Source organism: Rhinolophus sinicus, chromosome 3 (assembly GCF_057876585.1).
Source record: "Rhinolophus sinicus isolate RSI-liver-muscle chromosome 3, RSI-T2T, whole genome shotgun sequence".
In the NCBI taxonomy this organism is placed as follows: Eukaryota; Metazoa; Chordata; class Mammalia; order Chiroptera; family Rhinolophidae; genus Rhinolophus; species Rhinolophus sinicus.
In genome coordinates, this window is record NC_142503.1 from 147,267,696 (window position 1) to 147,339,784 (window position 72,089).

General features: G+C 41.2%; 1 long non-coding RNA gene across 1 annotated transcript; it reads right to left on the reverse strand.

Annotated features, from left to right (window-relative positions):
* Positions 1 to 40,912: 40,912 nt before the first annotated feature.
* On the reverse strand, positions 40,913 to 50,551 carry LOC148758670 (uncharacterized). The gene is made up of 3 exons (XR_016020860.1): positions 49,824 to 50,551; positions 45,675 to 45,707; positions 40,913 to 41,064 (listed from the first exon to the last, which is right to left on the reverse strand). It is a non-coding gene; the product is annotated as an uncharacterized LOC148758670 (long non-coding RNA).
* Positions 50,552 to 72,089: the final 21,538 nt, after the last annotated feature.

A 72,089-nucleotide genomic window follows, 5' to 3' on the forward strand; every position in this document is an offset into this window, starting at 1 on the left:
CTGGCAGTGATCTTGTTGTGATTTAACATAAGGGTGGCACATCAGCAATCCTGAAGGAATGTTATGGGTTATGGCAGAACAGGTTTCCAGAAGGTTCGAGAATAACATTTGCTCATTTGGTCTTGTCCCAGAATGCTCAACTCATATCCTACAGGGGCCAGTCAGTAATGAACTGGACAGAATGTGGTGGCGGCTGCAGAGAACAGGACAGCACTTCCCTCCTACTGGAGGCAGCTCCTTTCGGATGAAGCCACTTTTTGCCATGTGGAAATGCAAGTCCAATGTTGCCTGATATTCCTGTTTTTACAAGGCCAGCTAGAAACACTGACTTTCATGGGAAATGTCCCATTTAAAAAAACACTGGGCTGGCCACACCCAGCCCTTCATCCAGGGCTGGGACCAGGGTGAAAAGAATGAGGCATTCATCTCAGTTGCAAAATTTAAAGGAGTGTGCCCAAAATTAAAAAATAACCCAGATAAATAATATCTTAACACAGTATTTTAAAATCGAAATTAAAGCAAAAAATTCATGATGAAGAAACTATCAAAATCTTAAATTAGGACACAGTCAGTATTACTGACTTTTCCTTTGCCTCGGGCAACACTAATTTCAGCCTCCAGTTTGCAGCCTCTGTCTGGACTCTAACATGTCACTATCACCCTAGTGATAGGCCAACGGCCAGCTTTGAATTGGACTGATTCACAGAATAACCGAAATAGTGCCCAAAATAAATTTGTTGTGTAAATTATCAATTAGTGTTAAGGATATACTCATCTCTCTCTTTATGCAACAAAATTTCACTAATATCAACTGAGGAAGAATTAATGGAAAAATCAGAATTAGTCTATTTGTAAATTAAAATGTGTTGCTTTCTAATAGAGTTATCTAAAAAATATATACTGCTAACACAATGGCGACAAATGGATGACCTGCTTTTATGGGGCGCAAAGAAGAGATTTACAGATAGGCGGTAAGACAGGCATTCTTGAGTGGAAAATCGTCTTTGAAACCATATGCATCATTTTGAGTGTGTTCTGCTTCTCACCTTTCATGAGATCCTTATAATGCCCAGGACCCCGAGAAGATGAGGAATATTGTAATACAGCCTGAGGATGAGAACATGGCCTTTGAAGCCAGCCGGACCTGGGTTTGGATTCTCTTTCCTGCCTTGATACCTTAAACAAGTCAAATAATCTCTTTCTTAGTTTTCTTATCAGTAAAACAGGACCATTGCATAGGCCTGTTGTAGAGAGCAGTCAATAATACGTCATGTTAACCCTTGATTCCTGGTCTGGCAAAACTCTTAGCATACAACCATGGTTAACTATCGTTTAGCATATTCGCTGCACACCATCTTCTGCCCAAACCCTTAAAACTCCATGATTATATTTAAGTAAGTTAGATATGTCCTTTATGTATGCTATTCATTTACTGGGTTCATCTTTTCTTCAAAAACAGCGTAACATTCAGCTTCACTTTAGGAAGAATTGTCACAAATCCTCAATTTAAGGGGGCCTAAATTAGATTTAACTGTACTCAATATAGCAAGTTTTTTCTTTAAATTAAAAAAGAAAAAAAAAGCATAGCATTAATACAATAAGCTGTAAAAATAAGTGGCTATAGCCTAGTTGCACGGAGTGCCGTGGGTCTGGCCCGGCAGAATCAGTGGTGGAATTCAACTTTAGCAGCAAGGTTTTCTGATATTAAGTTTTGCAATAATGTGGTCACCCCAGAGATGAGAAACAGCATAACTTAGTGGCTCTGGGTTCAAATCCCATTCCTGCCACAAATTTGCAGTGACTCAGGGCAAGTTCAATTAACTTACCCGAGCCTTAGTTTCACCCATTGTAAATTATTTCCCAGAGGGCTTTCCACTGGAGCCCTGTCATGTGCATTTAAGAAAAATGTGAAACTTGCATAGCTTTGCTCTCCTCTGCAATACATCTTTATTTTATGTTTCTTTTGCTCCCAACTCTTCTAAGAAGCAGCTAGGATTTCTCATTTAATCAGGAAGCCATTTTTTATCATCAATGAAAGTGTAAAAACTCTATCAGTTAGAATTGGATATTTATGTCAGGTTCATCTATTGGAACTTAACTCTATTTCATTAATATGGAGCAATGTCACCCTTTTAACTAATGAAACTCATCCATAAGAGAGCAATATTCTTAAAGGTATATTATCAGAAATGGCTGTATGCAAAAGACCTTTCAGAGCACAAGCAACCTCCTCAACAGCTGTTTGTCTTGTTTCTGTGTGCATCCCCAACCTGAGTGAAAATTTCTTTTTGCAAGAGGGGGTAATGCTTCATTATGGAGAAAAGCAATTTCCATTGCTTCCCCATCTGAGGAAAATATCCCTGTACTAGCCTGTCACTTAGGGATATTTTAAGGGCGTTATAAAACCTTTCATTTAAAACATTCAATGCCATAGATGACAACCTGGAATATACCTTGGAGACGAGCAGAGGATGTATAAAAACACTTGCAGCCAGTTAATTTTGAGGCTCTTCCCCCCCCTCTAGCATTTTTCTCTGCTCTCTCCTTCACCACACCACCAAGTATATGATCAGAAAGCACCCAAGGAAAGGGGTTTTAAAACATCCCCCAAGTTCTGGTTACGAAGACCCATCCCTTCTTCCTCTTGGCAGCATCTTCAAGAAGACTGCAGAAACAAACAGTAGAGTTTTCTGAAGAAATCACTGAACAGATCCTGTCTCTGGGGCTGCCCTCTTAGCTTTACAACAGCTGGCTGGTTTAGCAATGTACCCTAAACCACAAGCACAGGGCCACAGACTCCTGGAGAAATTGATTCTGCATTTTCTTTCTTTCTCTCCCTCCCTCTTTCCCTTCTTTCCTCGCCCACTCACTCTCCTTTTTCTCCCTTCCTTGTTCCCTTTTCTTCTTTATCTGTGCATCTACTAATTTTTTCAAAAACCCTTTACTTACGATCTGTAAACGTATTTCCCCAAAAACAAGACCGAGCCAGACCATCAGCTCTAATGCATCTTTTGGAGCAAACATTAATATAAGTCCCGGTCTTATATTATATTAAAATAAGACCGGGTCTTATATTAATGTTTGCTCCAAAAGACGCATTAGAGCTGATGGTCCGGCTAGGTCTTATCTTCAGGGAAACACTGTATTGCCAAGTACAGTATTAGGCTCTGGAATACAAACGAATGTATTAAACAGGCCAACAATGGGATAGTGTGTAATAGACCTGCAAGGAGAAGTGATCTCCTCTGCTCACTTGGGTCAGGGGACAGGAGATGACTTTAAAGTGGCTTGTGGAAGAGCAATCATGAGCTCGCCAGGCCGATGAGGAGTGAGAGGACAATCCAGGCAGAGGAGGCAGTTGGTACAGGGGTAAGGCGTATGGCAGTGCCTAGGTGGCACTAGGTACTCGGGCCACTTGAAGTGGGTGGTGTAGAGGCACGTGGGTGTGGGGGCAAGAGGGGATGAAGCAGGACAGATACACCAGGGAGGACACTGCAGCCAGATGAGGGAAGACCACCCACACACGTTCGACAAACAGGTTTGCAGCCACTACTGTGGCTCTGACATAGTCCACACGTTCACAAAGCTCATATGTGAAAAGAAAGAAAATAAAGAAGGAAACACACTCTAATCTGGCAAATCTTGATAAATGCTATTAAGACAATAAAACAGGGTAATAGCATTGAATAGGTCAGAGAACACTGGGACATTCCCCTACAGACAGGCCATGCAGGGAAGCAGTCACGAGGGAGGTGACATGCAAAAGAATACATGCTTTTCAGATTTAGTCCTTTGCAGGTGAGATCTGGACATCTGTGCTTTTGAAAAGCCTGCTAAGATTCTCATGTGCAGCTGGGGTGGAGCAGCCGTAACAGAGGTGGTGGGGCCACAGAAGCGTTCTACTCAGAAAGGATGGCCTGGCTGGGCATGTGTCCTGGAAGTTCGCTCACAGTGAGGAGCACGAACAGTGCATGGGATGCAGCTTGGAGGCTTTAGAGTGGAGGAGGCAGATCAGCCTGCTGGAGACCACTAGGTCGTGATAGGTGCAGACGGGTGGAATAACAGCTATGGGCCTCTGCCTGCAAAGGTAGAAAAACCTTGGGTTGAACTGGCTGGCATCCAAGGAGCTCAAAAACTAGGACCCAAAGAAGTAGAGGTAAGAACCCCAACTAGCTGTGGCCACGTATCCTAGGCCAGCCGGCGACCACCTTGGATGGCTTTTCCAGAAAACCCTCACCCAGGAGATTGAATTCACTGTAGCTTTGCATAAAACTAAAATGTTCTAATCCAGAGTTCAGCAAACTTTTCCTGTAAAAGACCAGACAGTAAATATTTTAGAATTTATGAGTCACAGAGTCTCGGTCACAGCTATTTAGCTCTGCTGTAGTAGCTCAAGAGTGGCCAAAGACAATGTGTAAACAAACAGGGGTGGCCGTATTCCAATAAAACTTTATTTACAAAAACAGGCAGCTGGCTGGTTGCCCATAAGTGGTTGTTTCCCATCCCCTGCTCTAATGTGTCCATATTCTTTGGATTGTGTCTCTAGGCACTAACGGAAAGAGGTCAGTGAGTGTCCTCCTAGGTATGTATACCTGTTATAAAAGATTTTCCTTCCTTGTGTTTATTAAGCAGCGGGTTTAAACTCTTTATTTCTAGGTCTGCTGGTTCTGGTCTTGTGCTTAGTTGGCTAGTGGAATTGTCAAACACCATAATTACACAGGGTGACAATACAGTAAGTAGCACAGTGTGAGAGCACCCACAAGAATCAGAGGACCTGGGCTGAAGTTTATTTACCTTCCTGTGTGGCTTTACCTCTCAGAGACTCAAGTTTTCTCTTTAATAAATTGAGCGTGTTGGACTAGGTGACTTTTAAGGCCATGCTTGGCACTAATTCTGTATGGTTTATACATTAGCTGGAATGTTAGTGATATTTGATAAATAGACGCCCCAAGAAAAGAGAGGAAATCAACCAGAAGAGAAATGACCTGGGTCAGAATGAAGGGTTTGGCAGCGTGGATGGAGACGACAGCACGCAGATGACAAATATTCTTAGCATGATGCCAAGCACGCTATTAAAATTAAATGAAGCAGTGACGTTGTCAGTGTGAATGGCAAAGGGATAGATGTGGACGCCATGAGTTAGGAAGGAGGAGAAGATGATCCTGAAACCTTGAGTCTGAAGGACAAAGGGCTTTCCCATGTTCAGTGTGAATGAAGGGTGGGGAATAGATGGGCACAGACCCCAGAATGGTGGCTTGGAAGTAAATGCTAAAGTCGGGGCTGAAGGAATCTGAGGCTCTTTTAAATATGGGTACATCCACTACCTGAAATTTGCCTCTATCTCCCCTACTCAATTCTCTCTGGTGTATGATTTCCAGATAAATATTCCCCAACAGTTTTACCCAGTATTTGATGGATCAGCTAACTGTGGCTCCCCAGCACCTATCTCCTCGCACCAGCATTCTAGAACACTGGTAATCTGGCCCACTGAACCTTTAGGTCCTGAAACCTCTTCAAAAATCCTACACCTCTGCACCACCCTGGCCTCTCATGACCCCTGAGCCTACCTGGCCTTTTTCATCTCCATGTCTACCTTGAATCACATGCTTGACTTACCTGGAATGTACCTTCTTCCTTTACTTTACGTGTCTGAAACCCCTCTGTCCTTCAAGCCTCCCTATTACTCTAAACTTACGATGCCACCAAGTCTATAGTGTCTTTGCTTTTCCCCAAACTCCTCAACACCTCATTTTTGTGGCCACTTACTTGGTACTTGTCACATGCCGCCTAATGCAGGAACCCCACACCTGGATGTTTAAGAAGTTCTCCAGGAGGTTTTGCTCACAAGCCAGGGTTGGAGATACTACATAACTAGATGGTAATGACCAACCTTCACCCCAACGCCGTACCACATACACTCTGTGTTCAATTAATGAGGCACTCAAAGGCCGAGACTCAGATTTCCTCAAGGTTGACCAACCATGGGTGGCAACTCATGCTGATCCCAAGTTTCCTGAGGACAGTGCACATTGGAAATGAGGCCGTCACTGTTATTCAGGTCTACTTGATGCTAGAAGAACAAAGAAGGCAAAGGGAAACATGAGGGACCCGAGGTCCTATAAGCGACACTGCCAAAGGCCTCTGGCATTGCTGAGCGCTTGTCACGAGGATACCCTGAACCTACCCTTTCTGGTCTAAGACAGGAAATGCTCTTCTTGGACACAGGCAGAATGTCATGAGGCCACCTTCACCCCTCTTATCACAACTTTCCAACCCCCACCCCTTAGCCTTAACTTCTCAGCTACTGGAAGTTCTCTTGGACTTTCTAGCATCCCCCACATGGCCTGATGTTAGACTTAAGGGCAGGTCTCAGAGATGTCAGGATGCCAAATACCGCTCTGAGATGAGTCAGTGTGTTAAAGGAGCAGGAGGCAGGTACCTGAATCAAGGATCCATAGCCGTAGGTTGGAACCAGCCAGCCCCTGGCCTGCACCGGCATCTCAGTCGGCAGTTCTGCCCTTGTTTTTCTGAGCCCAAGAAGCTGGGCTTTTCTAGACAAGCCCCAATAGACCCTCAGCAAGGCACGACCCCAAATTCATCTTTTGTTCCAGACTGAGGGAAATATCCACGTAGATAAATCATAAAGGAAATGGGATAAAAAAAAGTGCTTTGAGAATATTAACTTGTTAAAAAAAATATATATATAACAACAGAAATAATTGTAAAAACCTTTTTGAGAGGCTGTTAGGTTCTTGGCAATGCAAAGAAAATATAAACAAGTCCTAGCAATACCAGTGAAACTTTGGGTAGATATTTATCATTACTTGACGCAAAAATATTCTAATTAAAATTTTTAACAGTATTAAATTTTAGCATTAATAAAAAAGTAGCACATATAGTTTTATGTAGTTTAGAAATTTCCACAGCAATAGCAGTTTTTCGTTTGTTTTATTTATTTATTTATTTATTTATTTATTTATTTATTTATTTACTTAGTTTTTGCCTTATGACATATATGGAGGATAATGGACAGATATTTTTATTGTGACAAAATATAGGTATATAGCGTAAAATTTACGATTTTTATCATTTTTAAGTATAAATCAGTGGTATTGGACAGACTTTTTTTTCTCTTTTATTTTTTGTACATTCTCTTGCCTACATTACCCTTGCTATTTTTTATTTAAATAGAAATTCCAAGATATTAAAATGTTTTGAGATCATGTGGATACCCACCTTTGAGCAAGCTCTAAAACATGTGCCAGTTAATGTGCTAAGTGTTTCATATGTCTTGTCTCATTTATTCCTTACAACAACCCTCTGAGGAAAGACTATTTATATGTCCCATTTCACAGATGAGGAAACTGAGGCTCAGAGAGGTTTCATGGTTTGTTCAAAGTCACATGGCTAGCAAGAGGGTTGCTAAGAGGAGTTCTGTCTACTGCAGAGGCTGGATGCTAAAGCAATAATATCCAGTGCCTCTGTGGGTCTGGATACCACATATTGGTCCACTTTGCTGAGGACAAAATTAATGTACCTCATAAATCTGTGGTATGACCCTTGGATTCTGCCACTGTAAAAAATAAGAAAAAATCTGAATAAATAGAACAAATAGAGACTAATTATATTTTACCATTTGTGTTCAGTCTCCCCAAAGTCTTTGAATAACTATCACAACCTAGTATACCCAATGATAGAGTAAAACTCCATCACTACTTTATCCAAAAATGTAACCATAAATTTCTCATTTGTATACAAGGGCCTGAGGGGTGAGCATCCATCCATCATTGTGTGGTGGTGTGGCTACAACTCAGCTCTGTAGTCGGATTGTCTGAGTACAAATCCTGACTCACACCTTCCTAGTTACTAGTTAACTTCTCTAGGCCTCAGTTTTCTAATCTGTACAATGGGATGAAGGTGGTACATACCTCTTTTGCTTGTAATGATAAACTAAAGTGCGTGGTACGTTTCTAAACTGTACACAGAGGCTAGCTATGATTAGTCACTCATTTGGCAAATATGTATTGAATTCATTTTGTGTGCTCAGCACAGGACTGACATAGCACAGAGGGTGAAAACACGGCCCTTCATGCTCTCAAAAAGGTAGACACAGATGAACAACACATTCTATTATGGGGAATATTATGGGGAAGAACAGAGGAGAGAAAAGGGAGTATATGGGCGCAGGGGCGAGAGAAAGCTTCAGGGAGGAGACGGCTTATTCTTGGCTAACACCTAACTGCATTTCTATACTATGCAAAACAAACTGTGCTGAATATTTTGTGCAAAAACTATTTTTAATGTAAAAATATTTAAAATGTGCATGTTTAAAAAAATACCTTTATCCTTCTCAACTAAATCGTAAGCAAATAGCACTAACCGCCAGAAAAGGAGAGTGTAGGGAGCTTTTTGATGATAAAGAAAAGAGGTCAAGCAGAACCCCTCCCACCCCACCTCCCCCAACCCTTGCCATTGGTAGCATTCTGTGCTGTGGAGAACTCACAATTATCTTTGGGTCCTGGAGTGCAGTTCGTTAGGAACTGAATCTGACATTCTGAGCTGGTTTTCTAAGTCAATATCACCATTGAAAGGAAGCCATTGATCAACCAAGTGAAGCTGCTAAAAATGGATTCCAGCCCAGGAAAAAATTCACTGGGGAAGCTGTAAATGTGGCTGGCCTGTCTTGGCGGCAAGGCTGGGTTCTTCGTGATTCTGGGTGAGAGCTGAGGGCTGCTGGCCAAACCTCTAGCAATGGTAAGCTGGCTCACCACTCTCCAGATCCCAGAACTGACTTGGGGCAGAGTAGAGGGTGGGAGGAAGAAGCGGGCCTCCCCGGGGCCCACTGGGCTGAGCTGGGGCCTATGGAGGCTCCGTGGCCATCCGCACACCTGGCTAATTCCAGCCTCCCCAGAAGCATGACACAATGAGGGGCTGGTGGTGGCCGTGCGGCGTCTCTGCCCTCCTTTCTTGCTTAGTGGCTCATCACACTTTGATGGAGATGAACAAAGGGGGGAGGTGCTAGGAGGCCAGCGGGTTGGACAAAGAATGAAACTGTGCCTTGGCTAGATCCACGCCAATTATGTCTGAATAAACAAATCCACAGTACAAGCTAAGAGCCTTCCCTCCTCACCCCTCCCCATTTTTTTAAATTTATTTTTATTTGGTCTGAAAAGTTGGACATATTCCCTGTACCATCCTGGTACCCAGATGGCCTGTTTTAGTAAGCAGTAGGGAAGAAGGTCAATAATACATCAGCATGCAGAGTCTCCGTGAAGGTCAGTCCTGCATAAAATATACCGTGACAACCTGAGGGCAAGTTTAAAATGGCGCTCCGCAACGGACAGGGGTGGGGGTGGTACAGACGCTGCCTTTTCATAATTGCTGCAACACTGACTCCCATCCTCCCCCCAAAGTGTATTTTACTGTGTTCATGTAGTGGTCCTTCAGGAAAAGTGTTCTTCACACACAGTGCCCATGATCCAAGTGAGGAGGATTTTAAGAGAGTCCATCTTCACATGCAAATGTCTGTTGTGTTAAAGGATTAAAAAAAAAAAAAAAAAAAAAAAATCAGATGCAATTGCCCCAAACAGGACACAATGACTGCTGCAGTGTCTCAAATTCTAGCCTATTAAATTGGCATTCACACACACACACACACACACACACACACACACACACACACAGTCTCCAGATATGTTTGAATAAGATGTAAGTGCTGAACTAGGCAGTACGTAGGAGTTTGTAGCTGTAAGATTCATATTCTCGAGAGTCATTCCTCAATTATATTTGGATTATAACTATTTAACTAATAAAGATAAAAGTGGACAAATATGCCTAGAGTCACTAGGGATTTTATAATGGTTCTGCTTCCCTCTTTTTTTTTTTTAAGATTGGTGGGAAACTCAACAGCACCCTTTTAATGCAAAAAAATAGAAAAAAATAGTCCACTTCACTTTGTGGATTTATTCAAATTGGAGCTGAATACTGCCACACATATTCTTGAAGATTGATCCAGGTTGAAGCGTGTTGTGCATGGGTTTACTGTTCAACTTGCAAGTAATTTGTAAAGCCAGAGTCAGTCTTGACTATGAAACATTGTATCACTGTGATTGGAATCAATAGTTCTTGCACTGTCATTTGTCACATATTTACAAGCTTGAAAAATAGTTCATTTTGTCCTCATCCCATAACTCAAAAGATTGAATCAGAGCCCTGGAGGGATCTGCCAACAGGACACATTCATTACTGATCACCCATCTTGGTGAAGCTATAATCACAACCACACCAAAAAATAGAATATAAATAAAAATTAAAGGACTACTCATTTGGTACACTCTTAAATATTTTCAGCTTCAAATATTTAAAAGTCTGCTGGGAGACTTCAAGTACATTGGTGACCTACCTCAGTGACCACAAAGAGAAAATTCATTGTAGCTGATTTTCCCATCACACTCTCAAAACATTCAAAGGTATCATTTTTTTCTTTTTAATGAAGAAAAATCAAAATCTAGAGTTAATGGTCCAAAAATTTCATAAAGTATACTTCTTCCAGTCGTCTCGCATACAGTTCATAAATGACCTTCCATTCCCGTGAAAGATTTGTAGAATACATTTAAAGATAATGCTTTCAATTTTAAGACACAAAGGTTTATGAATGATAGAACTTGTGTCTATGAAATCACTAATCCCAGCTCTCTAATATTTCAGATGGAGAGCTTCATAAAATGTAAAGACTGCCCATAAAGTTGTACCACACCTGCTGTCAGAGACAATCAGTAATAGAATTGCAAAGTGAATATTGAAAAGGATGTGAGGCGCGTGCATTTGGGTTATAATGATGTATTTTAAGTCCCTTTCACTACACTCTTATATCGATAAAGTGTTAATGGTTGAAATATCGAGGGGGACCGATTCAGATTCTTTAAAAAGTCCCCAGATGTTAATCGATGAGCACATTGTTCATCAAATTCGGTTGCTAAAATAACCCCAAATCCTAGGATTGCTGCTCGTTTCTTCAGGCATTTTCTTGACTGAGTTCAACCTATGGGAGATAGACGCATTTCTCAAGTCCCAGCCTGAACCAACCTAAACAGTCCAGATTGCCTCCCACATGCTCAGGTGAGTGGTTCTGAACACAAGGCTGAAAGCTGAGGTTATGTATCAGACGTGTCCTTCCTAAATCTCTTTAACTTGTAAGTTTAATATTTAGATCCTATGAGTTTATTATTTTATGAAGTGACCCCATTTCCTCCGTATGCTTTCTCAGTGAGAATGGCTGCAATTCAATTAGAAGTCATACTGGGGATCTTCTCTATCTTCATCTCTTTGGAAAGGAGATGGGAGGGCACATCTTCTCATGAAGAAGGAGGCCTGAACGTGAACGTATGTGCATTAATCAGAGTCCGTGATGTCTACCTATCCACATATCTTCTTTTAGAAAGAAAGAGAATGGTGTTGGAGCAGGAGATGTGTCCCCTCTCCCACCACAGACGACTGGACTAGGGGTGCATCTCTAATCCAGAGGGGCCCCGCCCGTAAACTAGTCAGTGACCTGGGATTATGTGTCCTGGCTTGAAAAGATGACCTGGGTCAGTCATTTGAACTGAGAGCTAGAATGAGAAGTTGTAGTGGGGTGTGTCCTAGAGGTAAAAGGTTTCACAGGGATATGGCTGAGGCAACCATGACTGGGCATGTGCAACATGAGATGGGTTACCCTCAGAAGAAGAGAAAGCAGCAAGTAGGTAGGAGGTGCTGAGAGAAAGAGAGAGAAAAAGCTGGTCCTGGGAACAGCCCTGACTCTAGCCCTTTGGGAGGTACCGCGGCTCAGCCTTGCTCAGATTCTCGTGAAACCTCTGAAAATGGCTAAGTCTCCTCCTTTGTTTGGAGTTGGTTTGAGTGAACGTCTGTCCCTTGAAAACTCAATAAACAAGAACAAGATGCATTTAATGTTGCGTCCAAGTCAGACTTAATATCTCAAGATTGGGGACATTGTGCCATTCATTCCCTGTGCGTGCTTCTCTGAGGATCAATGCATGCTGAAGTATAATTTTGGTGTCTGCCTTTGTACCATTTATACTCTAATAAAAGAGACAGGATATTCAGGCATAAGCAATAGAGAAATGCCTGACAAAACGGAGAAATAGGTGTGCTGAGATAGGCTGGGAACTGTGCTAATAACCTAACAAACTAACTGGAAGCTTCACATATCTTACTGATAGAAGTACCTGACTTATGATGTGGGGACAGGAGTATGAGGAGATGACACAGTCTAAAGGAACATGCATTTTGAGTGAATCTAGAAAGAGGAAATTTTGTCCTTTTGCATATCAGGGAGAGTCAATGAAATCTGGGTTTGAATTCTGATTCTGCCATTTACTGCCTGTGTGAACTTGAGCAAGTTACTTGATGTCTCTGAGTCTCAACTGTGTTTGTAAAATTGCAAAAATAGTAAGTTTTCTTACAGAGTAGTGAGGATTAGGTAAGACAACGTATGCACAAAAGGGCATTGAAAAAATAAATATTTTTATTCTTTTCTGAGACCGAAGGAAGGGACTATTGTCTTCATCACGGAAGCTTATTTCTCTGCCAAAAATTTAAATAGCACATGTGATTGAGAAGCTGGTCACATGTGCTATTTAAGACTTTTTTATACAGGAAAACTCAGGGAATTTAGTACGAATCCTCCCTGGCTCACAAATCATTTCTGAGACCCAGTTTGTTGGCAAATGCTAATCACATCCATTTTACTGACAAGGAAGCAGTTTCTCAGAATAAATGAAGTTCAAAACCAGATAGCAATGACAGACTTGAACATGAAGCTATAGGGAATTTAGGGGGGATATTCCACACGTTCCCGAGTCTATTAGGGGGAATTGCGAATGTTGCAAAGCAGAACCACTGATAGACTATTTAATTGTGTGGCTGTAGGATCTGATAAAGTCTTTGCTGTTTTTGTTTTGGCAGCAAGTTCAAATGTTCAAGCAATCTACTTCCTATGAGGTTATCCTTAAATGGTCATTATTATGCAATTTCAAAACTGCATTCATGCTTATCTACTTAAAAAAGGCATTAGGCTCTGATCATTCCTAATACTTTAAGCTTATCAAGACCATTTCTGATATTAATCTGCAGATGTGCTAATTCTTCATCTGCCACTCTTAGCAACTGAATCCTTCAGGAAGACCTCACCCGTTTCATTTGTCAAGACAGGTGGACGATGATTGCTGGGTGTCTATTTCTTTGTCCTCTATATTCTAAATATCTTTGTCATGCTTAAGGATCCAAATTGCCCTTGACATTCATCTCTGTGCACATGAGGACATTTTTATGAACAGCTGAAATTATATATATATATATATATATATATATATATATATATATATATGATGCTCATTATGTGCTGTTTCTTTTGCCTTTCTAACTTGCCGCAGCCTCTTTCCATAATCTACTTTTTCCTGGGACAAAAAAGTCATAGAGAAGTAACAAGAGCAGAATTCAAAGAAACACAAACTAGAGAAAGAAATAAGGAAGGGCATCCAGGGAGAAACATTTATAAATGCCAGATGTGTTTTTGATTTGTGGCAATTACGTGGAGAAACAAAATACTTCCCCAAAGTACGTACCTAGTGTGACATTGTGAAGCATTGCCATATCAGGAATGAGGGCGGCTACGCAAAAAGGTGATTCACCAAAATGAGTGGGAAATAACTAGATGAGAAAGAATCAAGTGTGCTCCAAGGGACATACGTCCACCTGAGAGAGGCCAGACTAGAACATGATCAAATAAGAAAAGGTGTGGAGTAAGGTGAGCTGAATGTGACCGAGTCTGGAGAAAAGAATGTATGTTTTGAAGGACCATAGATCATCACTGTATGCCCAAGAGAGGAGAAGCCGGGGGTGAAAGTCTGTGGCGTGTTTTCACCATGGCACCCTGGCCAGAGAGCCCGGTCTGGAGTTCTCTTCTGAAATTCATTCAGCAAGTATTATTGAGCCCTTCTCTGGACCATACACTGTGCTAGGCCCAGGGCTGGAGCAGAAGCAGACAGATGAGCTCCCTACCTCATCCCTTTCCCTGTTTTGTGCGAGCAGAGCCCTTTTCTCCTCAGCACCGAACATTGTCTAACATTCCATTGGGTTTGTATTTACCTTCTTTATTCTCTGTCCTCTCTGCAATAAAATGCAAGGTTTATAAAGCCAGGGATTTGTATCCAGAGAAGTCAGTTCATTGCTGTATCTCCATGTTCTAGTCTAGCACCTGTCACACGGCACTGTTCAGTTCATTTAGAGAATAAATGAATCAGAAGTAAACAAACAAGTGGGAAAATCAACCTATAGAATAAAGAAAGCTATAAAAAAGAGAAAGAGAACCTCCACAGGCTCTTTCCCTCCACCCACATAAGACACTTAGGACTACCTCGTTTTGATGCATATCCTTCCATCCACAAAGAAGCGAATGTGTTATCGGGTGCCTTCTATGTCACATGCAGCTTTTCCTTTTTAACTTAACAATACATGGCATATCGATTCCGCAAGATAGCTTTACATTGGTTGCATAGTATTGCGTTGTTTGGCTTATGTCATATATTTAAGCAATCCCCAGTGATAAACATTTAACTTGTTTCTATAATTTTGTATTCTCGACAGTGCTATGTTGAGTCTCTAAACTCTGAACATCTGTGTAAAGTATCTGCACATACTTCTCTGATTCCATCCTTAGAGTTAATTCTTAAAAGCAAATTCACTGGGTTAAAAAGTATGTATATTTATATTTTGATACATAAATCCAAATCATCTTCCAGAAGCATACAGTTTGTACTCATAACACCAGAGAGAGAAAGTATCTACTTTCCCCCACACCTACCAACTCTTGGTGTTATTCTTTTTTAAGTTTGACAATGTGATGAGGAAAAATGTGTACTTCATCGTTATCTTGATTTACATTTCTTTGATAGCTCTGAAGGCTAGATGCACATCATCGTGTATAAATATTAGCCGTGTGTGTGTGTGCGTGTGTGTGTGTGTGTGTGTGTGCATTGCTTGATCTTCTCTTTTGCTCATTCTTCACCTGTAGTAGGACAATATTTTTAAACATTTATTATGACATCTATAGTTTTCCCACACTGGCCCATATTTAAAAATTCAATACCTAAGGCCGAAAAACAAAGAGTCTGTATTTCCAGAAGAGATGAAAAGTACAAACATACATTTACACAGTAAAACACCGGATAGTAGCAGTATATTTTCTAAGGATTATTGAATTCTAACTTCATATATCTACTTCAGTTTAGCCTTTTGTGTTTAGCACAATATCCACTCTTCTGTGATGTGACAGCAAGGTCACAGCAATACCGAAATGGCAGGGACATGACACCAGTGCTATCGGAGTCATGAGAATAGCTAAAGAATAGCTCATGTAAATGGGGCCACCTGGGAGATTATTTCTTCAAGGAGGCCGTAATCGAACCACGGCGACACACACTCCTCAACCTGGAAATACTTGGGAGTCTGTGTGTTGCCAGATACTCTTACCCACTGCCAGGGCGGAAGAGACTCCATCCCTTTCAAACTGCAGCTTTTTGCCAATTTGGGAGTAGCGGCAGTGAAACTCATTCAGGCTGCTCCCACGTGGCTCTCTGTCTGGTATAGACTGTTCAGCTCTCTCGGTCCCACCAGAAAACCTATAAGCCTGATGCTAAGTTTTCTCCTGTGTGTCATTGTGGCTCATATCGTTTTGCTCAACCTGTCATCCTTCCTTCTCCGTCCTTAGAGGACCATGTGAAAAGGCCCTCCTGAAGGACATGCACAATCCCTAAATATCCCAGCAGCATCAAAATCGTGCCGTAAAAAGCATTGTCCTTTATCCACATACCTCCTCTCTAACTGGAGTGAAGAGATGAGTGATAAACCACGGCTGGAAGTGCACGTTTCTATTCTGTCGAAACCATAAGGGAAGGGAACGTTGAGGCTGCAATGACCCTCTTTGTCTTCTCCTTCTACTGTGCTTCTCTTCCATGTGTGTCTCGTCTGTCAAGCCCTGTCACTAGAGAGACACTCGTCTTCATCTGCACAACTAACATTCCCGGAGATACGGCAGTGGACGTCACTCTCACTCTCTGGAAATGACATTCGTGATTTTCTCCAAAAGGCCCGTGTCCAAACTTGACTAGATTTGTGTGTGGATTTTCTCAGTAGAAACTGAGTTCAACGCACTGAAAAATTTTAAATGCTGCCAGCAGATGACTAATAGGGGTTTTTGGATGCCTTTGATAAACTGGATCTGAGATTTTGTTTTGTTTTGTTTTGTTCTGTTTTAAATGTGAGCCAAGGAGTCACAATCCACATACTTTCATCCCAAAATTTAGAAAATAAAAGCATATTTAGTTGCACATATTTTTCATATATGTATTCAAAGTTCAAACATATTCAGGGTAATATTATAAATACATCCAATTTTTTTTCCAAAATAATAAATATAGTTTATACACAAAAATATGTAAGGTATCTATATCTTGGAATAAAAAAGAGACATGTGCTTATTTAATGTTTGATTTATTTAATGAATTAATACAGCCTACACAAACGTAGGCTATTCAGCTGCTCATTCTATATATTTTATGGCCATCCTCCCCAATTTTACTGTTCCTTCCCTGAGGCAGTAAAGCTCTTTAGGGTTTTATTTGCCATCATTTCAAGACCATGCAGGCATCTATTCCAAAGCTATTATTAAAATTGCTGAAGATGTCCTCTAGCATCCTCTTGCAGCTTCAACGACTCATTTCCCTTTCCTGTAGACTCTGTTCCTTATTTGGAAGCACTCAATAATAACTAAAGCAGGAAGCGGCAAACACTGGCCCCCTCTGAAATGGCTACACAGTAGTCAATCTGGTGGCAAAATAAATAAATAAATAAAATTATGCTGGTGATGAGACATCACTTACATGTCCACTCAGGAAGCGGAGAAAGGCTCTCCACTCTGGGACTTTATAACAAGGCATATATTAATGTGTCTTTCCATCTAAAAGGAAGGGTTAACCCCACTTAGCCAGCAGGCATTCCACCGGGAGGGGCGGTCTGAAGAATGCCAGTCATGTTTCCACCTAAAGGTCGAATATTGTCATGGTGGTTGGGGCAGTGGAGTGAGGCTTTTGAGCATCCCAGAAGTGAGGCCCATTTTTTTTCTGAGACTCGCGGCCAGTGTCTGCGCCAAAATCCCTCGCTTCGTCTCTGCCGTTGAAGCGGGACTCATCTTCTCCGTCCTTCTGGAGATGGCCTCTTGCTGCTTTGTGGACATTTCTGGTTCAGTTTAAGTCCTCCCTCTTCCACAAAGCCCTCCCTGGAGGCCTCATGATAGTGAAAGAGTGTGGGATTTAGAGGATTTGCTATACACTAAAGCTGTGGGCTGAGGAGAGTGAACTGTAGTCCCCAAACCTATACAACAGGGGAAGAATAATACCCCTTTCTCAGAGTTGTTGTACAGATTGTAAGGTAACATTGAATAGTCACCGTTTTAAGCTGAATAATGAGTATATGGGGTTCATTGCACTATTCTCTCTGCTCTTGTGTATGTTTGAGCATTTCCATAATAAAAATCTTTTCATAAAAGGGAATGTATATAAAGCACCTAGCACATAGCAGATAATTCTTATTTTCCCTTCCTTCCCACTCAAACTTCACTTTCTTCGTCCTCCTCAGAGCATTTGTGGTATTCATTCCCAGCCATCAGTTAAGTCTGCCTCGGGTAGGGAATCACTGAAGCAAAGCTGGGATCCCAGGACCCCCACATCCACTCTCAGATGCTCCTTGGCAAGTCCCCGAAGGAAGACCTAGCAAGCTGGACACTATCAGGCAAAGGAGCCCTTATTACAAGAAGAAGCTCTAAATCGAGACCCCAGTGTGGGTGCCCGTGGGCCTGCTGTGGGGTCTGTAAGGCTCCTTTCTTGTAAGCCAGAGACAGGCCTAAATCCTCAGCCAGCTGACTAACTTCTTGATTTTCCCTTTGGGCCTACATCCTAATTATCTTATTCCATAGATAATGAGGAAAAATAAATTGAAGAGAAGGAAGAGGGAAAGAGAGAACCTTCCCCCAGGGCCTAAAGAAGAACTCACCCTGGCTGCCCCAACAGGGGGTATGCCCAGCTCTTCTTGGGGACCAGGCTCTCAAGGGACAAGTCAGAAAATGGCAGAGTGTGGGAGCCACGAGGAGCAAAAGAGAGAACGCTTCAAGAGATTCTGAGTTTTATTCCTCCTTTCCACACTCCTTCTCTTTGTGGCCCAGGAAATGTCCTCATTCTTGATGCCGTCTTCCTGGGAGAAGGCAGGGCCACAGTCGATGGCAGTAGGAAGAGCCTTGAGTTCTTCCCAAAAGAAATGGAAGCTTAATGTAAAACTGTCAGGAACCAGGGAGGGAATATGATGGTAGATTAAAAGGAGCAAGTGAGACAGGGAATGTGGGCTTATAATCAGGAGTCTGACTCCATCGTTTGATGTTTGACTGCGGACAGCCTGTAAGCCTTACCTCTCTCTCTTCTTTGCTCACAACTGTGCAAGCTCAGAAATCCCCATGTCCCCTCTTTTGGCGCTGGTGGAAGACTCAAACCATATAACTTCTTGCCCTCCTTTGGGAATGCTTGTCTTGGCACCACCCTTACCCGTCATAAAACCCTCAGCCAGTCTTCTTCACTCTCAGACCAGCTTAAGAGCTTTTTTCCCACTTTCCCAGAAAGCCTTGATTATATAAATAATCAAACTTTTATACCCTCTTGGTTTGTCAGTCTTAACATCTGCACCAGACACTGTTTCTAAACACTGGTTTCCATAGGAATAAAAGGGAGGCACAGGTAATATTACCTATATCTGGGTAATGGGATTATGAGGATTTTCTTTTTCTTTTTACTTATTTTACTTTTCTGTAAAGGTCCAGGTAGTAAATATTTTAGGCTTTTCTAGGCCACACAGGCATGGTTATTCAACTCTACTCAACACTCAACCAGTAGTGTGAAAGCAGTCACAGACAATCTGAAACAAATGAACATGACTCTGTTCCAATAAAACTTTATTGACCAAACTAGGTGGAGGGCTGGATTTGACCTGCAGATCATAGTCTGTTAACTCCTACTCTAATGTTTCTACACTGAAAGTCTATTACTTGAATGATTAAGAAATATAGACATAAAATGTTTTTAAAAATTGGGACACATTGGGGTAGCCGGTTAGCTCAGTTGGTTAGAGTGTGGTGCTGATAATACCAAGGTTGCTGGTTCAATCCCCACATGGGCCACTGTGAGCTGTGCCCTCCTAAAAAAGAAAAAAAGTGGGATACATTGGTAATCTTAAGACTTAATAGTTGGCTCTTTGGGGGGTGATAAAAGGAGACAATAAGAGCTCACTCTGTCCTTGTCTATGGTTTGTTAAGGGGCTGACTTACTTCTAAAGAGGGGAGTGTTAGAGTCTTAGATTGTCCCTCCCCTCCCCCATGAGATGCCTCTACACTGGCCCCCTGACCCTGCCAAGATTAATAACTGCCACAGAATCACACCTTATATTCTAAAATGAAAATGCACATCTTAAAAGGAATCAATCAACCCCAGCCCTCTAGTAGCAATAAAATAAGTCTAAAAATCTTGGAGAATGTTTCTGCTAAATTCAACTGGTATCATTGAATGACTGTGACTTGGTTTTCCTTTTCATTTGAATTTAGGTTTTCTTGAATTGTTTCTGCTCACAGGGCTGGCACCTTTTAGGAAAGTACCATGAAGCTGAGCAGCTCCAGAGAATCCTACTCTCTGCCCAGCAATTCTAGGGCATTGCCCCACAGTTCATATTTTATCAGGGACAAATACCGACCAGATTTCCAAAATGCTGCTTCGGCCCTGGCAACATTCACAGGCCCCCAACTGTCTCTTCTAAAGTGTGTCTCTCTAATCAGCAGGTTTGCTATGAAGGAAACACCAAGTGTGGCAGAAATTGTCTTCCTGTTGGGAGAACAGTGGGAGAGCAGGTGCTTGAATGTGGGAATGTCAGAGCTCAGAGTGAAGGCAATTATTCTCCCCCATGTAGCTCAGCATGGAAGAGAAATTAGCAAGGAAAAGGCAGGCAGCTGCTCTCCCCTGGGTGTCATGGGCAGCTGCGATGAGAGGGCACCCATTCACCTGGGTACAGGCAGCCTGTGCCAGCCCCAGCTGGCCTTGTGGGCCAGGGCTCGAGATTATGCGATGTACCGCAGACGCCTGTGCCAGGAAGGAGTTGGAAGGAGACCGATCACTTCTGGACTCCTCGCAGGAACTGGAGGTGAAACCAGGAAGACAGTGCTCAGACATCTTCATCAACAAGGACATTTTTCAAAATCAAAATTAACTCAGAGGAATAACATTGTATTCCTTCCCCCTCTTGATACTCATCCATCCAGGCTCGATTTTTACCCAAATCAAATGATAAATCTGATGGTGGTCTGTTCCACTTTTTATGAGCTCAGCCCAAAGGCTGGGGCCCAAAACAGCTTATCTAGTGAAATGGGAAGGGCTTTAATATGATGCCCTTCACCTATGTCTCCCTCAGGGCGGGACAGGCTATTAATTCAGGCTGCCCAGGAGCATACACTGTCAAGCCCAGCTGGACCCTGGTGATTAGAAAGGTTCAGGTTCCTTTGGAGCATTTCTGTGTGAGGACCCCCCCTGCCCTTTGCACTCTGCAGCATGGAGAGAAGGGTAAAAAGATTCTCAGGAAATGAACACTGTACTGGCCAGAGGAAATGGGAATTTTTTTAGTGCAGGCACCTGTCATTTCTGTGTCGCTGGGCAATGCTATGCTGAAATTTAGGTTTTCAGAACTCATTTGTTTCCGAGGCAAAAATGAAACCTCCACGGGGGCCTACAGGGTTTAGCTCCTAAATACGTTAGTGACCGTATTAGCCTAGGGCTGCACTCGACAAATCCTCAGATCTCACTGGTTTAACACAAAAACATTTTGCAAAATTCCAATGAGATCCCTGTCTGGAGGTGGCTTTACTTCATATGGTCGCTCAGGGACCCGGGCTCTTTCTCCCTTGTGGCTCCTGCTGCTCCTAGGATCTCAGAGACTTCTCCAGGCCCTGACAGGTGGGGACCAAAGCAAGGGGAAGGCATAGCTACTTCTTATCCATTCAGACCCAAAAGGGACACACATCACTTCTTACCACATTTCACGCATGAAAATTAATTGCACAGCCACACCTAGATGCCAGGCAACTATGACACACAGTCCTTGGCTGGGCAGCCATTTCCCATCAATCAGCTGACCTTACAGGTGTGGGGTGGTCGGCTGGCTATCGGCACATTCCCAGCCCTTCAGCCCGCTGCTGCGGCTCCTCATATCCGCTGCTGCGGCTCCTCGTAGCCAGGGTGATTGTCCTGAGATACTGCTTCATTTGGTCCACCTCTGTCCCTCTATTTTTAAAAGTCCTTCCTGCATGTCTGCATTTGCTTCCTTCTAAGCTAAAGGAAGACATGGAGCTGGGGGTGGGAGCGGGGATTCTTGGTAGGAAGATCAACCTGGCAGCTTTAACAGAAGTCGATGGTGAATGGGGGAGAGTTAATGGTCACTTGTGTGAGACGTGTGGCCTGACAACCTGAAGAATGTGAGTGTCACCTGGGAGGTAGTCCAAGGTGGCTTGGTGACCACAGCTTCATTCAAAGGCATTGCTCTGAGCAAGGCTGCCAGAGTTCCGTGTCTTTACAATCTGGATTTCAATGGTGCCAGCCCAATTCCCACTCCTTCTGATCCATTGTGACACGATTCTTCTGACACATTTCTCTTTCATGCTTTTCCTTCTGCAAGGTCTCCTCCAGCGTCTTTACATTTCCAGGGCATTTTAAAATAGTTTCCACATCTTCGGGGATCTATTCTCTCCCTGTTTCTCAGAAAACTCCTGTGGGCTAGGAAGTAAACAGAGAGCTTGAACAACACAGGTTCTCTGATGTCACATGGCCAACTCTGAATAGCACTGTCACCCAGCTGTCCCAAACGTCCCCAGTGATCTAAATTTAACTGGACGGGGCTACCTTTCTCATCTCTTTCATGGCCCATCTTACTCAATTTCTGTTCAAAGGACCTTCTGGATACCAAGCAATAGGCCATCCACCTGTCTCTCACTCCATCCCCGCCCTCTAACTCCTCAATGGCAGTGAGTTGCAAAAGTTTTCTTCAAACCAGTGTGACTAGAATTACTCACAGTTCAGCCTGGCGCACCTTTGCCAGGGTACAAAGAAAGGATTTTCACAAATCATCATATGCACTGTCCCCGGCTCCAAATCCTTATCAGTCACGACACCTGAGCGTCTCCTTATGGATGGGTGCACTGAGTACCTGCTGCAGAGTACCAAGTCCATTCGTGGAAAAGTCTGCAAAGTTCCAAGTCCATTCGTGGAAGTGTCTCTGCAGAGTACCAACTCCATTCGTGGAAAAGTCTGCAGAGTACCAACTCCATTTGTGGAAAAGTCTCGCCGCTCTCTATTCAAAAGTTGAAATTACACTCTGGGCTTTCCCTCGGGGGAGATGAAAGAGTTCCTACTGCTAACATGCTGCCCACAGTGGCCTTTGTTGTTCTGCATCTTTCCACTCAAGTAGGTGAGAGGCAGCATGAATGAATGCACAGAGCACAGATTCTGAAAACTCCAATGTCTGCCACATACTATCTGTGTGATCTTGGATGAAGTACCTAACTCTCTGTTCCTCAATTTCTCATCTGTTCCGTGGGGATGATAGCCTGCCTTAGAGGGTTGTTGTGAGGATTAAATGTGTTGATAATATGAAGCACTTTCCACCGCATCTGGAACGTAATTAGTACCACATAAGCATTTGCTGTTTTGAAATGCGTGGTATATGCCAGGTCTGGTCTACTAAGTAGCAGTGGGACCTCGGCCAGACTGTCAGGGAATTCTTCCTTGGCCTTGCATACTTTCTGAAATCCATGTTCTTGGCGGGGCTTACTTCGGTTTTGCTCTCTCCAGGAGAAGAGCAGTACCAGGGAGTAGAAGCTGTGCTGACAGGTTACTTCTGCACCTGCTGAATGGGTGAGTCACTCCAATAAAGATCCTTTGGTTTCCACATAACTTACTATACCAACCAGACTACTTATGAAAACCCAAAAGTGTTAAACCGAATGGGACACTGTATCAAGAGAGATAAACCAGGATTGCCCTGGACAAACCAGGACACACTGCACTTACGCTCACGTGAATTCCTGCAGATTGAGGTTGGGCTATTTGGCCAGCTGCAGCGCTATGGCAGTAATTATGGCAGTTAGTACAGCACTTCACAGTGTGTTAGGCACTTAGAAATATGGTGGGCTCCTTTCAACATCTTTGTGAAATAGATTTTAGTTTTCCCCATTTTACAGATGAGGAAACAGAGGATTATTGATGTGCAAAATTACACCAATAGCAAAAGGTGCATTCTTTCTAGTCTGTCATGTTACTGTCCCCCTTACTCCCAGAGACCTTCCAGTTTCTGAACATCTGAAACAATTTTAGGCGACCATTTGGCTGCACTGTCTTGTCCACATGCTTTCAAGATTCCCATTGCTCACCTGGTTTTCGATCGGGTTTGTGCCCATGACAAGGGCACAGACTAATTTTTTAATTTATCAAAAGAGATGTGTGAGTTATTTATCTTTTCTCTGGGCTGTAACGTAAGGGAAAATGGTTTTGGGAAGGAGAATGTTTGAACTCTGGCTCTGCCAGTCCTTAGCTGTGAGATCTGGCTCAAATCTCTTACATTCTTTATGCTACAGATCCGACACCTGTATGTGCTCCTGGAATTACGAGCATTTCCTCATCTGTAAGCATTTCTGGAATGGCAATCATCACACTTGCCTCGTTATAAGGATTAAATGAGATACTGTAAGGAAAGATCTTAGCAAATAGTAAACGCTAAAAATCACAATGGTGATGATGATTATTTTAATTCCTATAGAACTAGAAGAATGAGCATTGAGACAAATGAACAAATGTATAAGCAAATAATCAGCAACCAGGAAGCCCTAAAAGAAACTGTTCTATGCCTTCCTGTCTAGAAATATAGCCTATACTTACACAAGTACACAAAGATGCATATGCAAGGGTTTTCATCATTACATTATTTTTAAATGCAGAACACAGGATATCTTTGACTTTGGCTAATTGATCATGGTAACTCGAGCATTGCATTAGATGCATTGCAGTCTATTTACTTTGTGTAATAGGAAACACTCTGGTTCTGGTGACCAGAAGTCAGATTGAATTACCACAGTGAAGAGTTGTAGCCCCACCAAGCCCTGCACAGCAGAGCCCCTGGAATGGAAGCCCTAGGGGAAGGAGCTGAGTGCGCTAACAAAAATGTATACTGTAAATCCCCCTCCTAGACTTTTCTGTGCTAAAAGTCAATGAAAAATTATGATAACTCACAACAGGCAGGACTGCTACAGGCCCAGACTCCACAGGAATGAAGATGTAGGCCGTCTAACCAGACAAGGGACACCTCTAGCCAAGGTGCTTGCTAAGGGCAAAGAAGTACAGAATGAGTAATAGGAGGAGGTGTTTCTAAAGACCAAGTGTAACCATGTGACAAGTTGCAGAAACAAAGATTGTAATAGTTATGAACATGTCTTCTATATTTTGATGTAAATATATTTGCATATATATTACCCAATTTTCTCTTCCCTTTTCCCATTTCTCTAACGTAAATGTGTTCATATCATTAGGAGAAAAAAATTTTAACTCTGTGAGGTGATAGATGTTGACATCGAGAACTAGTACAATGTTATATGTCAATTGTATCTCAATAAAACTGGAAAAAATGTGCTACTAGTAGCTAGTCTGATAGCACAGTATGTAAATTACAGGCTATCAAAAAGGGAGTGTGACTCGGAAGAAAGGACATCAGCCATATATGAGTAAAACGCGTTTCTATTCCCTTTTCTGGAGAGGACTAGGATGTTTTGATTGGAGGAGGAATAGTTGCATCATGTTAGGTGTAAACAAGATTTTGCTGTTGTCCTTTGGAAGTTACGTGTGGTTAAACAGCTGTGTATGGGAGCCACGTTGCATGGACTGTGGTGGCTTTGTATTTTGTTAGCTTTGCTAAACTGAAATTGTGTTTCTCAGAATTCTCTCCTGTGTGATTTTTGGATTAGGGTTGGCCACAAGAGGTATTTATGTAAGATTTTGGAGGTGAAGTTAAGCTGCAGCCTTGTCATGCTCTGAGGCAGCGGCCGGGCACTGGAACAGCGTGTGCATGTTGGTGCTGATGTGCTGGCTCACCTTGTTAGCACAGGCAGCACCCAGGCCTGCGGCTCCTCTGTCTCCCACGGGATTACTCTTTCACCTTCCATGACCTGATGTGAGTTCAGGTCCATGGAGGAAGGTGACAGACAGCACATACAGATCACCTGCCTCATCAAAATAATGGGAACTGGTAGACAGTCATGGGTTGCAGGCTACCCTGGCTTTCTCTTACTTCACATCCAGTTTCTAAGATTATTTCCCCCCTGATGTGATCACATCTGATCTATAGTAACTTCTGCCCGACACCAAGGGTAGTAGCCTTGCAGACATTATGTTGTACGCTTCTTCACCACCTCCCACACATGTGTAAAGTCTTAATCCCTGTTAAAAATCCTGTACTCATCCCGCTCAGAGTGGTCCTGCTTCTCTGATCAAACTCTGACTAATACACTATGATTTTGCTCTTTATTTACATTGGATAATCTGGATATCTGGCTTTTCATGACCATAGATTTGATTATGCTGATCCCAGATTTCTCAAGGCCACAGTTACCTGGATCTGAATCGTGGCTGCTCCCTGGGGTGATGCATGAACTGTCCAGTTTGCCACAGTCCCCATCTGGCCCTCTTCATCCATCTACATTTCATGCCTGGTCCCCAAAGGCATTTGAGTTGGTGACTCCTAGACTGGAGCCATTCTTAAAAGGTCTAGTCTGATTTCTATCCACTGGGCATGCAGCATTTATTATTGCTTGAGACACACCAAACATTTTCAGGTTGGTTGAGTAGCATGTAAGAGAAGTTCCGGGACCTCATTAACATAATTATTTATTCTTTATTAACATTATCATTCCATCCTAAGTAAACACAGCATAACACCCACATTTCATTTCATTTCAGTCGATGACATGATGGGAAGTACGCTATTCACAAGCTTTGGAGTTGGAAGAGACTTGAGACAACAGCCAGTTGAACAGGTTCCAGGCTTTGCTCCACCATCACCCCGGTTCCTCTGAGGCTCTTCTGGGCTCGGAGATGGGGCTGTGGGTCTTTGTGGGTGAGGCTCCTTCACCCTACCCAACTAGAGACGTTTCATGTTACTGGTTTCAGTTTGAGTTTCTGCTTAACTTCCTTTTCTGTAAAAAAAAGAGACCTTATCTAACCCTCTCATTTCACAGATGAGGAAATTCAAGGACAGAGAGCCCCAAAGTTAACAACTAGCTACTTAATGTGATGACATAAGATCTCAGGAGTCCAGACCTCCTATTCAAGGAATTAGCCCACACACCCACTGTCGCAAAAGACAGATATATTGGTCATTCCAAGAGAACTCAGATTATACCCCAAGACCAGATGAGTGTGGGTAGATCAGCTTCGTGGTCCCCCAGCAGGGGCTACACCGAGAATGCTCTTGGTTCCCTCCCACTAGTGCAGGGAGACTCTAAACCCTCATTATTAGTCCTATGTGGTTTTTGTCCCAGGGCCTGAGTGAATAAGAAATAGAGAAACATTCAGAAGTTATTTATTTCCCTATTTAACTGAAGCAATTTATTTTTTGTCTTAAAGAAGAGGCATCTTGTTCCCTTTAAATCCACTTAGACAAAAACTAGATGTTATTGACAGAAGGCCAGTGATATGCATCTCAGGTTTTATATGGGGATTTTCATTTTGTCACATCTAGTTTAAGCCACCAGCCTAATTTAATTACAATTAATGAATCACCATTTACCCTGAGGCAAAACCAGGTTTTCCTGCTGAAGAGGTGTTCGGTGCATAGCATTCAAATTCATGACCTAGACCTCAAATTAACGGGCTGTCCATTAAGAATGGATGAGTGGCTTTGAAGACTGCATTTATCGGATGTCCACAGTCCTCTCTTGCAGTCCCCAGCAGTCCCTTTGGAAGAGACAATCAAAATGAGAAGCTACTGCTAACGGATGTCCTGATAGCCTACCTAGTACCAAATGAGATTTCATTAGAGAGCAGCTTTGCCCTTGTGGGGGTGGAGTTTATGAAGGTGGTAGTTAGAAAGAAGTCAGCCTGCTGAAAAATTGCATCCTTCCCACAGCAGGGGATGTGTCCAACCTCTGGGGTCTTATCATGGGGAAGAGGCTAATGGAACCCTACGCCCAATTTGTTCAGTGAGATTTGGTGAGTACCTACTATGTGCCTACACCTTGAGCTATTTAGATAACAATGCCAAGAAGTGTAGAATTAAGTGTAAATATAGGAGACAGACAATCTTGGGCTAGGCTAGGAGGTTCATCTTGTAGAAAGGTCAATCATGCCATGTTTGCCAGGGTTCATTATTTAGCTGGTCTAACTGGCTGGCTGGGTTGCCCTGTCTTCGTTCCATTGCTTCATTGGCCAAAGAGGGCACCATTCCATGAGAGAAAATTGCATTCTTAGGTAGAGGCTAGGGGAGTTGTGCTTCCCGCTAGCACTCTGATGGTACAGGGTTCAGAAACTGAGATGGGCAGGCTGGTGGAAGAGGCTGAGAAGAGGTGTCTCAGGAAGTGTCAGAGTGCGCCTGAAAGGTGAGAACCCTGAGGGCATTCCTGGTACCGACCTCAGCATGTACGCAGGAGGTCCACAGCCAGGTCCAGGGATTATCGCAGGCCACCGCTCTGCCTGGAGGGGTGGAATCATTATCGTGGCAAGCAGGAACGATTGCTGGGTCAGCATGTGTACTCCCACCTGCAGCGCTCATCGAGCAGATGCTGTGGCTGCAGTTACTTTTAGTGGAGCGCTGCTCTCCCGCAACCGGTCCTTCACTTGGCTGCCATGCAGTTTGCCTTTCATCTCTGTCCAGTGCTGTGGTGACTCCCCACAGGTGTGCGCCCTTAAGGTCCCAGCCATAGGCTCCACAGTGGCCTTTGCCAGGCCCCCTCATGTGTTACGGCTCCTCGACCCCTGGCCTATCTTCAAGTCTCCCAAGAAGCTTAAAACGGGGTTGCAACTATTCTCTTTTAATTCCTACTTCTGCCATTTTCCTGTAGTCGCTCTCTGATTGAACAACCTCCCTTTCCAGGTTGGCAAATCATCCTGCTGCCTCTGTCTCAGATTCTCTGTAGAAGTCCCAACTGGTACAAGAGGCTGGACAGTGGGAATGACGAACTGCATAGCTGGGGGAGCGGGGGGACGCACTAACTGAGAAATGAAGTTCATGAAGATTGAATTTGGCCTCCTCCCTGATAGCCTATCTAATTGCTCTGACCAGCACTTCTGTTTTCTCTTTCCAACAGCCCATGGCACATTCTGAGCCAAGTCTGAATGTCCTTTTTAACATTTGCTACATATTCACTCATCTACAGGACAGAACAGGGCCCGTGGGAGCATATGGAGGAAAATAACCTAGTTTTTATACTTATAGAGCTGATCACCTTGTTGAGGAGATGTCATCACCACCACCACAACCACCATCACCACCACCACCACACACACACACACACACACACACACACGCACACACACACACACACTCGATTAAATTATAAGACAATAACCCAAGAATTGTTACAGGACAAGATACAAGCCATGTCAAATGAGTGCTGTTGACCTTACGTGTTACATGAGTTGGGTGGAGGCAGAGAGTCTATGAGTTTGGGAAGTCAGAGTGATAGGAGCTTGTCCAAGAAAAGGGTGAGAACTTGATAGGCAACCTTCCAGTTTGCCGTGACATTATAGCATCATGTTCTCTACTTGTTTCACGTGTGCAAGGTTGTCTCCTTAGCCAGGCTGCAAGTTTCTGAGTGCAGGAACCCTGCCCATGTTCCTTCCAGATCTTTCTCCCCTACCTCAGTCTCACAGTGAAAATCACAGTGTCTTCTTGGATTGCACTGGGTTGAGCCAGATTAAATCACACCCTGAGACATTCCTGCTGGCTTTGTGCACATAGGGGAGAGCTTGAGGTTTGAGGCCACCGTGAGGAAAAAGGGATCTTCAGGCAACAAAATCACTTAGACCCTCAGGGAATGCAAGCTTTCCTTTCTCTAAGAAACTGGAGCATGGTTGGAAATTCTCCCTTCTAGCCTACACCTTTCTAGGAAGACCCAACTACTTTGTGCTACTAATTCTTACAATGATCATCTGATTTTCATTTTCCCCAAGGTGAAATTGCCATGAAGCTTAAGAGTCATGGACTGCCCCTTTCATCGACGCCGTCTAAAACCTTGTACCTAATAATTTTAAATTCCCTTTCTTAAAGAGGGCCCCCCACGTTGTATTCGCTTCTGTCCCCAGAAAACTTGAGCCTGACCGTGTAATTTATCATCCATTTACTAAATGTTTTTCTCATGGAAGCCTGACAACAGTCTCATGGGTAAATTCTATATAATTTGGACTTCATTAATAGTCCCAGAGAGGTTAGCTGATTTCCTCAAGGTCACACGGCATGTCAAATAAAGATACACCTTCTATACATGAGTTTCGGAGCAGAGATGAGATATTTTTATAAATTGTCCAGGATTGAATATTGGAATCTTTTCATCTCCTCTCCCAGACAGTGCAAATGAGAACACAGCTCTGAGTAACATTATGTTCGTTCAAAGCTACGGTCTGCCTGTGAGGTGAGAAGCCTGGGGCCGCAGGCCTAAGTTAGCAGGGCTGGCGGAAGCAGACCCCGAATGAATTCTCTGGTTGTGTGTTGGTACTTAAAGTCCACCATATTCTCCACTTCAAATTATAGCAGCAAAGGAATAGAAAACAGTGTTGGAAAAACTGACAATTTAGCGACATGACTGGGGCATCCAAACTGTTTACAGTCTCTGAGTTTCATTTTGTTTTCTGACCTTTTTTGCTACAGGAAAGTCGGTCCTGTCCCATAGGATGGTTCTTTTGTACAGGAGGGAAGTGTGCTACTACTACCCAGTCATTCGTGAGCAGTTATTCACTCATCAAACATTGAGTGAGCATCTGCTGTGAGCTAGCAGTCTGCCAGGGGCTGGCCACAACCTGGTCGTGACGGCTGCAGCGTCACAGGCGATCTGGGCAACTACGTCTCTTTCTGCAAACTCTCAGCCCTCAGATCCCTTAAACTGAGGCCCCATTGGAGATACAAGAGCAAGGGTAGAGGGCCTGCACGAGAGGGCCATGTGGCCGAGGCCCTCAAATGCACTTTTCTGACCTTTTCTTAAAATGAGGCTTTAGAGATAGCATCATAATAAGATAAAGCAAAGATATTCATAATACATCTTGAAACATGTGTCCCATTTCCAGACTACACAACCTGTTATGCATTATGGTTGTTAATCAATTTTTAAAAATAAATCCTTTCATTATCTTGTAAACACACATTTATATATAATTGTAATTTTTGGTCACAAAGTGTTAATAATGTGTTAAACGGAAATATTTGCGGTTTACCATATTTCTCATAACCTTATTCTGACATTTTTATCGTTGTAAAATATCCCAGGAGCCCGGGCCTCGAGAGGTCTCTGAGAAGTCCCACCCTTAGGTCATTTGTCTGAACTCCTTACCATGGCCTCCGAGTCTCTGCATCATCAGCTCCTGCGTATGTCTCTGATCTCGTCCCCTATCACATTCCCCTTTGCGCAGCAAGTCACTCTCTGGCCTCTGTGCCCAGAGCCTTAGGTGGGGGGCCAGGTAGGCTTCCTTGGAACTCACCGGTCTCATCCTTCATGTCTGATGTAAGCATCGCCTCCTATGAGGCTTTTCCTTGATTTCTCATCACGTTAGGCATTCCACCGAGTCCTGGCAGCCTTTGTAACACTGAGCACAACCACACTGATCCCATTATATTTAAATAGTTACCTGTAGGAAACCCATGTCTTTGGTTTGGATCCATCTCACCTCCAGAAGACCTGGTTAAGCTTGGCCCAGCCCCTAATTCCACATCCACTCCTGCTGTGTCCTCTTTCCACACAAAGACGTGCAGTCAAGGTTCTGCATCCTGCCCCCAGTCTCTCATAGCCTAGATGTAAAGATGTAAACTGACTCTTCTCTGCTTTGCACCAAAAGAGAGTCCACTGGCTCTCAAATAGTTCCTGTGTTTAGAATCTGATGAAGGAGGTGGAGAGTATCAGGGAAGGATCCAGAGTGGGCAGCCGATGTCTGCTATCTCTCTGGCACCACACTCCCATCTCTCTTTCACTCTCCCTGCCACTCGAGTTTAGAAGAATCTACATGTTCTTCCCTTTTGGAGGGCAGAAAGGATCACAAATTGTTCAACCCACATTCAGGTTCATTTAGTTTATATACTCTACCTCTCTCCCTCCAGCAGACATGTCAATACATTTCTTTCAAAAAAAACCCCAAAATACACAGCCCCATCGCTAATGGTTTTCAGATACATGCAGGTGCCCCCATCTATTTCATGATTAGCTAATGCCTCTCCCACTTGAAGGTAAGCTCCCAGAGAGCAGGCATTGTGATTATCTTGTTTACTGCTAACCCCTCGTGCTTGTCTGGCGTAAAGCATAAGCACTCATGAAAATATTTGTTGAATGAATGAATGAATAAAATTTAATCCCTAAGAGAGCACAAGATGGAACATGAATGACCATTTGCCAGGTGTTATGTTAAATGCTTTCTAGCTATCACTTTGATTCTTAACAATTCTATGATCTGGATGGATAACTGTTGTTATAGTCATGCTGTAGACGAAACAAATGAAGGCTTAGTGATCTTTTTCAGTATCACACTGCGTGCTGGAGCCAGCGTTCAAAGCCATGACTGACTCCATAGCCTGGGTTTGCTTTCACCACTTTGCTCTTTTGCTTCACTATCTTCTGACATCGATAACAACTATAATAGTAATACTAATAATTATACTGGATATACTTGTCGAATACTGTGTTCTTATGACTGTACTAACCATTTATAAAAATTATCTTATTTATTTCTATCCCAACCTTGTGACACAGGAACTATTATTGTCTCCATTTTACAGATGGGGAAATTGAGGCTTAGAGGGGCTCAACTAACCACTCATGAGCTATTTAGATAATGCTGAATAGTAACCAATAGACTAGCCACATAAATCCATGTAACATAGTTTTCCTTTGCCAGATTTAAATTACAAATCATACAGAGCTTTCTAGGAATATTCAGAGAAGCAAGTTCACACCAGAAGCTTTCTCAGAAGCGGGTATCTCACAAATGAGAGCCCCTCAGTTTCTGGGGGCTTTTGTGTGATATCCAACAACTGCTTTTCATTTCCCTCTGCTGGGAAAGCCAATAATTGGTGACTTCTCATCTAATCACTTCCCTGGATGACAAATCACATTACTCTGAATTCCCCCATTGCTTTCTGATTCTCTCCAAGGCCAGTGGTCAAAAACAACAAATGAAACTTTGATCACTTGTGTTCATGACAGGGAGACTCAGCTTCCAAGGGCCCCAGTTGCCGGTGACAAGCCCCAGGGCCACTGGAGGCCCTGGCTCCCTGGGGCTGCTCTGGGGACTCAGAACAGGCAGAAATGAACCTCGAGGGTTCCTGTGGCCACTGTAGCAAATTACCATAATTTTAGTGGCTTAAAACAGTTGAAATTTATTCTCTCACAGTTCTGGACATTGATTCTCTCAAAGTTCTGGAAATGTATTCTCTCACAGAAGTCCAAAAATCAAGGTGTCTTCAGGGATTTGTTCCCCTGGAGCTCTGTTAGGGAAAGCTGCCTGGCCTCTTCCTGCTTCTTGTGGCTGCAGGTGTGCTTTGGCCGTAACTACGTAACCCCAGTCTCTGCCTCTGTCTTCGTGTGCTCTTCTCCTCTTCTGTGTTTTCTAAGGACCCTCGTCGTTGGATTTCGAGCCCACCCAGTTCATTGGAATAATCTTATCGCGAGATTTTTAGTAATATCTGGAAAGACCTTTCTTTCCAAATAAGCACATATTCACAGGTACCAGGGTCAGGACTTTGATGTATCATTTTGGAGACCACATTCAACCCACTTCAGGGTCCATGCAAAGTGCTCTGCTAGCTGCAGTTATTAGCATGGGGGTGGCAAAGGGCTGAGAGAGAGCAGAGTTGCACAGATACCCAGCTCTTAAATAGCTTGTTTCACAAATAATTATTGAGCATCTGCTGTGCTAGGCCCTGGGAGCTCAGAGCTAACCTTACCTGCAAACCTGTTCTCTGCTTCTCAGGATCTAATCAGACGGATTGATCCAGTATTCATGATCAAATACTCATGATCCAATGTGGCATGTTTTCTTAAAAGACGTCATAAAATGTATTTAGTGAACATGGCAGAAGGTAGAGCAGGCAGTCTAGATTCTCGTTTATAATCCACGAACCTGAAGACCAGTGAGACTGAATGGTCTAAAATCACACAGCTCAGACATGACCAAACTAAGGCTCGAATCCAGAGCTCCTAACAATTGCTTAGAGGTCACATGCTTCTGGAAGCTGAAAACAGAGTTTGTCCTCTATGAAGGCAGATCATGAAGTTCTTAGTGACTTTTCCTTTGGGTTTTAGAAACTTTTGTTAGATCGGGAGAAGCAGTGTGGGGGAAAGTCATGTGGCCTGGTAGTTATCTAATGATCTTGCTTTGTGTCTCACAATCTTTCTTTTTTTCTTTACCTCTTCCCTTTTTTTTTTTTTTTTTTTTTGAGCCAAGAGATGTTGGATCTGGAAACCCAAACTATCTTTTTTTTTTTAATTAATTAGTTAATTTTAATGTATTTATTTTTTAGTTTCAGATGTACAAAACAATGCAATAGACATTTCACCCCTCACAAAGTGATAACCCTCCCATCTGTTGCCCCTCTGACATCGTATGTATCGATTACAATTCCATTGACTCTGTTCCCTATACTGTACTTCATATCCCATGACTATGTATATTAAATTATAGTTGACATTCAATATTATTCAGTTTCAGCCTCAGGTGTATAGTGCAGTGGTCAGGCATCTACACTGACCATGAAGTGGTCTCCCTAATAAGACATGTGTCCATCTGACACCCTACAAAATCTTTACAACATTATTGATTATATTCCCCAAACTGTCTTTTTTATCCCCGTGGCAATATTGTGGTTACCTATTTGTGCTGTCTAATCCCTCCCCTTTCTCCCTCACCCCCACCCCTTCCCTTCTAGCAACCGTCAGTTTTTCTTCTATATCTCTGAGACTATTCCTGTTTACTTTGCTCGTTTTTTTCAGTTCTTTAGATTCCACATATAAGTGAGATCATTTGTCTTTCTCTGTCTGACTTATTTCACTTAGCATAATGTTCTCTAGGTCCATCCACATCGTTGCAAGTGGTAAGATTTCATTCTTCTGTATAGCTGAGTAATATTCCATTGTGTAAACGTACCACTGTTTCTTAATCTAGTCATCTATGGATGGGCATTTTGGTTGTTTCCCAGTTTTGGCTATTGTAAATACGTAGCGCTGCAGTAAACATAGGGGTACATATATTTTTTCGAATTAGCATCTTGGATTTCTCTGGATAGATATCTAAGAGTGGAATTGCTGGGTCATAAGGCCCAAACTATCTTTTGATAAGATGTTTTCAAACAACAATGAAGCAGGAGAGCAAGGCTCAAGGCCAAGGAATAGTGTAAACTGTAATTTGACTGCAAACAAGTCGCAAACTGACTTGCACCTCAGCCTTTCCCTATAGGAGGAGCTCTGCAAAGCCTTTGCGGTGACCTTGCTTCAGTCCGCCCCTCTTGCCCACTATCTCTTAATTATTCCTTCTCTCAGAGGCTGCGTGCGGGGAGAGTGGTAGGGACAGATGTGCAATGAATTACTGTGGGTACATAGGGGTCCTCAGGATTGGACTCACCCAAGAGAGTTCCGTCAGTTCAACAGATAGTTATCGAGTGTCTGCCAGGAGTCAGGAACTGGGCTTGACACTGGGATGCGAAGACCACTAAGGTATAGTCTTGCCTTCAGGAGACTTACTGTGTAAAGGACTCACAGCACAGAGATACGTGTTGCTGAGCAGAAGGAACAAGTACATTGGAGAAAGTGCCATTGTCAAGGTTTCTACTTGTGGGCCCAAGGTGATGGGTGGATAAGCCAGGGCGGATAGGTGGCTACAGATGGGTCACACTTGTAATGAGACATGTAGATGAAGGGGAGCATGTTTCTATATTGCTTATAAAGTAACTGATTAGATTGAAACCTTAGGTGGCAGAGTTGGGGATGGAAGGTTGACGGCAAGACAGTCCCTGATTTGTGAAATCTTTACCAATCCAGATAGCATGGGTCCATTTTTCTGTCTTAAATAATTCTGACATTGAAAACAACTACCCACACCTCTTTTCATAGAAAAGTATTATAAAAATAAAGAAAGTTAAGAAACTATTATCAATACTTTCTATGTTACCGATTAAGCTGGCTGTGTCCTCTAGTCCTGCCTTGTGCTGGATGTTTTCTGCCCTGAGACACATTTCAAAGTTTGAAGAAAATCTGGTTAAAATCAATCCAAAACATTATTTTAATAGCTGGTAAAATTCTATCAAAGAAAATAAAACAGACAAACAAAACCCTTCCACTGAAAAACAGCTGTTAGCTTCTGGAGTGTTGGTAAAATTCTATTTCTTGATCTGAGTGCTGGTTATATGGGTGTCTTCACTATGAAAATTAACCAAGCTGTAGCCTTGGAATTTATGCACCGAACATTCTTGTATGTGTGTTGAACTTCCATTTTTAAAAAGTTTACTAAAAATTAAAAGTGGCTATTGTCTGTTTCTATCTTTTAAAAAAGGTTTCTGTTAACACCAGAAATCCGTCCCAGTAGAACAGCCACTCACGTGTAAGACGCCCAAGCCAGATTTCATCTTTGGCAATGTGAGTGCTTTCAGGAGGGAATCCTTTTAATAGCTGCTCTCTGGCTATGAGGCCGATCTAAGCTGCTGTTCGCATTATCATAGCACTTTAGTGGCCTGGGTCTGCAGATTCAGGCTAGACGTCCCTTCAGGGCTGTGTTTCCCAACTGTGCTGCTCACCTAGGTTTGCGTATAACACTAGGAAAATCTCTTAGAGGTGTCATCTGATTCAGGAATCAGTTTTATTGGGAGACTGGAGAATCTTCTCAGTTTGGTCTCAAAAGGCCGTGGGAATCTTTTACCATTTGTATGGGTTTTATGGCAGTCTTGCCCTTGACAAAGCTGGGAAATAGATAAAGTTTTTCATTCATGCACACATCATTCATTTGCTCCTCTCTTATTTCACTGGACAAAAATCGGTTAAATGTGTCAAGCTCTGCGTTAGGTTCTTCAACTACTAGAGTGAATTATAGACAGCAAGGCCTTAAGTGACGTCATTTTGTTCAACAGTCATTTCATTATAGCATTGATGAGATGCCGTAGGAAGTTAACTCTTGTTTATATTAATGAGCCTTTGGTAAAACTGGTTTTGTTATACACTGTTTCACTTAAGGTGGAAGAACCTATCCCCTACAGTAAGTGAGGACTGACTCAGCCTCCCAGACAATCTGATCTAGAACACTGTTTCCTGAAGTGCTTTTTTTTTTACAACCTAGTCGCATAAAGGTTTCTTTAAAAAAGAAATATTGTGAAGTGCTACATAATGATTTCTCTTCTTAAAGAGTCTCATTGTACATTAGCCTTAAAGATTTCAAAATGTCTGACCTGTATAAGTTTATCTTTGCTTAATTCAGTTTTTCTCAAATGTATTCAATCAAGTCATCCTCCCTACCCCTACCTTTTTTTCTGGTAGCTTCTATTAAAAGTCTTTAGACTCAAGTTCTGGGGAATGTTAAGTACCCTGGTACAGAGATTCTCCTTTGAATCCTCCCCTGATGGGGCCCCAGGGATTATTAATCTCTGGTCACTTCCCCCTCGTCTCCCTACCATTGGCCCAGACTAAGCCCCCTTTCCCAATCTCACTTAAATAAGAATGAATCATAAAAACTGATTCAGGGGCCACCTGTTTAGGCCTTTTCCTTTATCTTTCAAACAATCCTCTAGGTAGGTTTGAGTGTTCCCATTTTACAGATGAGAAAAACTAGGAATTATAGAAGTTAAATCACTTTCCAAGAACACCCAACTAATAAATTGCAGAGATGAAAATTGAACTGCAAAGATCAAACCCATTATCAATAAGCCAGGGTTTTCCAAAGTGAATTGTCTGAGCTGACGTAACTAGAATCAGAAACACTTTTAAATATACATGCATTATAATGAACATTAAAAAGCTATAGCTAGCGTAATAATAAACTTGTGATACGTCATTTCCTTTTGAAGTAAATTGGTTTCAGTAAGAAAAAGTAAGTAGATTGAAAGAAAAATATTACTTTGATGCTGCTGCTGCTGCTGCTGTTGATGGTGATGATGGTGATGATAAGACGAAGGTATGCTGGTGTAGCTAACACTGTAAGGTGATGCACAGATAGCAGACGTTCAGAAAGCACTGAACTAAGTCCAACTGCTTCCTATTGTTTTTGCTACTCCTGTTATACCCTGGGGAGTAGGCACTGGTTCCTCCACTGACTTCACTCCTGGATGGTGCTCCTTTCACTGGGGGGCAAAGTCTCCTGGAGCCATGGGCACAACCCCAGGGGCGCCAGAAAACATTCTTAACTTTATATATTAATTTTAAATATAATATTTAAAAGTATTTTTACCTATTATAAGTGAAAATGTCTTGCAGTGATCATTAGCATTCGAAAGGTATTTTTTTAAAGGCTTTTATTTTTTAGGTTAGAGTTTCTCTTTAAATGTAGCCTCCCTTTATTACATTTTAAAAAATGGAGATACTATATAATGTACTATGTAAATATACTTTATTATGAATTATTATTCATTAAATTATGAAGATAGGTAAAATATACTTTTTTCCCTCAAGGAGAGAGATACATGAAAAAGTAACTATAATACAAATTCCATTTAGGTGAGAAGTTCAAGAGGTACAAAATGATATGCAAGTGTAGGGAGGAAGGGAGAGAGAGGAGGGGGAAGAGAGAGAGAGAGAGAGAGAGAGAGAGAGAGAGAACTAAGAGCCATGTGGGAGAGCTCTGTTGAGTAGATACACTCCACACACTGACTTCTTTTTGTTTCCTAATGTGGAAAATTCCCTAGTGTGACCAATTCTAATGTAGAGTAAAGCAGGATCCTGAGATGGAAGTCAACCTAGATCCCCAAGAAATAAAGTAGTCCCCTGGGACCATGGATGCTCACAGGGGTTCGCAGAGATGGCCAGCCTGACACTTCCTGTCTTGTAGACGATCAGATATCATGGGGCTTAAGGGTGGTGGTGGAGATTTTGGGAAGATGCACACGCAGGAATGAAGAGGCAACTCATCATTGAGCTCTAGACTTGCCTTTCTATCAAATTGACCTCTCTGTTGGGTATTTAATAGGCATCTTTGCAGGAATGACAGCACAAAGGTAGAAACCACCCACCTAAGGGAGGCACAGTGAGTAGATTGGCCTAACTCTAGCCGCAATAAAAGAGGAACAGGTTGATCATTTGTGTGACCAGCTACAATGGAAGCCTGGAACAAACCTGATCAAAATGAGAGCTCAAATTAATATGCTTACTGCCTAAATTCACAGCAGAAGGACACTCTTTTTTATTACCTCTTCCATCGTTCTAGCCCTTTTCTCTTTGTCAAAGGGGCTCTGATACCCACCTTCACCCTCACTGCCTGACAAGGAACAGCAAGAACAGCTAGAGCATGGGCCAGCCCCTCTTCTTACATCGTTTAGTAGATAAAGAGCAAAACAATAATTTAATTAAGACATTGGACTCTAGCTTCAGCTTTCACGTGATTTCATCTGGAGATTCAGATGGAGGCTGTTTGTGAACCTCTGACATCTTCCCAAGGTCAAATCATACCATTAAAAATATTCTATTGTAACTGAAGTTTGGAAAACAAAACAGTAATTACAAGACAAAACAAGGTTTTAAATATTTGCTTCTGTATTTGCCTTCTAAAGTAGAGTGTACTACTCTAGGAGAGGGTCTATGTCATAGTCTTCTTTCTCTTTGTTAAATCCTACCTATTCCTAAAGGGATGTATGACAGCTTTCTTCCATAAAGCCCTCTTTCTTCTATAAATCCCTCAGCCCTCTTCTTTTTTCCATCCACACTATTTTTCATGGCTGTCTTTATCTCACTGCTTTAAATATTATCTATATGCCAGTGATCCCCACATTTGTACCTCTAATTCAGACATTTCCACTAAGTTCTAGACTTGAATATGAGCAGCATAATTGATTTTTCCAGCAAACATTTCAAATTTCAAAATGGCCAAATAGAATTCTTAACCTTCCCTCCCAAGTCTGTTCTGTCCTGAATCTTCTTATCTCCATAAATGGCACCATCATATATACATACACCCACCTCCTCAGGTCAAAAGCTTGAATTCACCTTTTGTCTTCACCTGTTATACCTAATTTATCATCAAGTCCTGTTGATTCCACCTGCAAAATATATCTCAAGTCTGCCGCAATTTCTTCATTTTCACTGCAACTACCCTTGTCAGATATATCGCCGTTCCTCCTGGATAATGGCAGTAGCCTATGGCTACGGATCTCTCTGGTTCCCACTCTTGTTGCCCTATAGTGCTTCCTCCATTCAGCAGCCAGAAGGATATTTTAAAACTATACATCAGGTCATGTCACACTTAAAATCTTCCAATTGTTCCCCATCTGGAAGACTGACAGCATTAAATGCTGGCGGGGATGTGGAGCAACAGGAACTCTCATTTATTGCTGGTGGGAATGCAAAAAGATACAGCCACTTTGAAAGACACTTTGGTGGTTTTTTTACAAAATTAAATGTGCTTTTACCATATAATCCAGTAACCATGCTTCTTGGTATGTACCCAAAGGAGTTGACAGCTTATGTCTACACAAAATCCTGCACACAGGCTTTTATAGCAGGTTTATTCATAATTGCTGAAACTTGGAAGCAATCAAGATGTCCTCTGGTAGGTGATGGATAAATAAAGTGTTACTTCCAGATGGTGGAATATTATTCAGCGCTTAAAATAAATGAACTATCAAGCCACAAAAAGGCATGAAGGAAACTTAAATGCGAATTACTAAGTGAAAGAAGCCAACCTAAAAAGCCTACATAATGTATGTGCCCAACTATATGACATTCTAGAAAAGGTGAAAAAAATATAGAGACAGTAAAGGCTCAGTGGGTTCCAGGAATTCGGAGAAGTGAGGGAGGAAGGGAGGGATGAATAGATAGAACATGGGATTTTCATGGCAGTAGAACTATTCTATATGATACTGTAATGGTGGGTAGACATCATTATATGTTTTTCCAAACTCACCCACAACACCAAGAGTGAACCCCAATGTAAGCCATGGACTCTCGCTGTCTAGTCATACTGACCTTTGTTGTCTCACAAGTTCATTGCTAACTCAGGGCCTTGGCACTTACTGAACCTCCTGCCTGGAACGGTCTGTCGCCAGATATTGCCTGGCTGCTTCCTGTTGTTGCTGCTCAGGTCTCTGCTTGTCACCTCCTCAGTGAGGCTATCTTTGATGATCACCCAAACTAGAGTATCACCTTACTCCTGCCCTGCTACTGCTATTGCTTTTGCTGTCTTCTTAGCACTTATTACTGTTCAAAAGTATCTTGTCTATTCATGTTGGTTCCATCTCTGCCACAAATCCTGCTGCATCATGGGTCCTCAATGCATATTTGTTGAACTTGTGGCATAGGAAATAAAAAAGTTTTAGATAAGATTCACCCTAGAGAATCATTCAGGAAATTGCACAGGTAGCTATTTTATTTATATCTATATTCCTGTCACATCAAATGGCTCTGACCCATAACATCACCATGAGGACAGAGACCAAATCCGTGTCATTCATTCACAGTGTAGCCATGTCCAGCATTGTGCTTCATGCACAGTAAGTGCTCATAATTATCTGAAAAGAGTAAATAAATGAATAAAAAAATAAATGAATGAATGAAAGACATAGAGCAATATCTATTTTCACCTGTGATTTCACTAAAGTCCTTTTTTAATGTCACATTTCAAATAAACTGATGACAACATTTATTTGTTTCAGCAGAAGCACACTTAGAAAACATAATTAATAGCACAGATCCTTTCCTCTCCATCGCCCCCTTAGTCCAATCCATCATCATGTCTGGTAGATTCTGCCTCTTTAATATCTCCAAGCGCTCCCCTTGACTTGCATAACCTCTGCCCTGGTTCAAGACTTAGGGCTTCTTGCCTGGCAGTTGGTCTCCCTACTGCCACTCTTGGCGTTCTCTGATCTCTCTTCTTACAGATACACAGAATCACTTTTCCAAATCACCAATCTGATCACATCACTCTCCTGATTAAAAAGCTTCAGTGACTCCCCTTAGCTTCTAACATGAGGCTCAAACTTCTTGATGTCCATTTAGCTCCATCTTCTGCCATGCCACCAGTCACAGCAACCTCTGTCTCAGGCAGCACATGTATTCGCGCCTCTGTGTGACACAACTACAATTTCCTCAGTGTAGAATTCCTTTCCTTTCCTGCTCATTCTTCCAAACTCTCAGTTCAAGCTTTCTTTACAAAAGTCCTCCCTGCTGGTCACAAATCCATCTTACTGAGATCCTTGCTTCTGTTACACTATCTGGCCTATAGCAACTTACTAGCTAAATGACCTTGGGCAAGTTAGTTAATCTTTCTCTCTGCCTCAGTTTCCTTATCTGTAAAATGAGGATAATAGAAAGATCATTGTGAATGATATGTAAAGCATTTTTTTTTTTTAAAGATTGGAACACTAAGGTCAGACTATTAAGTTCATGAACTTTCCACCGTGTAAATGCACTTGCATATACATGGAGCACTATTCATACTGTATATAATCAAGTTTATGTTGCCCTCTTTTCTGGGGTCACCCTTTCTATGTTCTGCCTGGGCATTCTGACAGCATTTGCGGGATGGTAGCGGTAGTGAGCCTCACCTGTTCCAGCTTAAATAGCACAATCCTATAGCTGCACTTAGCAGTTGCTTCTGCTGTAGGACAAGGCTTGGACCTGGGCACTGAGCAAGATTTCTTCCGGTAACTTGCGTTGATAACTGATTCATTGATGTACCTTATCCCTGCCTCATTCTGCCTCTTGGTTATCATCCCACCAGAAGAGTATTAAAATGTCCATGGATTTAATTAGTTCTGCCCTTGTAAGCCAATCACTGAATGCTTTCAAGTGCATTTTTTCAAAAGCTAAAGCTTTCTTTGACTTGAATCTCTGTGCCAGGGCCTCTTGTCCTGGTCATAATCCCTCTGGGCTTATACCAGTTGCTGCTTCAAAGGGCCAATCATCTTGAATGGTTCCACAGTAAAGACTTCAAGTTAGTCTACAAGGCCAGTCTGAAAGGGCTCTTTTCCAGTTGACTTGGTTTTATCAGTCACAATAACAGCCAGTCAGTGAGCTATCTATAGACTCATGCATGGTTGATCCAATTCCGTTGTTAAGGGGCCTGAAGTAACACCAGTCCCATTGATTTCTTCAACATTAATGATAATCGGCCCTTATGATAACCAGAAAAACCTATTTGATTGGGAAATGTTCAAAGGGGTCAGAATCATGGCATGTAGATATGTTCAGGTGGGTCCCAGGGGATGTTTCCTTTCCTTCATGACAAAAGGTAAGTCTTCCTGATTGTGATTATAATCAGGGAGTGGCATTGTGTGTGAAGGGGAAGGGGAAGAGGGGATACAGGGTGCTACACTCTTTAGGACAAGCAGCCCTTTTCTTGGTGAGCGTATATTAGGTTCTTGTTTGTGGTCATAGCCAAAGAAACCATCTCTATTTTTAATGCTCATTAATTGCTGTGTGTTTGTGGCAGTCACTTCATTCCTCACGGAGACCCACTTGATCTCTCAGAATCCAGAGAAGTTGGATTTATTAGTGACATGTCCTTTAATGGAAGAGACTGTAAACTAGCTGTACTTCCAAAAATAATCAAATGTATGTAAATAGCATATATATTCTTTGCATTATCTTGTTTGTGTTCATTTGTTTTTTGTTTGAATAGAAATGAACAAGTCTAACACACTACACATTCAGAGGAAGAGAAAGTGTTTTATACTTAAAGTTCCAAAATGCACTTTAGAGTATTTTTCAAAGTAGATAGGACCTAAAGTTTACATTTTTTTTAAATAAGAAAGTTTGAAAGCCTGAAATTACATTGAAACATTAAATTTATAGAAAAATATGGGAGAATGTACCATGTTTCCCCGAAAATAAGACCTAATTGGAAAACAAGCCCTAGCATGATTTTTTCAGGATGACATACTTTGAACATAAGCCCTAATGCGTCTTTTGGAACAAAAATTAATATAAGACCCGGTCTTATTTTTGGGGAAACACAATATCAAAAAAAGCCATTTTGTATGAGAAAAAAAATTTATAGAATAAGAGAGCAGAATAAATAAAGAAAGCATGAACATGGAAACATGCAAAGTAAAAAGATTTAAAAGCATCCAAGTGCAAATAGTTGAACTATTTCTCCATTTGAAAAATAAAAAACAATGTATCACATCAGTAATGTGTATATCTACAGACAAAAATATGCTTTTTTAATTTGGGTTTTGTGACAGGATTTTGATCAGATTAGACAGGGTGGAGAAACAGAAGCAAAGGAGCTAAATTAGTTTGTAGTTAGTCTCTCCCATTCGAGGACACATCACTGATGAATCCAGGTTGGGAGAACACCTTTTCCCATTGTTGATGGGCTCTGTGCATTTCTCTTAACTCTCCACAAGGAAAATTGTGTTCTACAGGAGGGGTCTTGAATTCTACTTAACTGGCAGAAGGGCAAGACTGCTTCACCTTTTGATTAAGATGGAGAAAGTTTCATTTTAAAATTTGGCTTGTTCTATTTTCTAAGACGAGATTATGTAGCATAGTATCAAGTAGACTCAGTGAAATAGACCAGCAACTGTGGTTTCATGTACCTGATCCGATAGAATTTTGTGATTCAAATTACATTACCAAACTACTTTCCACCTCTTATTGAACCTACTGAGTTAAAGTTGACCACATCAATAAACTTCATATACTTAAAGGAAGGCTAACATCTTATTTCACCATAGAGGTCATCAGATAACATTTTTATGGGGCAGGAGGATACTGCTTTGTTTGACCAGACACCAAATTTTCTTTTGAAAATTCAAATTATACTTAAGTGGCAACTGATCGTCACGGTGTTCAGAGTATAGAATATTTGCCTTTTAACTGAAAGAAATGTTCCACTGTGCTCTGTAATTGCAAAAAACAGGCTCTGGGGCAATTTATACTGCTAAAGGAATGCTTGGGCTACAAGGTGAGTGGTCCTCTTGTAGAATAACTGTGACGCAGAAAGGCTGGATTCAAGATGGCCGTGCTCTTGTCCAGTAGCTATACTTTGCCTCAGCAAAAATCATCCTGACTCGTTTATTTTTTTTTGCTTTCTTTCCATTCAGCCCTAACTTTCTTATTCACTGCTGTATGATCCTTGGGGAAGAAAGTTATTTCCTCTGGAATTCATTTTTCCCATTTGGAAAATGAGGATTTGAGGCTTGCTCACTGGTTCACAACCATTCATGCTGATGGCATACCCTTAAAAGATATGCAAGAACTCTCCTTGGTTTGCCCAAATATACCAAAGCTCAGAGTATTATAACAGTTCGTCAATTGCTCTATGATGGTGAATTAATGACAGTCATGCATTGCTAGCTGTAGAGAAGGTAAGGTGCAAGCTGCCACACCCACGTTTTCCCCATTTAATAAATCTCTTGCTGTGCAAAGGACAGAATGAAGTTCGTTTAGTTCATAAGTTTGAATGATCTCTGATTTAAATAAAAATTTAAACAGTATCCAACTTTGGTATCCAATTTTAATGAATTACTTCTTACATTCCTTCCAAATATTTAGAGCACACAGAGTTTTGTGAGGCTATAATAAGGAAATATAATGCAGGATTTCAGCAATGAGAATTACCAAATTGCTGTTACAAGTAATAGATTTCACAAATAGTACTAAGAAGAAACCAAATGCGAAAGAATAAATATGGCATGATTGCATTTATATAAAATTTAAAACAGGCAATCTAATAGACAGGAAGATAAATTTGACTAATAGTTACATTTGTTGGGAGAAGTTATGACTGGAGGAGCTGGAGATGGACTTCTGGGATTCTGGTAAAGTTCTGTTTCTTTATCTGCTGAGGGGTACATGTTCACTTTCTGAAAATTCACCACACTGTGAGATTGGACAATTAAGTTTGCGAACTTGTTGCAATGATGTTGCTAACCTTTTTTGATATCAGCGGGATTATTAATTATGAATTTGTACCAACTGGACAAACAGTTAACCGAGTTTACTATCTGGAAGTGCTGAAAAGGCTGCGTGAAAAAAATCAGACGACCTGAACTTTTCACCAACAATTCATGACTCTTGCATCACAACAATGCACCAGCTCACACAACACTGTCTGTGAGGGAGTTTTTAGCCAGTAAACAAATAACTGTATTGGAACACCGTCCCTACTCACCTGATCTGACCCCTTGATGACTTCTTTCTTAACCTGAAGAGAAAGGAAATATTGAAAGGAAGACATTTTGATGACATTCAGGACATCAAGGGTAATACGATGACAGCTCTGATGGCCATTCCAGAAAAAGAGTTCCAAAATTGCTTTGAAGGGTGGACTAGGCACTGGTATAGGTGCATACCTTCCAAAGGGGAGTACTTCGAAAGTGACTATAGTGATATTCAGCAATAAGGTATGTAGCACTTTTTCTAGGACGAGTTCGTGGACATAATTGTCAGAGCTCATATACTTATTATTTGAACATTTTCCTATATGGCTCTGTTTGCTTAAAATGAGTACATAAATAAAAGATATGCAGGGTTAGATGCCTCCAAAGGGAAAGACAGCACAGAATAACATTAACATTATCCACTGAGAATTTACCATGGCCAGACACTGGTAAAAGGTTTGTAGATACATTATCTCATTTAATTCTCTCAATACTGTTAGAATACGATTATTATTCCCATTTACAGATAAGAAAACCACTGTACAGAGAAATACATTAATTTGAGCAAGGTCCATCAAGGCCGTAAGTGACAGAGACAAGTGACACAATGCAGACTTTTGACTACAGAGCACGTGCCCTGAACCACCGCACTGCAGGAAACCATGCTCTTTGCCACTGAGCCCAGTATGTCTGAGGACAAGTTGTTTACTGTCCTAGAGCCTCAGTTTCCTCCACTGCCTCTTTTAGCTCCATTCCATTTCCATCTCCATCTGCTAAGAGGTTCACCTGTCTCTCCACTTCCTCTTCTGTCCTTGTCCTTCTTCCCTCAAAAAAAATCTCCCGATTCAGCCCAATGAGATATTAGCATACAAACAGCTCTTTGGCCTAAAATACAATTGCAAAACCATTCATTTTTCCTTTGCAACGGATTGGATGCTGCATATGCAAGGATTACCTGCCTATCTTCTACTAGACTATGTGGTTATTATTTATTCCAATTTGGTCAAGCTTGAAGTTGTTTTTGCTGCATTCTTCCCTCCACCCCAACTGGGGCCGGTTTCCCTACGTAGGGCCCTGCTATGCTGCCGTCCTATTCATTAGAATGGGATTTTACCTGGCTAATGCCTTTTGAGGAATGCAGCCCAGCATTTGAGGCAGCTCCCAGCAGAACAACCTGCCATTTGTGATGCCTCCTTCAGGTTAAACATTTTAGATTAATCAATAAGTAAATGGCAAATAAATGGCATGAGCCCATGTCCAATATAAATGAGATCAACTGAAGAAGCAGAAAAGGGCAACTTCAGCTTTGTCCAATACGCTGCGAGCTCTGCTGCCTTCAGCTCTGTCTATTTGAGGCACAATATCCAGATGAAAAGTGAGCAATGAAGTGCATCTTCCAGATGTTTTAGAATATCAAGATGTCCGGCATCCTTTACCTTAACACACGGACTTCATTTTGTGGGGCCAGAGGTGCTATTGTTCTGTCACCCAGGAGTAAGGTCGTGACTCTGGCGAGACGTTCTCCTTCCTGCCTTATAGATCTAACCAGCCAACCCCACATACAGTGCGATGACAATGGCCAGGCCAGCACAGAAATGTCATTGGCTTTGAGAATTTGCCAGATACTGCCCCAAATATGCGTTTCGTAAGAAATTCCATTCATTTCTCCCAATTCTTTCTGCTAATTTACTTCAGTTGCACTTTTCAGATGTGTAATATCTCATTTTGAGGAAAAATATGTTGCAGCCAAAAGAGCTGACCTTCGTGCATTTTCAGACTTTCTGCTATGTACCTGACAAATGAGGCACCAAGGCCTTTCCATATTCTGTTTGGGGGTCTATTGGCTGAAGAATCCTTGGTCATCCCACCTGCCTGGCGTCTAGGATCATGATGAATTGTCTCCAACTCTAGCCTCAGATTGTTTTTTAACATTTAATTTAGTTTCTTCCTGTGCTTGGATGAACATGGCCATGTTATGGATTTCTGCTCTAATGTACACCAGCAGCCTGGAAGAACAAGCCTCAGCAAGCTGTGGAAATTAGAGAGGCTGGATCAATAGGCAAGGTCACGACCCCCCGGGCTCCGATTCTGTACACTGTCCTGAAACTCTCTCCCCTGAAAATCCTCCTGCTGCATCTAATGTGCATCCATGTGTATTCTCAGAGACGAATGCATGTAAACCAGCCTACCCCAACCTCTCACATCTCAGGGAGGGACCTTCATAATCACAAACACAGAAAAATTTGTGTAAACAACAGAACATACGAATATAAACATCTAGGCATTTGCTTTATGTGCAGGTTGTTAACTCCATTGTCCAAAGACCCTTTCAGAGGGAGGACAAATAGATGGAGACAAAGAGAAAGCAGACCTGCCAATTCTGAAGCAAAGCTCTAAGAAATTATCCGATATCATACACAGACCTCAGACAAAGGGAAACAATCCTCTGTGCCTATGCCTTGACCTTTTTATGAAATACAGAATGATAAAAATGAGCCTGATTTCAGCTCTAAGAAACATCTCTGGGCTCAGTGAAATTGGAGGAAATAGTTGAGGAGAAATATTTGAAAGTATTTTAAAAGATGGCAAATGCCCATAATGCTATAAGTTTTGATCTTGTCAATATACAGGATCTACATTTCTGAACACAAAGCAATATTCCTAACAAACTAGTTTTCCATCTGGAGATTTAGAAGTTGATGTTGTTCAGAGTTATAATTTTCCTGGGTGGAAATAACTAATGCATCAAAACTTCAAATCCGCAAAAGCAAATCTGGGACTGGAGATTTATAATATTCACTAACAACTGGTTCCAAATTGACCTGACATCAAAATGATCAATTTAGAAAAAAAAAAAAAAAAATCTTGAAGGTATGACTTTTAAGGAGGAGGTTAAGGGGGTACAAAAAAATGGGAGAAGAGGGAGGTTCAGGTCAGGAGAAGGCAGGGGCAACCTCAAGAGCCCCTTGTGGTCTGGAATGTGGGCACCACTTTCACTTTGTAAATCTAAAACCACATAGCCCACAGAAGTGGGATCTCTTTTATTTGGAGAGTAAATTCAGAATGTGATAAGGCACATCCTTCTCTAAATGCCTTATTCAGGAATATAAGCAGAAGCACCTTCTGTACAGCCCAGTAATTCCACAATGTTGGGTAGTTTTGCTTCACCCTGTAGATAACCAGGTTATAAGCAGAAGGGGTAACTTTCTGTTTCATTTTTGACAGACCACTTAGTCAATGTCTTGTCTTTCTATTATGCCAGAGATTTTAGGCGAGATGACATCACACTTTAAATCTCCAGTTGAAAATTTACTTCATTGAGAATACTGCTTTGTACTTGGGAATGTAGGCCTTTGCTGACAAAGGATATGATTTGCAAGAACTCTGGAAAATGAAGATGTTTTCTTTGCAGCAGAAGGACTAACTGCCCATGAGAAGAGTAAGTCTTGCACTTTGCGGGTACTTTATTTTGAAAGGAAAATATACACATATACACTATGTTCTTTGTAGGCTCTACAAGGATCACATTTACTCTTATGTAGAAATAGCCTCAGTTAGAAACCTGTATATGAACAGGGTATAGGTGAGGTTGGGGAGGGAGTGGCTTAGAAAACACAAAGTTGAGTGATAAGGATTTTTGTACTACGGCTACTACTATTTTTCTACCCCATGTTTCAGTGGAGACTTTTAGTTTGGAAATAAATCCCAAGTTTAATCAGAATGGCAGGTCACAATAAGTATTTAGATGAATAAATGGCAATTTATAATCATAAAGTCTAGAGCAGGATGTAACCTAATCTCAAGACTGTTTCCTTTTAGGTGAAAAAAAAGTCACATCCGTTTTTCAGATGAGGCATGTGAGATCCTAAGACATTTGGCCCATGGTCTCCCAGCTACAGGGCAGACTGGACTCTGTTTCTGCCGCTTAATATGAAGCTGTATCCCCATCTCAGGGCTGTACTTGAATATAGGATCCTGCCCCCCAAGGCAGGGGTCTATCCCACATATAGGACTATCACAATGCAGGGTGCTGTCCCAGTATGGGGCTCTACCCTAACCCAAGGCCCCGTCTCCAGTGCAGGGGTATTCTGCCTTTCTCTGTTGGTTGAAGCAGTCACAAGTCCTTGCCCAGATTCAGGAAGAGAGAACATAGACCTTACCTCTCCGTGGAAGGAGACTCAACATAATGTGATGTCATAACATGATCAAATGGAATGGGAGATATTGTTGGATGTAGAAAAAGACAGTCTGCATAACCTGCCCTCTGGCCCCAACCGTTCAAATCCCCTGACATTCAAAATATACTCATGCCCTCCCTCCAGCTCCTAAAGTCTCATCCCACTGAGGCATTATCTTGAAATCCTGGATCTCATCATCTAAATCAGGTCCTGAGGAAAAGGCAGCTTCTCCAGTGTGGTTCCTTGGTTTGAGGTCCTAGAGCCCTGGTCCTCTTGAGGTGAAGTCCTATGAACTAAAGAGACATAGCACAGAGTGGAGAGCTTATCTCTGCTCCATTCGGCATCCGATGGATGGCTCCAAGGCTGGAATCATCTGAAGTGTCATTCACTCACATGTTTGGCTGTGATGCTGGATACTGGCTGGAGGCCTCAGTTTCTCTCCAGGTGGGCCTTTCCATGTGGTCTGTTTGTGTGTAAGCTTGGTCTTCCTCACGGCTTTCCCAGAACAAACATCCTAAAGAGTGAACTAGCTGGAGGCTATCTTCTGTTCGGGAGCTGGCCTCGAAAGTCACTGAGCATCACCGTACTGCATTCTATTGCTTGGGATAGTCCCATGCTCTGCCCAGACTCAAGTGGTGGAGCTCTAGGTTCCACTCTCAATGGGAGATGCCTCCAAATCACATTGTAAGAAGAGCAGGTAGGCTAGAAGGTATTATTGAGGTCATTCAGGGAAATAAATGCAATCTGCTGGAATAAGCTGCCTTGTAAATCAGTGATCAGTAGTCAGCGGTGCCGTGGAAGGGATTCTACTCGGGGGACAAAGTTTGACTGCATGACTTCTGAGGTCTCTTCCAACTCTCAGATTCTGACACTATGAAAGGTTCAATTGAACCCAGGTAATCGGAAGACTTCAGGGAGCCAAATTGTATAGCCCTGTGACATATGAGAAAAGGGGCAGGAGAAATGGGATGTATGGATAAATTGAAGGTGCTCAAAATGCAGTCCTAGGATAGCCTGTGTCCCAATACTGTGACCCCACCTGCTAATAAGTGCAAAGGGCCGTGACCTCAGCCAGAGTCCAGAGGTCTACTGTCCAGGCTGGTGAGGAAACTGGCAGTTCATATAGGAGTTTATGCTATGCACTAAAACCAGAGAGACCCTGAAAACAAAAGTGGAGCAGAGGTTGTACCCTCTGCTGGCCCAGAATGTAGGCACATAAAGAAAGCTATGAGTCTTTGAACTAAAGAGTTAAATGTGATTGTGTGTGTGAAAGGCCTTTATAAACTAACTGTAAAGTGATGTGTAGAGGTTATGTTGGGACTTCCATTCATACAGCAGTGACTTTTGTAAACAAAGCTGAATGCTCTCTTACTCTCTATCCCACACATGGATTGCTAGCCTTCGGTCAGATCATCTTTCCATGGAGTGGTTTGTCTGTGTGCATTTCCTGTGAGACCCTTTCTTAACATTCTTAATCAATCAGTTTGGTAAAAATACTGGCTCCTAACCAATGGCGGGGGATGTATTAGTGGACGCAGCCTCAGAGTGTATTGCTCTGGGTCTGCTTGTCGTCGCTTATCATATCCTCTTCTCATCAGTTTTTCAAAACCAGGCACTTTTTCTGCTTCCCTACACTGGGCTGGCTTCCAGCAGTACCTTGCTCTGGGGCAGAATTGTACTGGCGAATGCATAATTCAGTGATTTGTACTTTGCATCTATTAGCCATGGCACCAAATTCAGGAATGACACAATGGTGAGGCTTTTGCTTATATAGTGTTTTTTCCTGAGCAAAGCTTAACATTCAAACCAATTTATAGTTCCTTTGCATAGTAGAAAGTGCCATAATAGTCTTTTAATAGATGACTTGACAGAAACGCATACATTATAAGGTCAATGTCACAGCAAATTATTACAACAGGTCCAATTCAAGGGTTCTAACTCTCCATATCTAACTTTAACTACTAGATTATGCAGAGTGCATAGTAGGTATTTAAAAATACCCATTGAACTTTATTATATTATCAATAGACAATTAAATGAAATGCAACTTCAAGGCTTTTTTAAAAAAATCCAAGACTGATTTAAAACACTCATTCAACCGGTTTGAAAATCTCTGACAGAAAAATAACCATTATGTTTCCACTGGATAAATGATGACAGCCAGATAAGGTCTCAACTAAATGTCATATTTTTAATTGTAGTTTACTTGCCCTCATTTTATCGTTGGAAGTAGAAATAGAGCTATTGTGGTAAATCTTTATTTCTTTTCCAAACCTTACACTTAAATTTATTTGACAAAGTACAAATATTCATTATTGTATTCATTCACAGAACAAGCCTGGGAATCGGTTGGTATAGATATTATTCTCATTTAAAAGATAGGAGTCAAAAGTCTAGAAGAGATTCATTGGGAATTAGAACTTAGGCTCATTCTCTGTTTCAATTTTCCTTTTATTATTTATTGCCTAATAAGTAAATAATAATAGCAACTATTTATTGAGCATTTGTTGTATTCCAGGCCCTGTGCTAAACACTTTACCTATCTTATCTCATGTAATCGTCACAACAAAATTTGAAGGAGGAAACACTATTACCTGTGTCATTTTACAAATGAATAAACTCAGACTCAGAGAATCTGGGTAACTTGTGACAAAGTTCTAAAGCTAGTAAGAAAAAGAGCTGGGTTTTGAGGCCATGCAAAAGTGCTTCGCCACCGTGCTGTACCATTTCTCATGCTAGATACCACAGAGAAAACTTGAGATTACGGCAAAGTGTGGGTAAAAGAAGTGGCTATATAAGGGCATTTTTTTGAAATCAAAAAGGCATTTTAAATTCTAAAATTAAGATCCAGCTGTTATATGAATCTTTTACTCTTGTAAAGTTAAATCTTCTCCTCTGCCCCCCATTACATTGTTACAGACCAGCTGATGTTCAAGTAGGCAGGAATAGGCCCTAGAGTGGATTTATATTTTATAACATGAAATAGGCCATTTTCATGCCCAATTCACTCAGGCCTGTTGTCTCTCTGTAGCCTGGTAACACCTAAGTGTCTGTCCATTCAAGGGTATCATCCAACCTGAACAGGCCATCCTGTGTGAACCGCACTTTCCAGTTGCCTGGTTATCATTACTAATGTATCAGAATGTTTTCTGAGGACTTCTGTGCATCTTTCAACCCAGTGAGCCACAATCTCTTATTCAACGTCTTGTCTGTAGAAATTAGGCTTCTTGTTTAATGTGATTCTTCTCCTCTGCCTCAGTCTCGCACTTCAGGTCCTCCATGGCAGCCTGTGTGTCAGCTGCTCTCACTGAGGGTAAAGGAAGTGATAGGGAATTTTGATGAAGAAAGTTCTTTTAAGAGCTCCTTAGCCCTGATCTTCTTTAGTAAACCGAAATTCTGGGAAACATCAAATGAGTTCAGGACCTTAACTCAGTCTGACCCTGAGATGTCAAGTTGATGATCCAAGTGTCAAGCTGATCAGAGGAAGACGAGGCTCATGAGTCCCACCATTATGATGCTCTGCCCTTCCCATCACAGTGCTGAGGACCACACCGCCAACTAATTTGCTAAGTAAGGGGCCCAGCAGTATGTTCGAGTCAACAATGCTGTTGGTTTTCACAAACAAACAACAACAACAAACAAACAAAAACACTATGACCAAAATATCCTTCCACTTCTGCTTTCTGAACCTAAAACTACTGTGTTTCCCCGAAAATAAGACCAAGCTGGACAATCAGCTCTAATGTGTCTTTTGGAGCAAAAATTAATATAAGACCCAGTCTTATGTTATATAAGACCTGGTATATCATATCATATCATATCATATCATATCATATCATATCACATGACTGGGTTTTATATTATATTATATAAGACCTCGTATTATATTATAATATATTATATTATATTATATTATATTATATTATATTATATTATATTATATTATATTATATTATATTATATTATACTGGGTCTTAGAGTAAAATAAGACCGGACCTTATATTAATTTTTGCTCCAAAAGACGCATTAGAGCTGATTGTCCAGCTAGGTCTTATTTTCAGGGAAACAGGCTATGATGTGGGTCCAGACAGTTCCATTTCTTTTTTTTTTCTATCATGGAGAAACATGCCCTCTTCAAGTATTCTTTCTGACTGATGGAAAGACAGGCTGAAAATTCCTCTAAGTTGCTTCTTACTGAAACAGGAAGCTCCCATGGCTTCCAGTCACTTGCCATTCCAAGTCATGTGTAATTACATCTCATAAATAACTTAATTTAAGAATGTGGACCATGGTGAACTGGGGTTGCTATGGTCTGAATGTTTGTATCCCCCAAAAGTCATGTTGAAATCCTAACTCCCAAAGATGATGGTATTAAGAAGCAGGACATTTGGGAGGTGCTCAGGCCATGAGGATGGAACCTTCCTAAATTAGATTAGTTTTCTTTGAAAAGAGAAACCACAGATTCCCTTACCCCTTCCACCATATGAGGACACCATAAGAGGGATCTCATCTGACCATGGTGGCACCTTAACCTTGCACTTATAGCCTTCAGAACTGTGAGAAATAAATTTCTGTTGTTTATAAGACACTTTGTCTGTGGTATTTTGTTATGATAGCCTGAACTGGCTAACACAGGGTTTGTTTCTATAATACCACCATCTTCAAAGAATCTAACGTTTTCTGTTACCTGTGAGCCTCGATTATCTGACATAGTAATTTTTTTCAAGGTTATAATGATCTCCTGGCTAAAGCCAAGGAATGTAATTTGGCCTTTAGTCTCTATTTCTTCTCTTTGTAACAAAATTTTCCCTAGCAAAGGGTGGCCCCCTGTTTCTGTCTCCTGGTTCTCTCCCACCTCTCTGATTTTTTCTCCTCAGGTCAGGACCTCAGTTCTTGATCATCAGCTCTTATGTCTCCAAAATTCACTCTGAGAGTATTTACCCAGTCTTAGATTTCAGTACTACGGTATCACTGTACAGATGACTCTCAAATCTGCCTGTCCAACTTAGTCCTATATCCCTTATCCTGCCATTTTCTTAAGCTCAGCACTTACCAAGTCTAACTCATCATGTCCCCCAAATATTTTTGTCCTGATTTTTCCATTTCTGGGAAAAATTAAGATCCAAAGTGTAAGTGGATGTGGTTTGATGTGGTAGTAGACAAAATTAGAAGAAAGGAATGTACTTTCAAGAATTTTCCAAGGAATAAACATAGGGATTAATGACTGGTAAGCTTTAAGGAATGATTAAAAGAAAAACATACTTGTTAGCATAAGCTCAGTGACCCTGCAACAGGCTTTCAGTCACATTGGATTCCATTTTTGTTCATGCCTTCCCTTGTTTCTCCAACGAGCCTAAGTACATTTTTAAACTATTTGTTATTCTTATCCTCTACCAAGCCCATCATAGCTAGGCTAAATAAATATTTGTTAAAAGAAGGAATAAATGGATCTCATTTTTGACCTTTCCTAAGGAGATTGATGCAAACTTCCAGTGGCTGCCAGTAGCTTTGAATGCTCATTCTCTCAATTCAGGTGGCTGCTGACAACTTTTGGAGGCCACTGTTATTTCTGATTTGCGACGGGAATCTAAAATCCACATGGTTCTTTCATTAACCACCTGATCTCTGTCAGAACTCTCTCAGAAGCACAATCATTTCAGGTCGTGCTTGGTTAAGTCTTGGTTAATCTCTGCTAGGAGACCTAAGCCTCTTCTGCCATTTCCAGCTCTATTCCTCGCTTTACCAGGGCACTTTGTGGCCTGGTGGGAGGCAGAATAACAGCCTCCCCTCCCCCAAAGATGTCCGCATCCTCTTGCGGTAACCTGTGAATATGTTCGTTTACTTGGCAAAAGGACTTTGCAGATGTGATTAACAATTTGAGATGGAAAAAATCCTGGATTATTTGGATGAACCCAGTGTAAGCACAACTATCTTTATAAGAGAAAGGGGAAGAAAAAAGAGTCAGAGGAGGAGAGGTGATAATGGAAGCCGAGGTCGGAGTGATATTGCTAGAAAGGGAACACAAGCCAAGGAAGAAGGGCAAGCCTGTAGAATCTGGAAAAGGCGAGAAACAGATTCTCCCCTGGAGCTTCCAGAAGAAATACAGCCATGCTGACACATAGATTTTAACCCTGTAATTCCCATTTTTGGACTTTTGACCTCTAGAACTGTAAGGTAATAGATTTGTGTTGTTTTAATACTCAAAATGTGTGGTAATTTGTTACAGCAGCCATAAGAATCACTAATCCCCTACATCAAACATTCTTCATCACTTGATTATCCTGGTCATTGCCTGAGACGCACTCTCCTGTCCATCCCTTTTCCCCTAGACTTTCATCCCCAGGCTGCTCTGTGCTTTCTCTCTTGATCTAAACTCCCACTGATCCTCTCCTTTTCAAATCTCACTAAGTTCTCTAGGCTTTCTCTCACGTTGCACACAAACTCCCCTATATTCTCGGGCTCTCCCCCAAATGCATACACTAACTGCTGGTTTACCTGTAAAGCTCTCTTTCCCAAGGACACCCATACCCCTGAAAGGTCCTCAAGAAGATGCCTTTATTTTTTATACATTCCTAGTATCTCACTCCTGAAAACATACTGCTTCCCAAATATTACACTTTTACCCTTGTGTAAAAATCCACGATATTTGGCCGTATCACTCTTGACTTCTTGTCACTGTCATCTTCTAGTCTCATGGTAACTTGCCCTCATTTATTGAAGATTTTAAACCTGGATCACTTAATTGGAACTCTGCGCCAAGCTCTGCTGTCATCTTGGGGGATTTGAGAATTCTTAAGAATCCTAGCCAACCCATTTCTTGATCCCCTATATTCCAGGAACCTTCACTTCCACTCCAGCCATTAATTGCTAAGATCACACTCTGGTCCTTTTCATCACTTAGAATTTCTTCACCTCAGAAATCTTGCATTTAAGTAGACTATAAACAACTGAGCGAAAAAATTAAAGACAAAAATAATCAGAATATATTATCCAGCCCCACCATACCCCACCCCACAAAGGAGACACTTGTTCTTCCTCTCATGATGCCTGGCTCAGTAAACAGCGGTACCAGCCACACATGTGCCCAAGACAGATACCTAAGTGCTGTCTTGAATTCTGCCTCTGCCTCCCAATTTCCACATCTTATCAATCTCTATAAACTCCTGTCAAGTTTACCTCTATCTCTGAAACCTGTCCTTTTCTCTCTGGCCCCACCATCTCTTCACTAAATAATCTTTCTGCTGGATTACTGCTGATCTCTAATTGTTCTCTCTCCAACTGATCTCCTAATACCCACCAAACTCAATTCTTTTCAAGTTCAGCTTCATCTCTCTGAAAGACATTATGATTATGTTACTTCTCTGCTTAAAATCCTTCAAAAGTTTCCCATTGCCTTTGTAATAAAGTTCATCTTAACATAGCCTTAAAGACTGGCTGTGGTTTACCCTGGTTCCTTCATCTGCTGTACCTGCCACATGCCATCTCTTCTCCCCTCCACCCTATACACACTAAAGTTGTCCTGAACTACTTTCAGTTTTCCAAACTAATTTTGCTCTCAATGTCAACTCCAAGCTTCTCTACTTGCTAATGTTTCACATCTTTACTTATCTGATGGCACCATGCATCTTTCAGATCTTAGCTAGCCTATTGCTTTTTCCGAAAATCCTTTATTTCCCATCCTGCCTCCTTGTCTCATTGTAGAGGAGGCTGTCTTTCCATGGAACAACCTGCACTTCCATCTATTCTAGCACTTGTCACACTCTACTGCAAATATCTCCTTAGTTATCTCTTTAACCAGTTCATAAACTTGATGGAAGACCGTGTCTTTTGTACTTGTGATGCCTCAATGACACAATCGAGAATTTTTACTGAAGAAACAAATTAACTACATATAAATTTGTGTTTATAAACACACTCTCTCCCTTTTATTATCTTCATTAATTTGAGGCTTCTTATATCTATCCTAATTGGAGCTAAACTTCAACATCTAAATTAAGTGTCTTGATGCGTGTTTGCTAGGTGGTTCCTTTTGTCTGTTCATATTAGTAAATGTGCTTCTTCTCATGACCTGTATTTGACCCACACTGGCTTATGGATATGGTGTTCCAATCCATCCACCCATCACTGATCCTGTCTTAAGCCATCCCCAATCACCCAAGGACTTGCAATGCATTCCGTTCTGGCTCAAGCTGCCCAAATGATACAGATATCTGTGTGGTTGCTGAAGTTCTCCAACTTCACCATTACCAACAAACCTATTTACCATTAGAGAAGCCAGGGACCAACTCACAATTTGTTCCTTGGTCAGACTGAAACCCCAGTCTGCCTGTAGAGTGGCTGGAAACCACCTCTATAGACCACTATACTCCCAGCTGTTCTAAAACACAGATTCGAAGATTTCTTGTTCAACCACAAAGAGAATGGAGATTATCAAGGAAATCCAAGGGAACCATTTTAATTACATAATAAAATTATTATACAGTAGAAAAAAATATTTACATTATTTAACCTAGCATTTCCCAAACTTATTTGTCCGTGGAGCAGTCTTCTCTCCCCACCCCGCCCCCACCCCTGCATGGAATACCTATTAACATATCATGGAGCATTGATTTGAGAAAACAGAAAACATGATTTATAAACACTTTGCTAGTGGGTGGGGCATTGTCAGCCAAGGGAGCAGGAGATCCAAAAGAGATCCCACCTGTTATTACAGGCATTATGTATTTATCATCCGGTGGGGGCCGAGGCCACATAGATGGGCATGACAGTCTGAAACATTTTGATTTGGAGATGTGGCCACCTGTGCGAATCACTTACTCATTGAACCAAATTCGGGACATTGTAGAGACCCTGAAAAATCCATTTGGCCTCTCAGATGATAGTGTAGTTGCAAATCTTTCTGTCCCAAAGACATCACTGTGCTCTGCAATGTCTCAGGTGCTTAAGAGGGCAATTCACACAAGGAGGCTGGTTCTACACTCGCAAAGAGAAGCACTGCTACATTCTAAGGGTGGGTGTCTTTCAGTGTGCTGTGATGGATTTTCTGCACAAACACTTGCACCTCTCTTAGCATTCTAGCATGCACTTGTCCACTGCGTTTGACAGAATAAGTGCAAAGGATCTCAGTCACGTTCCTGGTTCAGCACTGACATGCTTAGTATCCAAGGGAGGAGATGAGGAAACTCTTCTGGGTGTAGCTGTAAGGTCAACAAATTGGAAAAAGCCACAACTAACCCTTGGGAAGGATTAAATGCACTGACATCCTCCGAATTGATTTACCTAAATCAGACCACATGTTAATGAGGCAGGCAAGTTACTCTAATTCTTTGTATCTATTCTAAATGCAGAGACCTTTTCACATTAAAGAGGCGGGACCATGGATTCAAATGAGCATTACTTACTAATGGCTTGTCACTCAAACTACCTGGGCCAGTGTCCTCAGAGCCATTTATAATTGTTGTCATTCGAACTGCAATGAAAAGGACCGGACATTCAAAGAGCATAGATCACATGAAATGAAGTGAGTTTCTTCCCTTATTACCTGCACCTCTGAATAGAAATGTGTGAATGCTGTTAGCTGGCAAAGTGTCAGTACTTAAACTTCTGAGTGCAGACATTTCTAAGTGCTCTAAAACTTTCTATTATTTGAAGGATCCCCTTGAAAACATCTCACTCACTTTTCAAGACTGACTTCTCAGTAGCACTGATTTACCATTGATGTGATTTATACCACTAATGTAAGATGTACAGATCTAACTTTGTCTAAGTTGTCAGTTGAGAAGGGAAGATTTCTTAATGGCTTCACACCTATCAATAAGCTTTGTCTGTATCCAAAAGTAAAGTTGATATCTATAGGAAAGCAATATTTGTTGGTATGTTTACATGATAACTCATACACACACAGCGCTTTGTAATAATCACCTAAGATGTTTCCCTAATAAGTAAAGAAATACACAAAGAGTGTATACATTTTATGATATATTTAACATTTGCTACATAATACAGTTTATGACAAAATGAAGGGCAAAGCAATAAATATTGCAGACTTTGTAGGCCATATGGTCTGTTGCAACTTGTAAACTCTGCCACTGGAGTGTAAAAGCAGTCATGGGCAATGCATAAATGAATGTGTACGACAGTAGCCCAATAAATTTTTATTGATGGACACCACTGAAATTTAAATTTTGTATGAATTTTATGTCACAAAATATTTGTTTTTAAAATATTTTTTTCAACAATTAAAAAATGTAAAATTCATTCTTCCCTGGCAGGGGCATACTAAAACAGTTGGTGGGGTGCATTTGGCCCATCCCCCACAGCTTTAACCTGTAGCTTTGAAAATAAGATACGTAAACTTTTTGCTTGCATTTTATTTTCAAGTTCTTTATCAACATGAACTCATCCCATCTGATTTGATGAGAATATCAGTGGAACAATAAAAACACAGACAGAGTATAGCAATGTGAAAATAGTAGGAATTTCAGATTTTACTTTTATAGACTTAGAAGAATATCCAGAAGAAAAAAAACCAAGAGACATCAAAACTATGTTCCTTATGAGAGGTACTTTGAAAAAGATTGCCTTGATTTTTCTTGTACGTTTACTACTGTTACAGTTAAGTTTCCCCCCCAGAAAAATGTATTCCTAGATTTATAATGGATTGTGAATTTTGCTTTCTAACAATGAATATTCATTATTCATAGCTATAGAAAACCCCATAATAAAAATTATTTTTTCTGATTAGAAAAGCTCCATTTGTTTATTTTAGACTACATGGAAAATGTCTAAGAACACAGATTACTTCTAGTTCAGAAAAGATTGCCATTTAAAACCAAGAGATTTAAAAAATTTTCTCTCATGTGTCTATAGCTATTCTTTCTCATGTGTCTATAGCTATTCTCTCATGTGTCTATACCTAAAATTCTTTTCCTGTTGGCAAATCAAATGTCAAATAAAACACTTGACTAGTTGGCTAGGAAGCTTACAGTTTAACTCTGCGTGTAGATTCAGGGTAAAGCAAAGGTCTCTAATTCTAAATATTTGTTGGTAAATGTTGCTCCATCAGCTACTTGGAAATCAGTTGCCATCAGATTGGGTAAAGCCTGCTAACCAAACAAAGCAGCAATTAGGACTCCAGGCAGAAAACAGCCTCTGTTTTTCTTATTCCTGTGCCGTGTCAATTTGTCCTTGGCCTGAGTCCTCCCACCCTTCATCATCTTTGGGATAAAATGTCGTTGGCTTGCAGAGCAACGTCGGAGAGCTTATTAATACATTTTATGACAGGCTCACTCTGAATTGCGGGCCGCACAGGTGTTCATTCTTTGAGCAAACCCCATCTGTGTGACTGGCTTCTTTGAGTCCCATTGCTTGTTGGCAGGTAGCTCAAAGCAGCACCCCTACAGCTTCTCTTTAATGGAAATGTGGACACTGAGAGTGAAGCTGTGGACTTACAGGGATTTCTTAAAGCAAATTGAGCTCTTTAAAGAAAACTAACAATAATTCTTTGCCTTCAAATCCCTCTCCCCTGCCCCCAGTCTACACCCCCAAATCAGACAAGCCAGATGTTTGTGAAAACTGCAGTTTCCGCAATCAAAAGTACAACATTTACCATAGCTTTTATCAAAGATTTCAATTCCCCTCATCTTAAGGAAAATGACCCTTTTATTTTGTTGTGGACATAAAATTATGGCCCTGGGAAAATTGGAAGCATTTCTGTTCAGGGAAATCAATTTTCTCACTGCCATATATGATCAACATGTCATAGCCATCACCCAGATAATAATAGTAAAGTACAAGTAAAATAGCTGGTAATACTGGCTTTAAAGGTAGAAAGAGATAGAAGCAAGATAACACCCCCTCCCCACCCTTTCTTAAAGCATGCTTGCCAAAAGAAAAGAAAAAAAGAAGATGAAGAAAAACATCTAAGAGTTATTTTTGTTCTTTAATTTTCTTCTTTCGTGCCCCACTTTCTCCCCTTTGCTGGTGCGTTCTGGTGTATAAGTATTTTATTTTGTGTACTAATCAGCCAAGGCATTAATGAAACTGTAGAGATGTGTGTTCTTCCTGGAAAAGAGTAAGCACTTTATGTGTAAACCACTCTGGCTCCTTTTCAATCTTCCTGTTAATGGGTGGCTAATTGTCAAAAGATGTGACCAGAGAGAGATGACCCAAGAGTGTGTTTAGGTGGGAGGCAACAGGGAAAGTACAGAAGCAGCTTCTTAATTTGGATCCTGCAAACAAAAGGAAACATCAAATCTGACCTCGCTGCTGGAGTGTTAATGGCCCTCTCCCCATCGCCCCCTGCCACTTAGCATCTTTTGTGCCCCACCCTGGGAAGCTTCCCGGCAGAAGAGTGCATTAGCCGAACTCTACAGTTACAAAATGCTGCTTACTATACCGGCGAGGGATAAAAACCTTCAGTGATTAAATGTTCTTTGGACAAACACATTCACAGCCATAAAAGTGCCATTTTTATTTCAGGCAGACTTCTCAGTGATGTCCCTGCTGTGGGGCTACCAGCACAAAGGAGTGTTGTACTTCGAATGTCACTGAAGCCTTCAAAGAAGATCCAACCTCATCTATCCCTCTTGATAGGAAAGTTGGCTCCACATGGGAATATGGGAAGCTAAAACTGTGTTAATTCGGGCCAAGACTATAACTGAGAAGACAGCAGACAAGACTTGGGCAGAACTTAATGTTTTAAATAATTGAACCATTTGCAAGCAAACAAAAACCAACTGGTTGTTTTAGAATAAAAATGAGCAAAAAGAGGAGAGGAAAAAACCCAGGGAAAAAACCTAGGCTAAGGGAATCTCTCAGATAAGGTAAACATGTCTGTACAAAGATGTTCATAGGAGTATTATTTAGAATTGAAAATAACCTATACGTCTGGCAATAAAGGATTTAAAAGGATAAACTACAGCATACACATTTGATAGTATATTTTGAGGCTATTAGAAATATTGGTTTTGGAAGAAATAATAATTAAATAAATATGGAAAAGTATCTACTATGGGTTTAAGTAAAAATAATAAGAAATTATAGCTATGAAAAAATGCATGCTCAGGAAAACGTTGGGTGATGAACACACAATGCATGTATATAGATGATGTATTACAGAATTGTACACTTAAAATCTATATAATTTTACTAACCATTGTCACCCCAATAAATTTAGTTTTTTTAAAAAAGGAATGTTATGGTAGTGTTAGGACAGATGGAGGTATTATGAGTGAAATTTGTTTTCCCTTCTATTCCAGTTAGTAGTGATTTGGATATTTTAACAAAACGAATAAAAACTAGACAGACATAAGCCCTGAAAGCTCTTTTTGGTGGGCAAGAACATCATTCAAAACCAGACTTCTTTCCAGATTTTATTAGAATTTTTTAAAATTAGGCACATAACCCATTTTTACCAAAGAAATATGCATACAAGTAAAAAGATCATTTCACTTAGTCCCACCACTCACAATTAACCAGTTTACACATAGTATGGATCTTTCCAGATTTATTTGTACCCACTTACACATGTTCAAATATTTTTACAAAGCTATGGCCATACTATGAATACTATCTATAATGGTATCTTGGTGTCAATTTACGTCTATATCTTATTTGGTGTACAAATAGGTCTAAGTCATTAAAACTGCATAGACTTGAACTGTATAGATACTCTAAAATTTACATACATAATTCCCTGTCACTGGACATTTTTGTTTCACTCACATTTAGAGATTGCAAACAGTGCCTAAAACAACATCTTTGTACCTCTATCTCTGGTAGAATTATTTCCTTAATATCACATTTGTCCAGTGCTTAGGTGGTACGTTAGGAATTAAAGAACCCAGTGGGCTCATTCTAGCCCAGAGGAGGCCATTGTACTCTGCTGCTGACAGCAGTGCCCCCGTGCTCTCCCAACTCAGTCTTCGGGATGCCGTATGCCTCTATGCTGTTGGTTTCCACAGAGACAGTGGCACAGGATGTGGAGATTCTAGACAATGCTAATGCTCAATGACATATACATAAATAACATCAGTTCTCAAAGGGGGTGGAAATGCTGATAGTTTTCCCCATTCATTTTATAACTTTCCCCCATACATGCTTTTTATACACTTGTTATGTGAATAGTTCATCAGCAAGTTTATTTCTAGCTAAATCTCTCTCTCTCTCTCTTTTTCTCTCCTGTCTCAAGGCCAGGAGTTGTCTGATATATCCGTATCCCAGCCCACTTCCCATTCCCACTTCCCAAAATGGGTGGGTTATCTTCAGGTCAGGATGCAACGCCTGTATCAGGAAAATGCCCCTCCTTGGGTGCCTGTTGGCCCACTTAGCACTGTGGCTGGTGAGCTCTCAGCTCTCCAGACAACTGAATAGACTGTGTGTTGGAAAAGATCAAACTCAGTGGCTTATTGGAGTGGAATGGCTGGGAGAGAGGTGTTCAAAGAACACTTCCTGTCAGTTAGTAAAAGCACATCGATAAAAATAAATCAATGCCCCCTTGTTTTCTAGGAATCTGTTTCATATTCAGCAAAGGCTCCCATTATGCTGCATTTCTTATTGTGTAACCTGGAAAAGATGCATTTTAAGCTAGAGTAAAATATCCTGAAGAAAAAGAATATTACTCTGAGAAGGTAAATCTTCTAAAATTCACCAAAATGTAAAGTACTGATAAACTCAGCTATAAACAAAAAATGTTCTGTGAGTTATTTGAGATGTTATGTGTCTTGTTAAATGTTATGTGTCTTGCATTGGATTGGATATCTTGAGTTTGATTGTTGATTTATTCATTCACCCTCTGTATGGTTTTGATTGTCTTTCTCTGTTAGGACCTTTGCTTTATTAACTGTAAAATAAAAGGGTTGAACTAGATCAGGGAATTCTACCTGGCACGTATACCACAGCTCATCTATGTAACAGCTGTAACAGACATGGCTAATCAATTGTGGCTCTTTCCTGCTGATCCTGGCTGAGGCCTCAGAAGCCTTCATTTGATGGTGCTCCTGGCAGCCTTTACTAATTGACAAGTTTAGATACAACGGATAAAACTTTTCCATTACAGGGCAAAATGAGTTCCTAAGTCCCTGTCCCTCCATGACTCTAATAACCTCTGTCTCAGCCCTCAACAGAACGGATTAAGGCCTCTTCCATTAAATATCTAGACACTCAAGTTCATTTATACTCTGTAGGCTCCAGATTAAGTTTGCTCCAAACTTACATCCAAGCAGCTATATATTTGAAGGACTGTTGTACTGAAAGTACCAGCTTATGCAAATGCTGTTGCCCTTTTAGTAGCACATTTGTACCAATGACAGATAGCAAGTGTTTCTTTGTCTGTCATGAGTTACCTGGCAATCCCCACCACTCTTCTCCTATATATTATGGTAAGAGGGCATGCATTATTAATTCTTCTAAGTGCAGGATGATATTCATTAATTTATAATTCTAATAGTTGACATACAATGTCACACATAATTTTATTTTCTTCTCAAATCTGTAACAAAACTGAGCAATATTGACCCCTTCTCTACAGATCTATCATGGGTTTCAGAATTCACTTGAACTGCTACATCACATGCTCAAGCTGTGAAGACACATACCACATCCTTACTTCAAAACGAGGTTGCGCCACTGTCTCACTGGGTCCAGACTCATTGTTTTGTGCTTTATAAGCCTATTCGTTGGATTTATCACTGTGCCCTCATCTCTCATTATGTATCTTCAAATTTTTACTCCATTTAGAGAGACCTGCATGCTGGCTCTTTGCCCCAGAACCAGGATGAGGAGAGGCAAGTGCGCAGACTAGACAATCTACAAGGCACACTCTCAGAATCATGCTGACGGTCTCCTTTGTACCTTGGGAGCTCACTTGCCTCATTCTAATTCTGGCCTTACCTCGTACCATCAACTAAAAGTAAAAATTATTTGTTTACTGCTTTTCAGCTCTTCAAGTCAATTCACATGCATGATCTAATCTCATCCTCTCCATCATTAGAAATGCCAATGTTATTAATTTCCCCATTCTATATGGGGGAGAAAACCTGAGCTCCAGAAAAGTTAAAGTTAGGGAGTGTCAGAGTGAGAACTCGATATCAAGTCTTCTGATTCTGAGCATAATATTCTTTCCAGTGCAATTAGACTTACCCCCTTTCGTGTGCTCTGTGACAAAGCATGCCTTTTTCTTCCTTCAAGATACACATTTTAACTAAACTTTTCAGTTCTAATTATTTAATATAGTCTAAGGTTTTTCCCACATCTGTGTGTTATGTCTCATTTGCTGTGCAAATATCTATGGTGTTATCTCTTATTCTTTTTTTTTTTTTTTCATCCTCTTTCCTTAATGGATTGGATACTCTTTGGGGTATAAACAATATATAATAAATAAAATTATGTATTTTTATAAAGCCTGAACTTGTCAATGGATGTTGTGAGAGGTAGAGAGATTTGTTTTATAGATGAGGAAACTGAGCAGAAAGGAATGATGATGACAGCTCGCATTTAGTGAGGACGTCAGTGTCGCGAGGACCATGCGAAGCACTTAACAGGCAGCATCTCCATGAATTTCAGAATCACCCAGTGAGGGAGTGATTGTCAGTCACATTTTTAAGATGAGAAAACAAAGCTTTAGGAATAGCAGCAAACTGCATACGGTCATAGCACTTGTAAGTGTCATGGCCGGGATTCAAGCCCAGGTCTGAGTCCAAAACTCAGGCATGGGAGTGATTAGGCCAGGGGCGCAGAACCAGTGAGGGGTCAAGTTGGCACCTGGGCCTGATAGTTCTGCCTCCAGTCTCATTCCTTTTTCATTGTCCTAGTCTGCTTTTGATTTTTACAAAATAGTGTAGACATCTTTTTTCTTTTTATTTTAAGGGAACTGATGATATATTAAGAATAATTTTAGTCTATGTTTACTTTCGTGGTTTAAATATCTCCTTACATGAAATTAAAGCCTAGGTGGAAACATTACCAGCCTCTATATCTGCTACTTGGCTATGGAATAGATGCAGTGTCTCTGGAGCATGCAAATACAAAGATGGCTCCAGAGGGTGTGCTCTTCATATCTGTGCCTTGCAGGTTGAGAAGCAAAACAAGGCTTGTGATAATTAAGTGCTAGTGGATCCCCAAGAGCATAAGGGAAGTGGGTTGAGGGAACCCTAGAGCACAGGGGTGGAGAATGAGCAGCATGGCTAATCTAGCCCTCTCTTCTTTCCTGTGGGGCTTTGCAGTGGCCTCACAGTGCATGTCAGCATAGAACTCCGGTGGCCGCTGGCCACTGACCAGAGCTGCCTCTAGAGAGGAAACATGTTAGACATCATCGGCTGTGGATGGGAAGACACTTAGTTCCCGACCCTGGAAGTGCTGCTTATTGGCTGAGCTTCCCTGAGAAAGTTACTTAACTTTGAAGATCCTCAATCACATCACGTTTAAACAGAGATAGTGATAGTACCTTCTTCCCAGAGTTGCTATGAGGGATGAAATAAGATACATATAGCACAGGACCTGGATAGCCATTAATGACCTTGAAAACAAAACAGGGACAATGCCTCTTGAACTCCCCTTTCTAATTGCAAAATCATCCAGGAAATAAAAAAATAACATACAAGATTCCAATAGCCACCACTACCTTTTAACTTTTTTTTTTAAATTTCTGAGCTTAGCCAGAATAATTCTGAGGTTTGATACAATTTTTTTTTCTTTTTAAATGTGTGACACCATTAGTTTATAGGACAGGACTTGGACTCAGCTGGACCTACGTTTGAGTCACAATTCTCCCATTTACTTGATGACTAAAGTAAAATTGCTAAATTTTCTGAGCTTAAGTCTTGTCACCTATAAAATGAGAATAACATTATCTATACCACAAAGCTATTGTAAGATTAAAAAGACAAGGCACATAAGCCATTAATCACTTGGTAAATATTCATTGTAATCATTCTGACACAGCAGGTCTCTAAGGGGCACCTGTGCCCATTCCAGTGAAAGGAGACATCTGGCCATGACACTGTACTTTGAGCTTGTCCTGTTTTGTGTGGCTATTGTGCTAGCTACTGTTTACCTAACTCTGATGAAGTTGCTTAGTTCTTGTCCTTGACTATTTCCTGGCCCTTGTGCAATATCTCCTGATTTGAGGCTGGATCCCCACAGATCATGTAACTAGTCTCAACAAAAGTGGTTATGCTTTAACTCCCTTTTGTACTCAGTGTTATGAACTATCAAGTGTAAAGAGACTGAAGGGACGGAGGGTCAGAGTTGGGGAATATCAGGGATCCTGCTCTACCTGATCTTTTGCATCTGATTCAATAATTATTGATCACCTACCACACGCCAGGCTCCGAGGGTATAAACAGGACATGCCCTGTGCCTCAGGGAGTTCAGAGCTTGGTGATGCAGCAAGAATACGTTTTCACTTATATGAACAGTTACACAAAAACTATGTTGAATATAATAAGAAATTCCTTCAAGAAATGTGTGTAAGTGTGCACAGGCCAATTTCTAGGAGAATGCAGGTATGTTTACTCAAAAGATCCCTTTGAACTTGAAAGAAAGAAAAATCTTTCTTTGAAGGAGAATAGAACTAATAGCTACCAAGACATGTGCAGACTTTAATATGTGTGTATATAATTTTTATTAAACATATATGAACATTGAAAATGAAAAATTTTGCAAGTATATGTACACATGTCTACGTACCATGACTGTAGAGCTCAGTGAACTGTACAAACTGGGTACACTTATGTAAATAGTACACAAATAAGAAACAGAACCTTACTGGCACCCCCAAATCTCCCCATTCATGTCCTTTTAGTCACTGCCCCCAGGGTAACCAATATCTTTTAACCCATATCTTGTATTCAAGAGCATGAAATACATTTTTGTGTCTTTGTACTTTATGTAAATGGATCATGTAGTATAGTATGCAGATTTTAAAGATATTTTCCCATAAATTTCAATTCATTACTTGATGCTTTCTTCATTAAAGTAAACCAGCATAGGTTGATCCACTGTGAAGCACAGGCTTGGAAAAACGGATCCTCAGGCTTGCTTCAAAATCACCCAGTCTTTCTGCACCGGATGACGCCTTTGTACCTCGATGTTCTGATCTTGCGGGTTACACTTCAGAATGTGGCCTCATTCATTAGGAAATGCTTCATTTGATTGAGGGCCAGGTACTTGCCTCCCAGCAACACAGCTTAAGTAAATGCTCAACTCAGACAGTCAACATTACTGTCTCAAAAATCTTTCATTCTGACATATTATCACACATTTGTCATCAGGGAACCGCATACTCATATATGTCCATAAATATTTGGTCTTGGTAGACCCGGGTTGACCTGCTTGAGAATCAGAAGAGAAAAAAAAATCTTATCTCTGTCCTTGGAAAACGTACAATTAAATGAAGGGAAAGTTTGAATGTGGCCTCTGAGAGACTTCGTTTCCCTGAAAACAAAATCATTTTGCTCTAGTCAATCAATAACTCTACATGGTAGACGTGAATCTTAGTCTCAGAAAGAGGTTATCGGCCATAACATTTCTTAACACTTTCATAATGTTATCAGGAATTAAAAGGTAACATTTATCAAATATTTACAAGTTGCGTGGGACACAGCACAGTGTAAACATATGAACCTGATAATATTCAAGCTGCAGTTTTAAAACAGATCCAAAAAAATCTCAAAAATGTTTGCTCTCCAATGATGCATTCTTCATCATGTAAAAATTTAACTACTGAGATGCTCTAATGACACGTGGAATGAGTCACACAAGGAGGAAGGTATCTTAGGTGAAAGGTCAGTATCAACACAGATGAAAGAGATTGCATGAGACAGGTTATGCCAACCAGGAAGGAACCACATTTTCTAAATGAACATAGAAAAAACAATAATATAATGGAAAATGTGAGACGAATATTACTTCCTTCAGTTGATTACATTGAAAGGTGTGTACTAAAACACAAAAAAGAAATAGTCCATCTTTCTGTTGTCACCTTTATTCTTTTTGTTGTCAGTGGTGGCATTTCTTCAGGGTCTATGGGGAGGAAACTTCATTTATCTTTGTCCCTCCTCAGTCCCCTGGTGCTTTGCCTTTGAAGAGCCTCCATAGCTACTTCCACTGTATTGGATCCTCTAGCCTATTAATGAGAGATGGTCTAGAAGAAGGAGGAGGAAGAGGAGGAAGAGGAGAGAAGTGTAACCTGGGAGACAAGTGTTAAAGCATCAAAAGGAAGGTCATAGCTAAAAGGAGAGTCTCACAGCCCCAGCACCCAATCTCCACACTCCCGTTACTTCTGGACACTTCCTTCAGTCCATGGCCTGCGTACAGCTGCTGTGTTTCCCTTCTAGGCCATGTGTGAGGGCCAGAGCTCGGGCAGAATGGGAGTGGGTTTGCTGCAGAGTAAGGTGTAGCTGCAGTGGTCTGAAAGATTTAAAACAATAAAATAGCACTTTCCAAAAAAAAGAGAGAGAGAGAGAGAGAGATTTTTCTAAAGCAGATTTTGTTGGTAGAGCATTTGTTTCTTTGTTTTCAGAGTTGAACATGTTTACATTGTGAATTTCTTAGCTTTTAAATCTGAGAACTGTATTTAATTCTACAGTGATGGTGGATGACAGCCAGAAATTCAAGGTTGCATTGCTAGGGTAATTGGAAATAAGGCCCAAGATGACCTTACAGAAAGAAAACCAAAGAGAAAAAAAGCTTTTTAAAAAATATAATCAGTGAAGATTTTTATGAAAAATGAGAACAAGAATTGAGAGGCACAGAGAACCAGAACTTGAATATCATGAGACATCGGGCTTCTACAGAACAGGTGTATGTACATTTTTTATTTCAGCATTTTGCTGTATGTTAAATACTGCCAAGTGGTAAAATGTAATTATGTGTTTTTATTTACATGCATGACAAATAAATAAAGAACATCATAAGTTTTTAAAATTAGGCTACAGAATATAGATCAGACTCTATTAAAGTGGAACTTTAGTGGATATTCACCCTGTATGAATATGAATGGAAAAAAGGAGCGCTTATAACTAATTGACTTCCTGCCCCAGGCACCCAAATGTCTTTCTGCAACTCTGGATTTGTCCCTCCAGGATACCACTGCCAAAATGATCAACACAAGTTCCCCAAATAACAATTTATTCTGCTCAAAGGACATTGTGCCCTCAGTCTCCTGGCCAGATGAATTGGCACAATTATATCCTTCTCTCTTGCTTTCCCCCTCAGGATATCCTAGGTGTCAGGGCTTTACATGTCGCGATGATTCAGAGCGAAAAATCTGCTAAGAGGGAAGACAGTCCTGCAAGCATCTTCTTAGATTCTTAGGTCCAAACTGATGGAGCGAAACACAAATCCTCCATTGGTTTGTTTCCTTCAAAACTTTGCGGCCCCCTCAGGCACATCCACAGATCAAGTGGAGAGTTAAAGCCTTTCCTGACGCCTGACACAAATACTGGTGTCAACCAACAACCACCCCAAATTAGCCAATTTCAAGTCTTCTTTTCCACCTGTCCCTCTCCCCCCACCAAGAGTTAGTGCCTCGGAGACCCATATGCAAATGGCAGTGTAGTCTGCTGAGCTACCGTCCTCTCTCTGAAGCAGTCTGGTAGAGAGGAAACCATACATTTATTTCTGCTTGAGGAAAGAAAACTCTGTGCAACACGGTTTCTGGTGATTACCTCTTTTTTGCTTTGCCTCTTTTGCCTTAAAACTCTCTTCTGTCAGTACCTCCCTTCGGTCAGAGCTGGTTTAAAAAAAAAACCAAAAACGTTCCTTTTACTCGTTTTTCTTTCTGAGTCAGGCTCATTGAGCTCTGTGTGAATAGACCCTTTTATCAGGAAACCCCACAGCTCACCCTCAGGATGTGCAGGAACAGGTGTGTGTCGCTGCAAAAGCGTTTCTCAGTGTAAACAAGCCCAACGCGGGGCTCGTAACAAAGAGCTGGAAAGTTGGAAGAGGGAGGTGGTCATTCCCTCAGATAGAGGCATAACATCTCGGCTCCTCCAAGGTGCCCGACTGCCACGTTAGGCTGAGTGCCTCTAGTCCCACACCCAGGTAGGCACTTGACCAGTGCTTCTGACCCTTCAGAGCTTCCTGCTAGAGAATTATTCACAACTAGTATTTAATTGCCATTTTAAAAAGACGATACTCTTACTTGGTGCAGGGAGGAGCGGGAAGAAGGAAAAGGGCTGGTGGGAAGATCATTCCCCATGAAAATGAAAAAGAAGAGGCCTTTACATAAGATCTCCCTAGTAATTC